Source organism: Leuresthes tenuis, unplaced genomic scaffold (assembly GCF_036924035.1).
Source record: "Leuresthes tenuis unplaced genomic scaffold, fLeuTen1.0.hap1 SCAF_20, whole genome shotgun sequence".
Classification (NCBI taxonomy): Eukaryota; Metazoa; Chordata; class Actinopteri; order Atheriniformes; family Atherinopsidae; genus Leuresthes; species Leuresthes tenuis.
The window spans coordinates 18,912,733-18,983,793 of record NW_027325374.1 but is presented as its reverse complement, the minus strand read 5'-3'; the positions used below and the strand labels follow the sequence as shown (position 1 = coordinate 18,983,793).

Below are 71,061 nucleotides of genomic sequence, written 5' to 3'. Positions count from 1 at the left end.
CACGTCCCCTTTTACCCGGACACGTCCCCTTTTACCCGGACACGTCCCCTTTTACCCGGACACGTCCCCTTTTACCCCGACACGTCCCCGTTTACCCCGACACGTCCCCTTTTACCCGGACACGTCCCCTTTTACCCGGACACGTCCCCTTTTACCCGGACACGTCCCCGTTTACCCGGAAACGTCCCCTTTTACCCGGACACGTCCCCTTTTACCCGGACACGTTCCCTTTTACCCGGACACGTCCCCTTTTACCCGGACACGTCCCCATTTTGGAGAGCTAAAAATTGCATCAGGTTGGAATTTCAAAATTGTCCCGTATTTTGCTCTGTTTCAGCCTTGAATATGTTAACATCAGATTTGTCTTGGATTTCACTCCCCCTACTCACTTATTGTTGTACACTCGCTCTCCTCATAGCCCTACAGCACAGATGAGTTGGACGTGACATGGGTAGGGGAGAAGTTTTGTCCCACTTTCTTGCGCATTCTCTGTCTACAGAAAATTACCAACATTGGTCGATACCCAGTACCCCAACCACCTCCCCCCGCGGACTATTGCTGGCAGATTTCATCAGTTTATCATCAAATTCTGTGCATGCAATTTCACTGTACAACCATTCACACGAGTAGGAAGGATTGGTTCCTCCAGTGTTCTCTGTGGAACATACTGACATGCCTTTCTGACACTCTAGGTGGTGCTATGCAGATTCAAATCAGAAATTCCCAGCATCTAAAGATACAAATCTAAGGCGTTGTATTAGTTGTTCATCTTTGTAGACCCACATCAACATGATTCACCTTTGCATAATTACCCAACCTATTCCAAGTGCAGTCAGATACACTCAGATACTCATCTTTTTTATAAGCTCCTGTTAATCCATCCTGACATCTAGCCTTTTTTTCCCATTGCAATCAAGGCAACATATTTAGGAAAGTCCAAAGGGGATACACTGCTTTTGAACTATAAGATGGCAAACTCAACCAGTAAAACTTGTGGGAAGACAGTGAGGGATCATTAACCTATAAAGTAGCAAGACCTACAGTTCATCTCTTTGAGATGGTTACCACATAATGGCCCATCTGAACCGATCCTGCAGTGTAACTGGAATAGTTTGTAAATGTGATCTAACTATCCATAATAATGATTACATTTAAAACAAAGAAAAACAACAGTTCTTGTTTCATCAAGAGCAATACCTGCCTAACAATTTCTTTCTTTCTATATTACCACATGTGCTTATCAGTCAAAGTGCACCTGCTCTTTTTACTATGCCAGCCCTACTTGTCCCAAAGCGGAACTAAATCAGTGTGTTGTAAGACTAAACTAACACCTTTTAATGACTCGCCACCACATCATTTCCATTAGCTTCTAACAGCTGCAGCAGCAGAGCCTCTGTGAAAATGGAAACCTGACATCTTTTGACTCACTTTTGTCATTTTTACGTCTCTTTTTGATTTCCTATCATCGATACCATTAAATTTTTAGAGGAAAGAAAGAGGAAATGAACACTGAAGGAAGTCTAAATAAAGTCACACAGCCCTGAAAAGATTAAACGACTTAAGCTTCTCTCTTCGAGACAGAAATAAATCTCAAGTGCCCATTTTTAACAATGTCACATGTTCGTACTGTTTAGAAATAATCATTTCTATGTACTTTCCCATGAGATGATGTTGTACAGGGCCAGAAAGACTGAACTGAAACACTGAAATCCTGTTTTGTGCTCAGTGAGCAGTAAAACACATGGCGTTGGAATTGCCCAACAGTTTCACACTGATGATGAGAAGTTGCCGTCGTCACATTTGTATCCCACAACTTCCAGTTATGCTTCAAAATTAATTAGTTACTGTTGACACTGAGTCAGTGGGATAGTTAAGTGTGTGAATACATCTGGCCTCCACCCACATAACTTTTAAAGAGTTTTAAGCAGCAGGACTGGAGACATTTTGTTTCTTCATTGCAAACTGCTGTTTTCAAAGGCAAGAACCAATCTTTCTGTCTTTGTACAGTCATGTGAAAAAGGGGGTATGCCCCCCTTTCAATTTTACGAATCAGAACAAAATAAAAGTAACTCATCTGATCCGTACCAGGGCTTAGAATAAGATGAATGCATTTTCTCCTGAACAACAACAGCCCGTGACATATTACACAGTGTCTGAGTAACAAAAATCTAAACAAAATGAAGAAGCAGTGTTGGAAAAACCATGTCCGTCCTTACTGCTTTCATGAGAATTTAGAGGTAAGTTGCATTCATGTGCTGTTAATTAAACTTGATAAACTTGAACAAATACAGATGAAAGACTGATAACCTCATACAGAAAATCATTACTTCAAGATTTTAGGGCTAAAGGCTGTTTTGCATGCTACTGAATCATGAAAAGCATTTTCACATACTGTATCTCTTTATTATGACCTGATATACGGCCTAAAACTGCTGAACTGAGAGTAGAAGCACAAGTAAAAATGTACAATCATCAAAAATCTCATTTCAAAATCAAATTTCATTCAAAACCTCCTGCTTAATTTACATCAGCTGTGTTCATTCTTATGAGAAACACACCGCAAAAGGGAGTCATAATGTTATATAGGCATTATAATGGTCTGACCTTAGTGTGTTAGGGTGGGGGATCCTTCTGACAAATAAGGGAAAGTCCCAGACCAAGAAAAACATTCATATCCAAATTAGCGTCCATGCAGAGATACAGGCCCATCTTGCTCTTCTTCAAATCAGGGATTCTCCTACCACTTCAGTTTCACTGGGTAAGTAATCTTTCTTAAAATAATTTTCAACTAAGGATAGGTACGGAAAGAAGAAAATAAAAACTAAGTTGACTGTTTTTTGTTGGCATTTCCCATGTAGGTGTGATTCAAAACTCACTTAGGCCAGTGTTGTTCAAGTTTTTAATGAGTATGACAGCAGTATTTACAACTTGAAGACCAACACTGTGTCTTCTGAGGAATCTGGTCTGTTATAATTGGCTCTCAATACAAACATTTTTCATTTAGAGACGAGCACATTGACACAAACCAGAGACAAGGCAGCTGAGTGATACCACCGTGAGGACCGAACAGTGAATTATACCAAACACTACAGCGTTAATTCTGGGTTATAATCTTAAGTTTCTATGTCATTAAACAGTTTTATTTTGAATACTGGTGATGGAATACACGGTATTTGTAACAATGCCAGGGTGAACTAACTGCACGTACAATCAGAAACAGACCCTAGCTGCTGGTTACTGGGGTGTGACAGAATAAGTTACAGTTCGGAGTGTGAAAGCAGTGAAGGGTGGACGAGAGTTAGATCTGTGAGTTTTTCACACTTGGCTGACTTGGTTCTTGCCAGACAAAAAAAAACTGCCTTTGAGAATAAAAGCCATGATGTCTATAAGGATGAATGCAAAAGAGTTACAGCCAGATTGCAATGTTGTTGCAGTACTAAAAATCCATGAAAACAGCAAATTGCACCGATTTTCACAGCAGAAAATCATCTCTGCAACATCCAGTATTAGGTTTTTTAACTTGTTTAAGCATAGACCCAGCAGTGTACAAATGTCTCAAGTCATCAGAACTTGCACGAGCATCTCACTGTTCAGACATTACTTCAGTGTGATAAACCACATGCTCTTTCATAGGTGATGGCCTCATAGTTTGAGCATAACTGTGCACCTTTAAAGAACTTCAGTTCAGTTGAAACTGCACTTAACTGTATATACATGAAGCTTTTGTTTAAAACGTTGTAAAAGTTCTGACTGTGTAAAAAATTAAGGGGAAAAGAAATTTGCAAATAATTTGAAAACTGAATTCAATAGAAAACCATACAAAGATTATAAAGTGCTTACTGAAACGTACATGGTGATTTAAGTGTGTGTTCTTCTTTTTCTTACCTCATTAGGACTTGCTGTGGTACCATCACTGACATTGTTAGGACCAGTAGTCTTTATGGGGACCAAAGCCCAATCATTATGAGGCCAAATGTCATTTCTGTGGCCCTGGCTAAGGTTTAAACTGAAGTTCAGTTCCTATTTGGAATGAACTGGTAATGGTTAAGGTTGAGTTAGTCTAAACATAACGATGGAAAGCCAAATAATTATCTTAATTAGGATAGCTGCATGAGTTGTGTGTGTGTTGCTGTCGTTTCATTTTTTAACATGTCGTTAATAATTAGGAACTGAAGGGACCAGCTGCTTTAGTTTTGGATGTAAAATGTCTTGTCTTAGTTGCTTGATATAGAATTTCAGCTGCTCCACTGTCATATTTTTCTTTTCTTTATCAATGCACCAAAGGTTGTCAAAGGGTGACGGGTTTGGACTGGAATTCATTGGATAGGAGAGTTTTGACTTGTATTTCTGGATTCATCAATGAATGGCAATCACTGGCAAAGGTTTTTTCTGACATTCCTGAGCCCATACAATGATTTTCGCTACAGACTAGTGTAATTTTATTTTGTCAAGGACTTGACACTGAATTTTTTTTGAAAAACTGAAACTTACCTAAACTGTAAAATGCCTCATGAGGTAGCATCAAATTTAAGATGAGCTCAACGTCAGGCAATAAACACAAGTCATTCAAAACATCCAGTTAATCAACTTCACAAATATCTCCCATTTTGTTCAATTTGAATGACATTTTATACAGCATCTCAGATTTTTAAGGGGAAAGGGTTCCAAGTATAATGTGACAGCAGGGCATTATGTAGTTAATTTTTCATACCTGCTTTATTCTGTTCAGGATCATAGGGAGGACTGGAGCATAATATAGTGTAGTATATCACAGTGAAATGTCTTGCAGAATGATGTAGTAAAGTGTACTTACCATAGAGTGTAGAGTTGTGTTGTATAGCAGTGTGACATAATACAGATTAAAGGGATATACTGTGTAGTGGTGTGGCTCAGTATAGCATAGCCCTCAGTAGTGTAGTAGTACAGCAGAACAATGCAATGATTTCCGTATCTCAAATCATTTTCAAAAGTAATGATAGGCAGCAATCTGCAAAACCCTGCATTTACAAATTGTGGAAAAATTTCAGAATAAACTGTGTTGATGTAAAATACTCCATCATCTATAGTACATACTGTCATCTGTACATAGATTTATGGACACAGCAAAAAAAAATCAATATTGGATGTCCGTGATTTTCTGGCACTCAGGCAGCACTGCATTTAAAGCAAGCATGTTTCTGTCATGAAAATCACAGCAAGGGCTCAGGAACACTTCCAGAAAAAACATTGTGCGGTGAACACAGCTCAACATGGCATCAACAAACACAGGTTAAAGCTCTATCGAGTGTAGAAAAGTCAGAGGTGCCCATGAACCAAAAATGTTGCCATCTTCTTTGGGCCAAATCTCATTTCAAATAGAAAACTGTGGTCAGATGAATCAAAATTTTTAATTATTTCTGGAAATTATACAGTACATATGCCCTCCAGGTAAAGTGAAGAGGAACCATCTGGCTTGTTATCAGCATTCAATTCCACATTCTGCATCTCTGATGGACTCAAAACTTGCACATCTGGAAAGGCAACATCAGTGCTGAAAGGCATATGGTGGTTTTAGAGCAACATACGCTCCCATCCAGACAATGAGTCTTTTAAGAAAGGCCTTGCATATTTCAGTAAGACAATGCTAAACCCCATACTGCATCTACTATAACTGCATAGCTTCGTAGTAGAAGAGTCTGAATGCCGGACTGACCGTCCAGCAGTTTAGACCTTTTATCGATAGAAAACATTTGGTGCATCACATCAAGAAATGCGAAATACCACAAAGAGGACCCAGGAATGTTAATCATTTAGAATCCTATATCAGACAAGAACGGGACACCATCCCTCTGCCAAAAGTCCAGCAACTGGTCTCCTCAGCTCCCAGATGTTTACAGACAGTTGTTTAAGAATGGCGAACATGGACCTGTCACAGCTTTTTCATGAAACAGCAAAATGTCTCACTTTCGGCATTTAAGTTTTCTACGTTTGTCGTGAACCAAATGGATACAAACACAAGAAACAGAAAATTCTAAAGATAAGACCCTTTTTTTTGCATACATGCATGCATGAATTATTTGGAAGTGTTGTTCAAGCTTGTCAAAACAAAACAAAAAAAAAAAAAAAAAACGGGCTGAGTCAATTCTGAGACAATCCTCATCCGATCACTAAAATCACAACTTCGATTTACATATTTGTAGTTACTCACACGCCAGCTGCTTCCTTTAAGAGTTTCCCTCTGTGTGTTCTTGTCAGAGTGAGGGGTTATCGGGGCCGATGGGTGGAAGATGCAATGAGGTTGAATTCTGGGATGCCTTGATAAGAAAATGCATGCACTGTCACGCGTTATGCCAGCAGCCAGATGTCATGCCCAGATGCATCATTTACTGCGGTAAGTGCACACATGCATGCACAGAACAGAGGTATAAGAATATGTAGCTGTTTTCCATAATCTGTGATAAACTATGGAAATGCATTTGTGACCATTTTAGTGTTTCCAATTCATTGGCACGGTCAAAGTCTGAATCCCCCTTAGAACTATGAACGGAATGCTAAACTTTAACAGATTCACGGAAGTAAATTCACAAAATTCGCACACCCCTCCTGATTGCTTTCACACAATGTGCTTTCTTTCATACAGACTCTGCAAGTTGCAAAGCCAAGCCTGGCCACTACTACGACAGGCTGCTGAAGAAATGCATTAGGTGTGCAGAGATCTGTGGCAAGCATCCAGCAGAATGCTCCCACCACTGTTCGAGTGAGTACCACTCTGCTCTGGATTAGAATTTTGAATTACTACCTAGCTTTCGGTCGAAACTCTCTGCACAAAGTTTGCAGGTCAGCAATTGGGAAAGTTGAATGGCTTAGAAAGTCAAAGAAGAGCATCTGAGAACCACTGAGATTGGTTTGAATGTCAAGTTTTTTACACTTGTGTGAAAAAGAAAGTACCTTTTTCAAGTCTAAGGTCTTATGTATAAAAAAAAAACCTCAGATGAACAACAACAAATAACAGTGTGAAAAACTAAGAACAACCTTCTAGCTTCGAAAGGGATTAAAATGGCAAGCAGCAGCCAGCTGCTGATCAAATGTGCTTGATTAACTGATCATCAGTAAGTGTGAGCACCTCTATCTGGTCTGAAAATCTGAAATTATGGGAGTTGGCTGGTCTGGAGGTGTGTGTTAGCACAATGCCAAGGAGGAAAGACATCAGCAATGATCTTAGAGAAGCAATCATACCAAGTACTCAAAGGACAAATGTGAGGCCATCTGTCTTACAGGTACATGAGATGTACGGAGCAGGAAAACGATCCCAAACACATTAGCAAATCTGCAATAGTTGTAGATTTACCTGTGCATAAAAAAATGTCTGTAAAGCTCAATGAACTGAAGCAATGTTGTGAAGAGGGGTGGGGAAAAATTCCTCCTCAGAGATGTGAGAGACTGGTAAAGTCATACAGAAAAGGATTACTTCAAGCTGCTATTTGTAAAGGTGGATCTACAAGATATTGAATGGTAAGGTGGACTTAGTTTTCCCATAAACTGCTTCTGCACTCTGGTTTAGTTTTTGTTAGTTTAATATTCTAATATATCCCTCCAGCTTCGCCACCTCCTGTGACCACAAAAATGCTCCTGACTGACGTTACCAAACAGACGCCGAACACAAGGATGCCCCAAAGATTGGATGACTTCTCGATCCTGCTATACTCCCTCCTGGCCGCTAGCATGGTGCTGCTGTTTTTCAGCCTTACTCTAGCCTTGATAGTCCTCCTAAGGGGACGCCAGGCCAAACCCAAAACCGTGGGACCCACCATAGGCACTGAACACAAGCAGAACTGTGTGGTCCAGCCAGAACCGGAGCCCAATTTTCCAGTCAGCCAAGCAGGGATGAGCTCGAAGGGTCAGTGGAGAATCAATTTAACCAAAGGCCTCAATCAGTGCAATCAGTTGGATTATGACTTCCTGGCATTTCTCTTATATAATCATTTTGCTTAATTGTGTGTCCACTACACATCTGTTTACAGGTTTTCAAACAAGTTCAAGTTGTCCCACCTATCGTGAGCAATCAGATGACTCCAGCCCAACAGAGACCTGTGTGTGTGTTCACTGTTTTCCTGATCTGAGAATTCTCTGTCAGGACAGCCACAGGCCACTGAGAACACCTAACTCCATCAACCAGCCAGCTGTGCTTCATAAAGGCCTCCTCCAAAATGGGGATCGTGTCTGTAACGAGGGGAGCCTCTACATTTCTGGGCTGAGGGTCCAAGAAGAAGCAGCAGTGGGATGAGGTCCATATGGGTTCTCTAAACATATCTATCCGGAAAGCGGGAAGAGAAAAATGTGTCTCTCAAACATCAGAGGTGCAGTTTAATCACATTTAACTTTCAAATTTTACATATTTTTTTTCACAAGTTGAGACACTTTTCGTTGCATGCTTTGGTCGAAATACCACAGAGATACGGTGCAACACTTATCCTTTAAACCATCAATTTACAGACCTTTTCATAGCAACTAGACTCCATTCCCGAACTGAGAGCTGTCCTATAGCTTTGCCCTACCATGTAAACGCGAATTTGGAGGCCAGATTACTCTTAGTAAACATCGAAGTGCATCATCACTGAATGAGAGCAGTGTAAATAGCCTGAGAACTCGCACTAGCACACACAGCAAAACCCCCTCAGGCTACCACAGTTTTCCTTTCAAATTCTCACATTCCCGTCTTCAGTTTGACGGCTGATTCCGATCTCTTTGGCAAAATCTTGTTTGCTGAAATGGCTCAAGATGTTACAACAGAACCACAGACAGGAAGGCTGCAGTCATGCGCCGGCCAGCAGGTTAATATACCAATAAAAAAATGAATAAGATCAAGTCATTCCTCTGTCACATATTGGCTCCAAAAACCTTTCATTGTCGCTCTGTTTCTCTGTATTTTAAGGATGAATTGAAGTTATTTTTGAGTTGAGTTGTGAAATACCTTTCCCCTGCAAATGAGGAAGTCCTACTGAATGGGATATTCTCTTACTTGGAGACCCATAGACAAATTTCCAGTGTTTTTTTTCCCTAGTTTTTCAGTTGGTAGAGACCTCATACACTTAAATATATGCTCTCAAGCACAGAAACAGTATTTTTAATGTCCTCTTAAAGGACAGTCAGCATCACTGAGAACATGTTGACTTTTACATGTTGCCTTAAAGGCAGGCAGCCTGCTGCAGACACTTCTTGAGGTTTTCTACTGAGCTTTTTTCTGTGAAAACATAGATCTGAAACATTTTTTCTGTGCCGTTTTGGATGATGTGCTGCTGGAAGGATTTTTGTCTGTAACTCTGGTCATTTTCTACAACTGTTATGATGCATAACCATGGCAACAGCAAAGTTGATAACCTGCTGAAGCTTTGCAAAACGTGATGCCTGAAAGACCTGAAATTAAGAAGAGACTAAGAGGTTAAAGAAGAGACTAAAAAGTCTAGGATGCAGAGCAGGAACAAAAGAGAGAAAAAAAAGGTAAAAGGAGTTTAAAACATTTCTTCCCTTGATCATCATGGGAAGTGTGAGATCACTGGCATATAAAATGGACAAGCTTGGATTCCAGATGAGGACACAGCAGGGATATAAGGACACCACCATTATTTGTTTTCATCGAGACGTGACTGCAGGAACACCTCTAACACCTCTCGAGTTGGTTTTCAAACTATACGGGCTGACAGAGACAGAAGACAAAGAGGTAACAGTGAAGGAGGAGGATTACAGAGCTTGCTCACAACAGATGGTGGAATCCTGGACATGTCACTGAGAAAGAGCGTCTCTGCACCCCAGATGCTGAGCTGTTGCCTGTGAGTTCCTGTCTATGTTGTCTACTGAGAGTTAAACTGTTTCACCTGCCAATGCTGCTACAAAAACAAGATCCCAACCCATTGATGGCGACCTCTGAAGATATCTACCACACCTTCCTCTCTGCCACACTTCAGCTTTCTACATGTTTGTCAAATGACTTGCATTGAAATTTGTGCTCCATCTGTAACAACAGCATATCTATATCTATATAGCATAACTAATACTGCAGAAATATAAGCTCTCTCCTGGGATTAATAACGTATTATTGAATTTAACTGAAATTTAGAGCTCCTAGTCTGAGTCAGTATCATACACATGTACACTTTCTTTTGATTTTCTCTTCTGTTTTCTCCAATTCATGACAGTACAAAAATGAGCTCAAATGTAAAAAGAACAATGACAACAGAGTACAGGTTCAATGGTGGACCAACAGCATTTGACTGCCTTGTCGAGGGTAAACTTGGCTCATCAGACCACACTTCAAAAGACTTGCATTTTTGTGCTTATGCTGTAAATTTATGACTTCAGCCCTGGAGACATTTGATCGTTGCATCTCCAGAATAACAAGTGAAACACACTGTGAATAAACACTTCAATCAAGTGTTAATATAGAAAGTCAGAAATGCTAACGTCCAAATCGAAGACGAAGCCTGTAAAGGTAAAAAACACATGCAGTGTATTATTTTTAAGAAACAATATGTTGTGGTGGAAGCATGTCCCTGAGGTGAACTTCCCAATCTGCCACCTGCAGTTAGAAACATCAGTTCTCTTAAAAATAATCAGTGAAGTGCCAGCATGCGTTCATTCTGAGTCAATAAGGTAACTGACCAGATTCGGAGTCTCTCCATACATTCACTTAACAGCCCCATGAGGCGAGGTGTGTATGTGATGTTGATTAAAACCCCCTCCTCCAGTGAAAATGTGCTTCGTCTGTAACTGCACTCGTTTGGTCTTCAGGTTTAAGCAAATTAAGCAGATGCAGAAACGTATTGTTAAGACTGTTTTATAAATCGGGCTTCAGCTGTGATTTCACAAACTCGTGATGACTTTCAATAAGCGTGGCTAATGCAGAAAGTGAGATTATTTATCTCATTTTACCCTGACGCGGGAATGCAAAGCTTAAACATGATGTAAGGGAGCCCCCTGCTGGTTGTATAGAGATACAGCAGTTTAAGACTCGCGTTCAAACCTGTGGTTAGGTTGATGGTGTGAGGAAATCATTTCCACACTGTGTATTGCTGCTGTAGAGCAGCACCAAATGCAGTTTTCTTCTTCTAGTTTCAACATTAGTTGTATTTTTTCACTTTTAAAAAAGCCCGTCCAGCTGATTCAGATATCCTTTTAGATAACTCTAATAAACACGTACAAAATCCTTTTTTTGGTCATTTTTAATTGAATAAAACATTCAACTGTGAAGGGAATTTAGTATAGCCTAAAATGCTTCAGAGCAGTGCTGCGTTTGTGCTTTTGGGAAATGTAAACACACAGATTGGACAGGTAACTGTGGTTTTATGCTCGACGGTCCACCCACCAGCTGGTGTAGTCACTTAAAAGGGTTGCGCTGCCCGAGTCGGACGCTCCCGTGTACATGCAGCCTCCAGCTGCATCCAGATGGGGGTTGAATGGTTAATTTGCTAGAATGTCTCCTAAAACTGCGAGTCTTCAGAAATGCTGGCGTGTTGACCGAAAATGAACGCAACAGAACATATGTACCAGGTAACAAAAAAAAAAAAAAAGAGGCAACGAGGTACCTTTAGGTTCTTTTTAATCCAAAGCATTCTGTTGGAAGTGCAAATGTAAAATCTAAGCACGCTTCCATAAATGAGGTCCCTAGCTTGGACACTAATCATGGACATAAATTAAGGTGAAATAAAAAGCTTTTATATTCATAGTTCATGAATTTTTCAACAACGGAGAGTGAGCAGATGCCATTTTTAAACCTGTTAAACATGAATCAGCATGTAAAGGTGAATAGTTTTGTGCTTTTGCCAACAATGTGGGCGGGGGGGGCGTTTGATTCCCGTTTCTGCAGGCCACATGTCAAAGTGGCCTGAGGTAGGACACAGAACTCCACGTTGCCTCTGATGCGTCCACCAGCATACGAGTGTGTGTGAAAAGAAGCCCTGCAGCAGGACTTTGTCTACACAGGCTAAGCAGGAGTGTATGTTAGAAGCAAAAAGACCAGAAAAGCTCCATTTACCATGTCTGTAGGGAGGAGAGGTTGTATTCAAGCCATCGTCCCCGCGTTTGTTCTCTGTTCTGTGCGTGGCAAGTTCGGTTTGACCCACACAGCACAAAGGACTGTTGCTATGGTTACCAGCAGGTTGATGTAATCTCACCCATCCTTCAGTCAGTAAAAAAACCTGAATTAAATACCATGAACTGTCGCATCTTCTGTAAGAGACCTCAGCAAAAAAATGAAGGTTATACGACGACATGAAATGAAAAAAAGAGCACTACGAGTGTTTAGAGATATAGATTTGTCTTTATTTGAGTGTATTTCCATCACTGTGTCCAGTTCTTGCAGCAGTAACAACAGTGTGCGAGGAATGACTGACCGGCTGACTGATTACGGCCCTGCGGCTGGATCCAGCAGTACAGGAGAACAAACCAACTCTTGAGGTTTCACCATTTGTCTCACACATACAAACTGTACATACACTTTTACATACGTCATCAACATGTGGAAAAAGGGAAAAAAAAAGGATCAAACTGTGATACCCAGCTCAGACGGCATGCTGAATGCAAGTACTGATTCAGTACACAAACATACAGTGCATACGCACGACACACGTGCATAAAAACAGGAACGCGCGCGCGCCATTTTCTTTTTCTTTTGTCTCTTTACACGCAGCAACACAACTTTACACAAAGTGAGGTGGGCTTTTTTTCCCTTCCTCTTTCTCTGGGCCATACACACACACACACACACACACACACGGATCAATTGGAGCGACATGCGGTCGACAGATAACACTGCGGGCCTGAACTTCTGACCCATTATGTACACTCTGTACTCTGAGTTATGTTTCAGTTTGTCTTTTTTTTTTTTTAAACCGTTTACCTGAAACAGCATCGCAGCGACGTGGAGAAAAAAAAAAAAAAAAGCCGTATCGTGTTAAAAAGAAAGAATCCATAGCAGCAGTTGCACAAAAATGATCAGCACTGTTTTGCCTTTTTTTTTGTGTACAAAAAAAAAAAAACTTGATTGACGGCACAACGTGACACAGACGAACAACATGAGAGTTTAAGGAGAATGCACAAAAAAAAAAAAACGTAAACAAACCTTTTAATTACAAGATGTATAAAAATATAATATTCACGGTGTATCTGTGACCCCTCTTTGACTTTTGGAAGCTGAGAGAGAGGCAGAAAACAACGGAGTTGTCACATCCTTCCCCAGAGAAAAGCTTTTCTGTAAGTACCTACGTGTGCGCGACTACGAACTGACGAATAATCAATGGAATAAACTTCAGAACACTATGTCAGGTGGGTTTTTCACCACAACAGACGAACGAAACAGAAAAGAAAAAATTTTAAATGCATAAGACAACTTCCATTCTGGGAATTTTTGGTCTTTTGGAGGAGTGCAGGTGTGTTGGAAACACGTGCTCGTGTCCAGAAAGAGTCTTTGCAGATACAGTGGGGGGGTGTGGGAGCTCTTCCTGGAGAGCTTTATACCCCCAGTGGGAGGCTGTGGCTTGCCTTCTTTGCACTCGTGGATGTAAATGTATGGAGCTGTGCAAGCATAGAGCAAGACGTGGGTGAAGAACAGCATTTGGGATCAAGTAAAACTTCTTTGCCAGTTAACAGAGAAATGCCGGCTTAGGAGACAGTTCCTCCTGTGTGAAGGTGAGTGTAGAATATCACAGCTTCTTCCTCCTTCATGCCCTGAATTCAAATGAGACTTCAGCAACAATACAAATCTCCCTTCTGTGTTTGGAGCGTTTTCTGTGGGTCCTTGTATTTTGCTTTATCCTGCACAGCAGACAGTGGATCTGGTGAAGCAGTGGAAGAGTAATCCATGTAAGAGTGAGAGCCGCAGCTCGGAGTGAGTCAGGAAGGCGTGTGTTTCTGTTTCCTCCCTCTTTACTTGTTCCGTGTAACTAATCCTTGCATCCTTCTTAAGCTCCACCCGTGGGCTCCGACTATTCGTACTCCAGGAACTGTTTGTGGTAAAACAGGAGGTACCTGTGGAGGTGAGAGCAGCGCAGAGTCAAACCGAAGCCTGGTTAGCAAGGGAGCAGCGGTGTGCTCAGTATACGACATGCTCACCCTTCGCTGTCAAGCACGTCCTTGATGCTAGCCTTGGTGATGATGGCGTCGTCACACTTGAACCACTGGTCCTTGTGCTGCCGGATGAAGGTGGTGTAATGGCCGCTCTCCAGCGTCCCCTGGTGGTTCACCACTGCAAACAAGCTGTACCTGAACAGAGAAGGCAGAAAGGAAAAAGCCTGCACTTCAGCTTCTACTGTACTGCGTTTAATGCAACTACAAATGGCTGAATTACACTGGAACTACAAGGATTGTGGCTTTGTAAGCAACGTTTTCCAAAGCAACTTGAACTTCGAGACTGCTACCATCAAGGAGACAAGCAGGACACTGCCAGGCCTCGTTCTGCATAGGCTCATCCATACAGAGAGCGTGTGTTTGAATGGCCTGTCCACATCTGTCTCCACATCTGTCTCCACAACAGACTGCCATGCAGCTGAAATCTTGGATTCAGCAGGAATGGACACAGACTCCAACAATTTCCAAAACCATTCAAAATGTCATTGTGACAACGATAAACAGACTCTGTCCCCACTTTTGAATGAGCTGAACACAACAAAGCTGGTAATAGACACTGAAAATAATTTCCTCGGAGTCACGTCTGACATAAAAGGTTAAAAAAATATATATATTTTTTTTTTCATGAGGTCACTGTTAGCAGCAGAGTGGGGATAAACTGGTTACTTCTGCTTCTGCTGGTTCAGAAAGTTTCCCCACGTTTGTCTTACTTGTTGTCGTTGTTGAACGGGTCCACGGTCTGCTGGTACTGCCCGTTCATCCGGCTCTCTTTACTGTAAAAAAACACAGCAGAATAAAATCGCTTTGTCTCAACAACTGCTCTTGGTGTTTGAAGTTAAGTCACTAAAACATATTCTTTTAATCTCTCTTCACCCACAAAGAAACAACACACTTCTACATCCAGCTATAAAAAGCTGAGACACTTCTGCTGAAGCACAGAACTTCCTTTACACTCTCCTTTCATCTCAACTTCTAGATTTTAGCCAGTAGCTACCTTATGCTGAGAATTCCTGTGTGTGCATTCAGTGAAAATATTGGCACGTCACCCAGGTTATCCGCAGGTGTTGTTGTACAGGGGATAGTACAAGACTAGTGTGAGATCTTATATGCAACCAAGACAGCTTAAAACAGCTAAAACTGCTTTGCCTGATTAGAATCTTTCCAATGGTTCCACAATTTGGTTTGACAATGTGCTCAAGCTCCTTAAACTATTCCCACAGCCGAGAGTTTAAAACAAGTGAAAACATGGAACAAAACACGTGTGGGCAAAAAGACTGGTGACTGTGGGATGTGCTTGTAAGATGTGTGCCTCCTCAGTAATAACAGGCTGCTGCTGCTGCTTTAATTAGTAGCACACATTAGTTGCTTTCTGTGACTGATTTATGTCCTTTGGTATTCTGGTCACCTCGAGGCCATGAAGGGGGTCATGTCCAGCTCTAGTGGAAAGGAGACATAAGTCGTGATCTTCCGCCGTAGTTTGGCCGAGTGCTCAAACCTCTGACAACAAACACAAACACACATACAAGACAGTGTAAGACCACTGCTCCGGTTATCAATATCCCCTCAATGAGGAGTGAAACTTGATTCTCTTACTTTGAGGTGAAAGCAGGCCACAATAGGCAGCTTCTTCATGGTCAGCTGCTTGGTGGACTCCTGGTAACTATGGCAACCGCTGCACTTGATCTTGGCACTGCTGCCGAGGTGCTCTGGTCTGGTGAACCTGGAGACAAAGAAGAGTATTTGCGTCTATGTGCACCTCTATCATCCGATTCCTGATAGCTCTGCTCCAACGGATTTAGGAGGGAGACCTGAGAGTCATCATTCTACTGGACAGATTGGATCTGACTTTGTTCCATATGGATGTTTATTTAGGGGAGAAAAAGATAAAGCAGCAATCACTTATCTTTTCATACAGATGCTGCCCGTATAAAACAGATTCCAGGCCGTGTTACCTGCGCAGACAGTCGGTGAGCGTCGTGGCTCCGGTGGTGTGGCTCTCTCCATTAAGTGCCGTTAGGTCTCCTCCGGGGCTGAGGGGCCAGAATGGTGTGGAGGAGCCTGGCAGGTCCAGACTGATGTCCCAGAATGGGTCTATGGTTGTTGAAACACCGCTAGGGAGAAGAGGAAATTAAATATTACAGATTCCAGGCGATGCTTTGTGTCAATTAGAGCATATTCAAGTCTGTTACCAGCTTCATGCGGTTTCCTTCATTTACACCTATGGATCTATGGTGTTATGTTTTTTTTTTTTTTTAAATAAATTAGCACAAAGTAACATTAAACTACAAATTATCCAAATGCCCGTTGTAGTAAGTCGGGTGCAAAAAAGACTTTCCTCTTCCTTACTGCTCTCTAGCAGCTTTATACAGAGCCGGCAGCAGATGCAGTCCTATAACATCAAAGAATTCCTCGACAGCACGCTTAAAAATTCTTTTGATGAATTCATTGATCATTCTCTACTCATTTAGGCATTTCACATAATCAGAACAGCTTTTATAGCTGGTGTTCATCAGCTGCTGGTGAGAGATCCTTGATCTTCTGTTGGCTTGAGGGCAGATCGTGTTCTCAACCGCCCGAGCAAACCCAGCACAACGGGAAGGTTGGAGATTTCATCAAGTATTTGCATGTGGAAAGAAATCTATCCGAGGATATGTATTTTTTAACATGCTCATTCAAAGGAAGTCTGCTGAACTGTTTGAGCTGAATCTGGAAAAGAAAGTAGGAGTCAGTAATGTTAGAATGTGTTACTGAATGTGAGTATCAGCGAGTGAGAACTCTTCGAGTCGGATTTTTTTTGTGCGTCTGGCATGCACGATTATTTGAAACACTGTTAGAAGGAGCTTCTCATTCCTCTTCGTATCAAATGCACAATTACACAACAGGCAGAGACCAATTTACAGTCGTATTTTTGTCTGAGTTTGGGCGGCTCGAAGGCCACGCGGAGTGAAGACTTACAGGAATTCAACCAGCGTGAAGGATATGGAGATGGATTTGTGTGCAGTCCTACAAAAAGCACCAATAGTCAATTGCCTCTAGGAGATGACGCTTTGGACAGGTGGAATACTGACTGACTGAGCTGGAGAGGGGAAGACCACAGAATATGTCACAGAGAGGAAAAAGTGGGAAAAATATAAAAAAATTGAAGAAAAGCACAGACAGTGAGTGGAAACCACTCCCTCTATAGTTGATTAAATAGTGAGGTCGCCATTTTGCAGCGCTGTCTGAACGTTTAGTGAGATTGTTTTATATAACCTCTATAGCGGACCAGACGTTTTGGAGCAAATATACCACAACATGCACTGAATGAAAAAAAAAAAAAAAAGGCAGACGATAAAACACACACATTTACGTCTTTAATTGTTTGTTTTTCCTTAAAACTGCAGGTGGAAGTATAAAAATACAAAAATAACCTTAATTTATCATGAATAATGTGAAAAGTGCAGAAAATCACAACACGAGGGTTCAAGGCATTTCGTATTAATTTATTTGTGTAAAAAAAAAAAAAAAAAAAAAGCCTGTAAAGCTGCAGCATGAGGGCTTTTATCAGGGCTGGTTCCGGAACTAATGGCATAACAAACTCCTTTCTTACTAATCGAGAGCCAAATACAATATATTAAGGCTAAAAAATTATCATTATTTTTTTAAAATCTCTGACAACCTCTAATCCTTTAAGTCTTGTTTGGAAAAAAAAAAAGTCCCGTAAAGCATCAGTAGTTTCAACAACCCAGCAGGTGGAGCCAGAGAACAACATTACAGCCTGCGTGGCCGGACGGGTTTGTTGCTGCAGTGTGGCACCTCGGGGTGTGCATGTGCGATATGTGCATGATAAAGAGTGATAAAGAGTGGAGGCTGCTCACCTCAAGGCAGGAAGTACAAAGGTTTAATGCGGACAAATGGAATGGACTCAAAGAGTTCAGAAGGCTGCAAAGCCACAGCTTTGTTCCATCAGACTTTACTCCCCAAACAGCCTCCAGTGAGGCACTGATGGTGTTTTGCTTTTACACATTCACACACAAATGCACACTTACTGGCAGACTTGGCAGGTGACGTCAGACTGCAGGCCCCCTGTGAAGATTTGGTCGATGATGCAGTTACAGTGGTTCGGGTTGTTGGCTTTCTTCCCATTGTCATCTGTGTGGATACACACACACAAATGTACACTGCCACTAAAAGCTATCCTGTGCAACTTCACAGCCACCCACTCTGCTTCTACACTGACAAGCGTGACAAAGAGATCCAGGAGCATCTGAGCGGTCTCAGTCAGCCTCGATCATCTCTTTTCATCCTCACAGCTCCACTCAGCCAGTCATTCCATGAAGCTCCTCTCCTGCTGTCCTGAAGCCTCTTCTTTCTGTCCTCCTGCCTGTCTCTTTCCACTTACACGCTCTACTTTTTACCTTTGCAGTGTCTGTGCAGGACGTCCAGTGCTGCAATGAGGAACTCGTGGGCGTCCTGCTGCTCGTAGCCGGCCAGGTGACGGGCGTGGGTCCACACCAGGTGGAGGAGGCGGAATGGGATGTGGGGCGAGCGGTGGCCTGAGTAGAACTGGAATAGGAGGTAGTGTGTGTGAGACTGATGGCGACAGAAATGTGTCCCTTTTGGACTTGCTATTGTGCCGTTTCGGACTAGATAGTCACCTCCTGGAACAGCTGCGACATCTCGCACACCAAGCAGGAGTTGCTCTGCATTTCACATTTGTGTCGGTCGGACAGGAAGAAGTCGCGTAACAGCGGAGTGTGCGTCAGCGCTTGGACGATGCAGTTCATAAAGCACGTGTTGCCCAGGTTTATCAGTCCACGCAGGCCTGAGAGGGGACAGCAGAGAGAGGGGAGAAGGACATTAAGAACTCAACAGTCAAAGAATAAACAAAAACACCAAACAGATCCAATCAAACCGTAGACTTGACTTCTGAGGCCCCTCATAGGATAATCAGGGTCCTGTTCTCTCAGCCAGTAAGATTTGACATGAGTTGACAGGTTCCCCTTTAAAAACTTTGACTTATTTCAGTTTATCTGAGGCAAGAACTAAACAATGTAGTGGCACACTTTACATTCATATTAGCAGTCAGAAACGTTGGTTTGACTTTTGGAAGCCAGGTGCTCTACTGCGTATCAAGCGATTGTAATGCTGCTCTTTTCAAAGCCACTGAACTAAATGGATTTTATGTCTAACAATTATATTATAACCATGCATATATCCAGTGACATTGAATGGGTGGGCTAATGTATTATAAAAGCCAAGTAGTTGTATTTCAACATAAAAGGTGTCCTGTTAGAATGTAAGTTTAAACTATCACAACAGCACAGGCCTTTTCAACAAACCACCCAAACACTATTTAGAAGAATGCACTGATGGAAAATATGCCATCTACCCATCTCTCTGTAAATACACATACTTTCACACCATAAAAGGTTTAAAAAAAAAAAAAAGTCAACCAAGACTTGTGCTAAAAAATAGGTTTCAACTATAGCCTATAGCTATTTGCTTTGGAACACAATAATCCAAACATCAGCACAAAACTAAAATATTAACTCCAGAAAAACAATGTGCCATCTGTGTGCCATCAATGGTGGTGGTCTACCTTATTTGAAGAGAAGCTTCAAGTTACACAAAAGCTACGATTTTGGTGCTTTTCTTTCTGTGTAATTTGCATATCCTCTGGATGATGTGCCCCTACTTTTTTCTCCGAAGGACATTGAAGAAAACGGATTCGAAAGTAAATAATCCACTTCGTTTTGCCCTACACAACCACACACAAGCGCGCAAGCGCACAACTCCCATCAAGTAGAGTTGTCTGTGATTGGCCCAAATCTTCTGGCTTTGGGCTGTACAGATTTAGCCCAAATAAGCCGCAAATGGAGGGGGCGATATATGCAACCTGTCACTCAAATGTTGAAGAAAAGTCAACCGAGTAACCAAGTTGCTTCGCTTGGGCTGTAAATAATTAGCCCGTTTTCAGCGATTTCATGGGTTTCAGTTAAGATTTTGCTCCGCCTCTGATCAAAAGTTAAAAAACTATTTGTTTAAAGTTTTTAGTGAATTATTTATATATTATATTCTCATTTTTACTGAATAATGTAGGGAGAGCTGAGCCCTGTTAGCCCAATTATACCAGCCGTTCCTGCATATATCTGATATATGTCACTAATGTAAAAACATAGATGTTTCTTTTTATATGACATGGGTCACCAAAACTCTTTCAAACCTAGTTTTAGAGGATAGAAATGGTGAAATAAATGAAAGTTTCAACTTATTCTGCAGAAGCTGTCCACGTGCTCGAATATGATGGGCTAAGAGCACAAAGACCCGACGCATCAAATTAGGTGCCAGGAAGTGATGTCGGCAGTCAGTTAAACCCAAATAAAGGGTGAAAAGAGATGGAGATTCTCAGAGAATTCTGATGCAAACAAATAGTAGAATATACCCGAGGCTATGCTGGACAGCGGACCCAACCACACAGACAGAATGAAAAGTAGGGAAGGTAGAAAGAGCGCTGAGCAGAAAGAGGTAGTGTTCTCACTGATGAGCTCGGCCTGTAATTGTCCTCATGGTAAAACGTGGCCAATGATGTTAATGGTGCTGGGCAGATCTCTGCAGGCTGCTACAAACTATTAAAAAGAATGCCTGCTCCCCTCAGTGCCACACGCTGCCCGATGCCCTCCTGCTTCATTCTCGACTGTGTGCGTCTGTGTGTGAAACAAACCAATTGTACAGTTGGATGTGATTCTCCTCCTCTTGGGATTGTGGCGAAGTAGCTCCAGCTCCCTCTTGGTTGGCTCCCATGTGGAGTACTTCTCCCCTATGCCTGAAACAGATACAGGGATGTACGTATGATCATCTGGTCCTTCTTACTTCCTTTCAGACAAGGTTATGTGAGTAGCACCCTGCTTTAGCGATGCATTCAAAGGTTTTCTCTGAGATGAAAAAATAAAAATAAAAAAAATTGAAGAGAACGAATGTGTGCACCTCATGTTTTCTTCAAAGCATGAATTTTAGAGCAATGTAAACCTGTCAGAAGGTGGAAATGGAAAAAAATGGTGGCATAAAACAACACAAAACACAGTTTCAAGGAGCTCGACTGCAACAGTGTTTCACGGTCGTGCTTAACGACTGAGAAAGACCTTGATACGAGACTTCCATAGAGCTCTTTATCTTTAGCAAGAGCGAGCCGATTGCTTCGGTTTATCGTTTCCATTCGGAAGCTTTTGTGGCGTTTGCGATTCCAGAAGGGAAGCCTCAAAACAAAACTAATTGAAATTCTCTCAACATTCAGTAAAGCTGCTCTCTTACTTCACTGTTACTCACGTTATCGTGTCTATCATCTGTGGTGGTGGTGGTGGGGGGGATTATACACATTTATTTTACATCCAAATGACAATTTGGGGTAGTTTCTGCATCCATTCATGGATTCTCGCACATATGCACATAGCTTCTACGATTGATCTTTACGAAAGAGCCACACAGAAGCACAAACTCATAAATCTAGCAAAAAGAATGTATGCAGACTTTTGTCCTTGTGCAAATAGGCAGCTTCAGTCATGAGATGACAAACAGTTTTATTCCTCATACTGTGACCAGGAAACATCTGCATTAGACCATGATCATTAAGTGACATGATTGTATGAAGACATGAAAAAATACAGGAAAATCCACATAAACCTGAGAGAACTGTGCCATTTGGGTTCAAACCAGTGGGAGACTTCTCTTGGCACTGTGTACGTGTGTCACACTGGAAGCAGGACTATGTGTTCAGCAGTTTTGTACCTTGCATCTTCCAGGCTTTCCTTTGCTCCTCTTTGGCAATCTGTTCCATCTCTTTGTCATAAATGTAGTCTTGGCACATGAAGCAGTAAATTCCCCCGTACAGCAGGTCGATAGCTGGACAAGCAGACAAAAGGGGGGGGGGGTTAGAAAAAATTAAGTCATTTCATTACAAAGTCGGAACAATCTGTTTATTTGACAGTCTGAGCATTATAAAAGGGTGTGTCGATGCGCTATGATCACCTGTCTTTGTACAGCATATAGAAACAGCCGAAAGAAATTAGGAGTCAAAGAGATGAGGAGAAAGAGGTAATGGAGGAGGAAGGAGGTAGGGAGGCCCATCTGTGCTAACTTTCACTATCCCACACTCACTCAAGTGTCCACACACGGGTTAAAAAAATAAAAATCCTTCCACTCCCTGTTCCTGCCCTCTTATCACCTGCTCTGTACCCTGCAGCTACCTGTTTGATGTTGCTATAACAACCTGACTGCAGGCCTCTCTTGGCTGTCATCCTCTGCAGGTATGAAGGAGATAAAACGAAAAAATAAAAAAGAAAGAGGAAGAAATGTTGGAGGAAGGTAAGGAAGGAAGACTTTCACTTAAACTGATAAGCAGTGAAGAAGAAAAAACAAGAGGAAAATGCAGCAAGAAAAGACAAGTCTCAATTAAAGGATACCCTTCCAATTCTGAATATCAGAAGGGTCATCATGTAACCATGGGAACAAGAGGAGTGGGAAAGAGGATAGAGAGGGAGATGAGCCCATATGAGGCGGCAAACAGAATGCGGCAAATGGCTGAGTAAAAAAATAAATATTAAAAAAAAATGCATAAAATGGATGGATGAAAGATATGAAGAGTAAAAAAAAAAAGAATACAGGAGGAGGAACAGGAAGAGAGGGATGATTATTTAATCAAGGCTGATTCCACTGGGTTTGTCAGAGAAGACTTAATTACCTCCTCACCAGTCTGCTGAGATCTGTCCCTTTTTTTTCCTCTCGGTGTTGCAGATTGTTTCGTGCTGTGTTTTCAATTCAGCAGCTAAGCTAATCAAACGCACAAATCTCCACTGACAGAATGCACCAGCTTACCCATTACAACCAGATACCTCATCCTAACCATTACCCTGAACCTAACCATTACCTATTTGCAACTTTCACCCTAAAACCAAGGTTTTGCGTCAGCATCTTGATAACATAAACACTAAAAACACACACACCACGTGGTTGAATGCAGAGTTAAGGAGGCGTCATACCATCAAATGGTAGATTGTCAACATCTGCCAGGCCCAGCTTTTGTGTCGACGCCCTGAGTGCCTTTGCTGCAGCTCTGCTCTCCTGAAACCACTGCAGTGCTTCACTCGCAGCTCCAAACCATCTAATTCTATTACGTGGAGAATAAAAAAGGAAGCCGAAGCTGCCGGCGCAGCTTTCAAACAAACAGGACAGAATAGAATAGAAAAATACTTTATTCATCCCCCAGTGGGGGAGATTCAAATGATGCTTTATGTAAAAGATACTTCTGAACGTTGCCTCCCAAGTCTGCCTTTTTTATTTTTGACTCTAAAACAGCTGAGCTCCAGTCACTGGCTAAAAACTGACAATCGCTTGGAGGACGTTCATTCAGCTTTTTTATTTCGTTAAAAAAAAAAAAAAGAAACACTTTCACTTAATAGCTGAACATTCTAGCTTTATAAGAAATATATATATTTTTTAAAAATGAATAAAATCGTTGGTATTTATTTATTTCATGATTTTTCATACAGATGAGGAAAATATTATGGAATCAAGAACAAAACAAATGGGTTAACGCTGTATTCTCTTGCAACTCCTTAAATTCTGCGAGACATGGACATCGCCAATGAGCCGAGCTCCAACTTTCATGTACCCCAGCATCACTAAACCTGCTTTCAATTGACGGAATGAGCAAAGTGGCCAAAATGTCACCCGAGTCCACCTGAGCAGCTCCTGTAGAGCTAACGACTGCATCTCTGTGTGTCCAACACTGGACATCGACCACATAAAACGATTGAGGTAATGTGCTTGTTTTCTTCAAGCAGTCATCTTTATATGCTTAATTGGACCAGCACCAAACAGAAGTCATCCAATCACCCACAGTCCATGACAGCTTCTCCTCAGCCCACTGTAACCTCGTCCTCTTCGGTTTAGGAGTCAGTGATGGTTACATTTGGCTTTTCTGGATGGAAAACAACTGTTCCTTCAGCTGTGTGTGTTCTAACAGTTCAGTCACAAACAAAGATTCCTGTTTCTGTCCATTTGTTTTTCCATCTCTTTTATTGCTTGGCTTCTTTTTTCAGACAAATTCCTTTAAGTCCTCTGTCTTGGAGCCTTGACATCTCCCTTGGTCGACCTGAATGTTTCCCTTTTCCAACATTTCCCATTTTGTATGTACGAGTTCCAAATTTTAGACGCAGCTGACTTAGAACAACCAACATCTTTTACTAGACTCCAGAGTTGAATTATCTTCTTCGTAAGCTTTATAATCCTTTCCATCTACTGACGGTTGCAGCGGTTCACGAAGCACTGCACTACACTAATATCTATAAAAGTGTTACAGTCTGCTCTATATCAGCACCTGAGAGCACCGCATATCCATTTTCTATAGCCACTTCTTCCTGTTCAGAGTCATGCTGGGCTGCCGGCCCTCCGTACTGACTGTTGGTGAGAGGTGGAGTCCCCTGTGGACGTGTCAACCGGCCATCACAGGGTCAGCCAAGCGAGACTATGTTCAGTTTAATCACCAATTAACCAGCTGAGAGGGGAGACCAGAGAACCCAGAGGAAACACAGGTAAAGCATCTAGAGAGTCGACACAGTGAGCTAAATGACATCTTTCCTATTTGTTCTGGAAACACGCCAACAAAAGACCAGACCTATGAGCTGAGGTGACAAACAGAGCGACTGGTTCGGTTCCTGAAAGAATAGCTGCGATTTTAAATGAAGATTGTCGACGAGTCACGTGATGCACAACAAAGAATATCGTCACGGTTGAAGTTTTTGAGGGATTTTGGAGGGAGAGGACTACAAACCATCGAGTGGTGCCAAATTAACGTGCTTAATCTTACTCACCAACCGAGGCTGACCCCAGTCCCCTGTTCACTAATGCATTTCTGCCTTCTAATGAGCACCGCAAGGCCAGATACACGTGACATTCAAATCTCTGCAGGCCTTTAGAACGTGTTGCGATTCTGTTGCTCTGGCATGTGTAACGACTCACAGCCGTTCACCTGCCGCAGATAGCTTCTTTTGTCCTCCACTTGCCCAATTTTGTCAAATTATTTACGCAGTTTACAATACACAGCGCACCATGTTGAGATTTGCCAAGTTTTTCAGCTACGAGCTCTTTGGGAAAGAAAGAAATGTAAGAGAATGATGCGTCTTTGCAACATGCGTGGGTAAACAAAGTGTTAAGTGGAAGGTATAAGGAGTGGGAAAAAAAGAAGAAAAACATGAGTGGTAGTTACAGGGTTTTATACTGCTGGATATGTCTGTGTCTGTTTAGAAGAAAGTTGTTACATCACGTAGACACGAGAGGCCTCAAAACAAGTCATTCAGCAGCAGCTGGACGCTGCAAACATCTTTGTGTATGAAATTAGCGAGTGTGTGCGTCATACCCAGGTTATGCCTCTTGCTCTTGGCATGTTCGTGGATATGTTTTTTGGCAAAGCAGGCGAAGAAGACGCAGTAGAGGCAGGAGTGGAGTCTGTTGAGGTGGGCGCCGCACATGTGACAGATACATGACTTGGCCTGAAAGAGAGGGGAGAAAAAAAATGACAGATAAAAAGGACTGAGGATAAGAATTCCTGAATGTAGGATTTAATGAAATTAAATGCTGCTCAAATGCAAAAGAACCAATACTTTTTTTCTTTGCCGTTCCAAACAAGCCGACGCAGAAATAACGGCAATAAACTTATCAAAAAAAAAAGCAACAATATCTCAAGAATATTCTGACGCATGTAAAACTTTGCTTTTTTCCAGTAGTCTGCTGATAACAGAGGTGAAGATACTCACAGTGGCAGGAAATCATCACCAGTTTGCAACCAACCAGCATACGATCATTAATTGGTTATTTTCTGGGCTCAAGTAGTTAGGTAACGTCGTTCCTCCGTGATGCTAAAGCTACTGTGATGAGCAACAACTGAGCAGGAACTGAAGGGAGGAAAAAACTTTGTGCTTTGCAAAACTGGTAAAGCAACAAAATGGTTGTGGAGGAACCAAATCAGCTGCATTTTTTTTTTTACCCTGACCTAGTTTTCTGCAACCTTAAGGAAAACAACCAGCCCGGGAAATCAGTCAAGAATCGACGTGTCCCTCACACTCTGAGAGGAAGAGGATCGCCACATCACTCAGCTGTGAACAGGAGCAACGGCCGAGTCTGAAAGGCAGCGCTGACAAACTGCAGGAAGTGAAAAGTAACACAGCAAGCCTTTAAGAATGAGCATCTCCAGAGCCAAATGTTCTGTATATTTAGAGATTTATTGGTAGACATGTAGCGTGGCGCTGCATGTTCATAAGAAAAAAAACAGAAATATGGTTGTTGCTTTTACTGACATGGTCACCAGTCATTTCAGTTTTTCTTTCCACCTTATTAATAGCTCAGCACAGGCGGTGACATGTTCAGTCTGAAAAGTTTGACATTTCGCACGTTTGCTTTCTGGCCGAGAGATTAATCAGAACTCCATCAGGTCCAACATCTGCAATAAGACTCCACCAATGCTAATCAGATGAAGGGGAAGAAGATCCTCATGCATGCAGATTCGTTTTGCTGAATTTGTAATAATCTAATGTTTGCTATATCCCAGTGAAATCACACGCAAATCGCTTTCAAAATTCTCGTGCAAAGAGAACATCAAATGTGAATAATAAATAAGTCCATTTTAAAGCAGCAGGAAGCTAAATTATTAATCAAGCTTCCTATACATTCTGTTTGATAGGCACGGTGGAGAGGAAAGGGTGGGCGGCGTGTTTGTGGATATACGATAGATAGCAACGGTTCAAAAGCATGCAGATGACAAGCTGGCATGAAAATGAGCCAGTATGAACATGAGGAGGTAAGGAGAGATGAGGGAGAGGGCGGCTGGAGGATGCGAGCGCCGTAGGACTGACAACGACAGGAGAGCAAATCATAAAGAAAATGATTGCTGTTCCTCTCCAGAAGGTTAAAACTACGCAAGGGTCTAATGTAAGCTTTCATTTGAACTTTCAAAATGAACTCAAACATCTGACGTCCAGGCCTCTGTAGAGCAGCTGGCAGCAGTAGAAGCTAATGTTGCATGAGAGAATGGAGCCGGGTTTGTGCATTTCTGTCACACACTGCTGCGTTAACTAGTAGCACATGCATTATCGGATGTTTACTGACAAACAACCGGCCTTTTCAGCACATTGTGGAAAAAACTAACCCCCCCCCGCATCAATCTGTCCGCACTCATTCTACAGGCCGTCAGTGCTTAAATATTGTTGCTGTCCCCGATGACACGGTGCTCACGAAGGAATCCGTGTCTGTGGAGCATCCCCAACTGTCAGATCAGGGACTGAGAGTCTGACTACACATACCTGTGGGTAGTAGTTCCTGTCATAAAGGCCACTTCTTAAGTGAGGCTCAATATTCTTGGCAATAATCAGCTTGGACGGGAAATGTGAATTCAGTAAAAATGAGTAATTTTAGGCAACGTCTGAGCCCAGTTAAACCACTCCTCATGTTATTGGTGAGAAAAATGGACAGAGAAACACACTTGCGGATCCATTGCTCCTTAACAAAACCTGACACTTGTCAACACAGCACACATACTTTCAGACATCCCCTCAGGGCATTAAAGAGGAAACACATTCATGATAACGCTGTGGTTCAAACATGTATGAACCACAGCAATCCAGAAGGAAAGCTGACTCCAGAGCAGCGACTGATATTAAAACCACCTCACTAATACAGTGCAGACCCCCCTTTGTGCTCCCAAAACATCTCTGAGGTCATGTGACACGAAAACGGGACATCTGGGTCCTGTGGTGGGTCAGGCTTGGCATGGAGAGTCCTGTGAAAGCTGGATCAAATTGGAATCTGGAGTGCCAGGCCCCAAAGTTTTCTGGTGAAACCCTGCCTTGTAATGAGGTGACCGATGCTGTTCACCGCTTTTGAGGCTCTGCTTAATCTCTGTATATTCACATTTAGAGCAACACTTGTCAGTTCTTTTACGGGAAGTAATTCACTTACTTCGTCTGTCATATTGATTCCTTTTAGCGATTCTACACCTAGTGAAGACAGTAAGACTCTTCCGGCGGACGGCTTTGACAGGAGTTGCAGACCTGCCGAATCTGTTACAATCTAAATGATTATTTGAAAATTAACCACGATTATGAGTGAGTATTCAACATTTCTGTATTATAACGAGAACACGATCCCGCAAGCAACACTCCACGCAGGAGCATCCTTGGCAAGAAACGAACGCAGCCAAAGAATAGAGCCTTCAAATGCACGAGGGAAACAAACGCTACAAATTCAATCTGTGTTCGAAGGTCACCATCTGCCTGATGCAGACTGAGTGTTGACTGTGACCAGCAGAAGGTGACATCAGCTGTAATGGCAGCAGAGTCGTCTGCATTTTTCCCACCAGAAACAGTTTCAAGTGTTGCTGCAGGGAGGCTACACAGTGGGAGTAGCCATGGAGTAACCCGCCGCATCAGAGAGCAACACTCCACGATACGCTCATTGTTATGATCGTATGACTGTCATTAAAAACGTGTAAATTGTGTCTTCCATGAAAATGAATGAAATAAAATAACCGATGTGCACGTTTCCTCCAATTTGAAGACATAGTCAACTGAGGCATAATTAGCTCAAATGTCCTGACAAAAAGGAGTTCACACTGAGCAGGGGTGCCCTGCTGGTTAGGGCGGTAGCAGAGGCAGATAACCCAGAAATCCCTGGAGGAGGAGACCCTAAACACACCATAGGTTTCAGTATACATGGCTGTTACTAACACTCCCAACTGATCCCCTGTACTTTACTGAGAACTCAGGGTTGTCCCAGAGCCCACACAAGTGTAGGATGGATGTAACCAGGCATTCAACCAAGCCCACACTGCAGATGCAAGCACAGCATGCTACCATTTCGCACATCTGTACAGTGCTCACATGTACGACAAGTGAAGGGCGGGCTGGCTTTATGACGCATCCTTATGGTTAACAGCAGCATACTGTAATAAAGGATAATAGGTATAGGCTCATTTGTGGGATTCCAATTTCGAGAATGCTCCATAAACAAGGAAATACCAGTGTCTACTGCTGGTGGAAGGAAGTGGGGCCATTGCAAACAGATGCACATCAGCTCTGATCTAGCATGCGGTCTCAGGCTTTGGTGGTAGATAACGTTCAGCAGTGATAGGTTAACAAGATTGCTTCAGCTTGGCTGCAGTGCAGCTGTGGAAAGCCTGTAGACTCGGCGTTTTACACTGGCTCAAGAAAATAAGAGCACGGGCTGGTAGTATTTAACGGAGGACAAACGGTTCTTTGGCATCAAGTGTCTAGGTATCGGACCTTCGTGTTGGAAGGGCGGGGAACTGTGCACGCATGCGATGGAATCTCAAACATACACATAAAAGAAGAAGAAGAGAAAACACGGTGTGTTGGGGTTCTTTCATCACACTCGTTTCTCAGTTACTTGTTACCTTGCGTTTTCTGGTCTCAGCGGAACCGCTCCACACGAAACACTGATAGATGAGCCTCAGGTTCTGCTTCCAGTTGTCCACTTTGAAGCCGTTGACATGGGGGCAGCCTGCAGGACTCATGGTAGTCACAGCATTCGGCTTTCCTCTTCTGTTTGCGACGAAACCTGTTCAAATCCCTAAACTGAGCCCCAGTCCAAGTGGGCTCTCTGGCTAGCTCGCCAGGTTCGTTATCCTCCGAATGCTGCGTTCTTGGCTAACTGGACATGTCCTAGTTGTAGTACCTGAGACACGCGCAGTAGTAAACATCAAACCAAACTTTACAGTTTGCTCCTTGTGAATATAAATATCATTCACCAATATACTTAAAAATAACGCAGCACATTTTGTTCTTAACATTCGTTAAATTCGTTAGCACGTAGGCTAAAGTTGATTAGCATTGGAATTTCAACAGTAGCTTACACGGTAAACGTCATCAAGGCCCACCTCATTCATGGCGGTGGACCAATGAAAGCCGAGTGGTCGGCGTGATTGACGTGCATCAAACGGTCCCTTTTCATTTATGTCCCGCCTCTACGGAATGGGTACTGCATCGCGATTGGTTGCATTTTCTTACAAACCACATCCGATTGTCGAAAGACGTTCATTGGCTAAAACATAAATCTGCTTCATTCCATCAATCAAGAATGTTATTTGACAATCAAGAAAGAATGGCAATCCAAAATACACCTTAGAGAGCAAGAACGGAGAGCTATATTCTTAAACAATTTATTATTAACAGATCCACAATCGCAAAGCTCAAGCTCCCAAATGACATGACAATTTGGCTTCATCCGTTGACTTCACTGCCTGTAATAACAAGCTGTCAAAACAGTTTATATACAGTGCTATAGCGACCTCTAGTGGATCTGAGCTAAAAAAAAACTAAAAAAAAGAAAAAAAAACAAAGACAAAAACAAAACAAAACAAGAAAAAAACAAATAAAAAAGAAAAACAGTGCACCAGATTGTGAATGACTTCTCCACAGTGCCGAGCTTGGTCAGGGGCATGTCCACGTGTACAGTTTTGCAATTGATGATATCTACATTCTAACCAAGGAGTGAGAAGGAAACGATCATCGCAGTCTTTACAAATGTAGAATATAATCAGATTTATTCCTCGTCAGTCATAGATGTTATACCTCATATGTAATGCCCTCCAGTTGTGGCCGTCATGCAGCAGAACCAAAACAAACTGTGAGATTATTCACACATGTTTGGAACAAATAAGTCCAGTTTTTATTGTTGTGGTTTCTGTCAATGTAGCAGTGGTGCTCCAACCTGAACATTGATAAATAAAACACTGACAAAACTGTAATTTTTTTCTTTTTTTTTCTCCTTTTCTGTAAGGATCTTTTTGTTATCCTTAAGACACGTGAAGTAAGAATAACCAAATTTATCATCATTCCACACAATTAGATTTTCCTTGACCAAAGTCCTTATGCAACAGAATGTTTGTTTTCCGCTTAAAAAAATCCAACTTATCCTCGGGAAGAACATGTTGGCTGGCTGGCTGCAGCGTTCTCTCCCCGTCCAAGGCCCCTCAGGAATAACTTGATGTTTTGCTACCAACATCATCCTCCTGCGATCCCATACTCTGGGAAAAGAAAAAAAAAAGAAAACAGATGAATAATAACCCAAGACAATAATCCAACATAACATCGTCCATGCAGAAATGAGTCAAACTAAGAGGAAAGGCCGACATGTTGATAAACACAGCCTCACCTTCTGCACAAATTGTGGGTTTACTGTGATTTCTTGATCCATAGACTTTAGTTTCTCATCCAGCTCTATACATTTCAACATCTGAAAACAAATAAGGACAACGTGGTGTATTAAGTCAAAACAAGAAGGCGCGGAGAAAGAAAGAGAGGATACTCCAGGCCGTTTTTCTGGGCGTCACCTCTTGGTCAATTTTGTGGAGCATTGCTGGGTTGTTGTATTTTTCAGGGTTGTCGTGGAAGCAGACCATACCATCCTTTTGGTTAATGCTAGCGTAGATCTCACCATCTTCAATCTGAAAGCAGAATAAGGAGGAGCATGTGTCAACAGTAAACTGCACGCTGGCTGACGACAGACAAAAATACATTTAGTTGTTTGAGATGAAGTTAAATACATTCATAGATTACTGTTCGCTCAGATAACATCCGTCCACGGACTCACCATGTGTAAGACGTATTTCTCTGCTTCCTGGGGACCTGAAAGCTGCACTCGACTCGCCATGTCTTGCAAAGACAACGTCAGGAAGGTCTGCGGGGGGCGTATGAAACAGAACGTGAGATCGTGAGAACGTGAGAATCAAATGCTCTCATCTGCATTATCACATGCAGCCCCTGCGGAATATATTTCACAAAATCATCAGGTCTGCAATGCATGTGTGAAAACACATCGAGCCACTTTAACTCTTTTAAATTTTTAATGTTTTTTTTACTCGCTCTGATGTATGACAACAAAAAGAAAAAGAAACAAAAAGGCCTCATTTCATCCATTCTTTTAGAAAAGAAGCCCATTTTTTACTACACTTTGAGTTGCTGGCGGCTGCTAAACACAACCAGACCACAGCCTGATACATTACAGAGTCTTTGTCAAAAACTTAAGCAATAAACATTTTATGGCTTCTTGCACATCTCCACTCGTCTTGAGGTGCAGATTTAAGCTCTGGTCTCGGCTGTGCCACATTCTAACATCAGAAACTTAAAAAAATAAATAAAATAAATACCCAGAGCACAGTTTACACTTCTTATACTTGTACATCTCAGAATTTCATGCGTCAGAGCCCAATAAGAGCATTTAGAGCAGGCTCAATGTAAATAGGATTGAAAAGAGTCACATACTCATTTTCAAAGTCTCTTGCTGGATTTTAGTGGCTACAAAATGTTGGTGCCAATCAAAAGCAACAGATAGAATTTGACCCGTCAGGCACAGCTGCTGGGCTCCTTTCAAATGATACAACACTAATCTGTGGGAGCAAATACTGAAGAAACAATCATTTTGGTCTCAAAGTTTTACCAAAGTAGATTTTCAAGTTTTTGCTGATTATCCATCAGCGGATTAGCAGATTACTGGATTTTCTACGTCAGCGTTGGAATTCGTGTCGTAGGCGCTGAGTGGACCTCATGAAATGAACTGAATCTCACAAATCTTAGCTTTCGAACCAAATTTGGCGCGTGCACCCACTTACGCACAGTGTTTGTGTACACAGCGGGTTGTGTGGAGAACAGCTGCCCGCCTGAGGGCTGGCCACCTTATCTCATGACAGTCTTCACACAGTCTCAACCCTTCAGTGCAGTCGTTCTCGCCGAATAAAGGAAGCTCGAGGCCCAGAATAAAGAACTGCTGGCTATGAGACATCTGCATCTGCCTTCTAACACTCACGTTTGGGGATGTGACCGTTGTGATGTCTGATGAATTGTACCACGTTCGACTTTGACACGTTTTCAGATTAGTTTTGCTTTCCTTTTCCATGGTTTTTCAATTAAAACTATCCCGTAGTCCCCGCTGTAAGGACCGCAGGATTTCATTTACTCTTCTCTTGTGAGGAAATCTGCTGCATGCTAACATAGAAATCAATGACACACACACACACACACACACATATATAAGGTGCTCCCCACCTTTGTTAGCCTCTGGATGTTCTTCTTGTAGAGGGAGGAGAGGCACTGTTTGACCAGGCCTGTGTTGTTGTCTCGTGTGAAGGTCTCGCTGTGTTTGTTGACCAGGTTGCGCAGCTCCGCTGGGTTGTTGGTGGTGTAAACCTGAGCTAACTCGTGATATGCGTTGCTCAGGGGCTGAGGGCAGAAGGAAAAAAAGAAAAAAAGATAAAGAAAACACATTAACAGCAAAATAGCACACTGCCTGCATGGATCGTCACTGGCTTCCACGAAAGGTTCACACAGCATGCAACATGATTTATAAACACCACTGGAGATGAGCTGATTGGAAAAACAGATGGAGAAACTGAGATTTACAGCCAATATGCTGCTCACAGTTAAACAATCGTCTTGAACTTGTGTGTGCATCCGTTGCTGTTCAATTTCACAGTAATAGCTCAGCATGACAGCGTAAACTTGTCAAGCAGGAAACAGACACTGGAAGCTGATTTCAGCTCGTCTCTGATAACATGATAAACAGACGTGTTTTAATTGTCACAACGTGTCACAATTTATTTGCTTTAATGCCAAACCTGTTAACGTTACAAATTACTCAGTGTTTGTCAGTGTTGTTATTTTTACCTTAGAACACAACCTCTGAGACACAATCAGAGATTTTTGTTTTTATTATTAAAGGTTTATTACGGTTAAGGGTTAACTATCAAAACGACATGTGCCCTCGTCTCGAAAAATGCGTTGGATCGGGATGTGAAATCGGCCCAGTCTTCAGATCATTTAATCGTGGCCGATAGGCGATCCAATCGCCTGAGAGGGCGGGCGCAGTTACGTCAGCTAAAAATCTTTAAAAAAGTGTTTGGCAAGCAAGCAAGAAGATGAAGAACAGAGGAGTCAAAGAGAGCCTGCGTCCGTGGCTCGCACCAGGGTGTAATTAAGAGTTTAAAATTAACTCCTCAGTTGCACAGATCAAAGGGCCCTGTATGCAGATCGAAAATCACTCCATTCAAATACAATCAGTAGAAATGGAGGCATGATGTCGCAGGTTGGCCCATCGAGGGTCCCTACATTCAGAAGAACGCAAGCGTGATCCTCACAGTATGGCATGTAACACAAAAACAATGACCTAAACATTTAAAGGTGCCGTATTAGACCGTCGGAATCTCTTAGAGCTCATAGAAATCAAAGTTACGCAAAACCATAAATAAAAATAAAAAAAAAACGCTGAAAAACGAATCACGTAACAGCAGGAGTCAATTCTGCAAACGTCAACCTAAACAACATTTTAGTGATAAAACGAAGATTTCTGACTGAAAAACTATGCTTTGTTTCCGCTCGCCATTCTCGCCCGAGCAAACATAGTCGTGTGCCAAAGCTGACGCCACAACCGCTGACGCTCTGGTCGCTTCTGTGGCGTTTCTGCCAGTCGCACACCTCTCAGACCCAGATGGGTACAACTATTGTAAATGTTACAAAAACATTAAAAAAATAATTAAAAACAGCTTAAAAGTGAAACAGAGAAGGTGAAACTTTTTCTGAAGATACTCTTGTGGCGTCACGGAGCCAGTCAGTAATGATACCGACTGTTTAGTCCAGCGCGCCTATTGTCCGTTACATGGTGATGTGGAGAAATCCCAATTTAATCGTGCAATGACCAATGTGGCGAGCATAATCACATGGTGACACATTTCCTGGGTACTACTAAAGTGCACAGAAGTACCAAAAGATCCAATATTTTCCATTTCAGCAGTGGCATGCCATGCTTCCGTACCTTGATGAACCTTCCTACTATTTGTGAGGTGTATTTGGGCAGCTGCTGCACTTTGCCGTGGAGAATGAGCGACACCAGGATGTATTTCTTATAGGCTTCCAACATGATGTGGCTCACTGCCATGGCTGGAGTGGTTATTGCCTGTCAAGGAAAAGTGGAAAAGTGAATACGCACTCAAAAAACAACAAGGCTGCAAGTGACAAACACAGAATCGCTGGTCAGATTTGAAATGAAAGAACTTCTTAATGATGCAATTAAAAAAGAAAAAGAAAAGAAAAGTACCTGTTCATAAAAATACAGTGCTCTTTCAAAGTTTTTGAGGCCCGTGTAGATCATGCCGCCATAGTAGTAGTAACATAAAAAGTGCTTTGCATCATAGGCTCCATTTTCCTTGCAGATGTCCATCATGTCCATCTCCAAGAAGGGCAGGGCGGGCTTGAAGCACTTTGCTAACAAGCACAGCTACAAGGGAACAAGAGAGGAGGGTGACTGAGTGGGTACGACTGGCCTGTCACGCAGCAAAGGACCTGTGCCCCGACTAAACCTGTGTCTGAATTATTTAGCTCAGCTATACTAATGACATACGACACAGCACAGGTATTCAGCCACCACTCATTTCTTTATTTACAGTAGTTCCCTCCTTAATGTTTGACACAAATCACATTTTTCTTCCCACAGTGTAAAATCTTAAATCAAACAATTCAGACGTGATCAAAGTGCACATTCCAGACTTTAATACATTTCAGTACAACATTGTTTTATACATAGTCCACCTCATGAAATGAGCGTGACTGTAAATAAAAAGTGTTGTAATTTCTACATAGGTCTGGAATGTGCACTTGAATCACATTTGAACTGTTTAGTTTTGAATTAAAGGGGGAATTCAAAGGAAAAAAAATTTGACTTTGTTCCAAACATTATGGAGGGAGCTTTATTTTAACAAGAAAACTGGGAATAAGTGCAAACATAAGTGGAAATGGAGGATAAAAGATAAAAACAGAAAGACAACTCTCACAAGCTTGAAAGTCAATAGTCCAACACAGCCTGAACCCTCTAAAACAAGCTTTCTGTCATTTCTTTAAGTATTCCTCAGGAATAGTTCTCCAGGCTTCTTGAAGGACATCCCAAAGCTCCTTCTCAGATGTTGACTATTTTACGTTTGTCAAACTATGTAAAATGTGTTTTTTTTTTTTTTTTTTTTTTTTTTTTTTTATAAATTCAACTAATGATATGGGAACAATTGATGTGTCTTTGTGACAGGCAACAAGTAACAAAGTGCCTAAAACTATGAGTTATGAGCACACACGACTCCGGTTAGTTAGGTGTCCGTTTAATGCTGGAATGAGTCATAGGTCCGCCTTCCTCTGAAGATGGTCAGGTACAAGGACCGGTCCGAAATAGCAGCTAATGTCCAAAGAAAAACTGAAAAATCTTCAGAAAGCCTGACAACTGTTGCTCAAGGCCACTTTAGAAGATTACAAGGACATATGGCTCATTGGAAGCAAAATATAAAGTAATGAGAGGTGGCTCAAGACTTTGGGACAGAACTGTATTCAACAAATATATTCAGCAGGAGACTGACGACCACAAATATAACAGGGCTGCTAACTATAACTCATGTACCTAATTACACCTTGTTGATTATCAAAATAAATGTGCATTATGAGCCTTTTTCTCATTCCGTTCGTGATGAGGAGGGATCAGAACCAGCGACTCACCTGACACAGGTCTGCATGAACTGAGGTAAGTTGGTTTGTGTTCATCTGCATTTTGTCTATTGCCTGTTTTAAGATGACAACACCCCGCAATGGCTGTAACGGGAGGAGAAAAAATAAAAGTTATTCTGCTGCAGATTCACTGAAACATCCAAACAAACTGAAATATTTAGCTCAAGAGTGGAAGGAAAAGACATGCTCCTCATGGGCGCTGTAACCCAGTACAGTGCACATGATGGCAAGACAAACAGGCCTTGATTTGGCAGCAAGGAGCAGACATAGTTAAAAACTAGATGCTGCACAGTGGACTTTAAAACAACACAAATGCATGAAAAAACCCACAACAGATCAACACCAAGTGGAAGGATGTGGTGGGTTCCCTTTTCCCTATTAGGCAGCAGAGGTTTGATAAATCATGGGTTTGTAAAGTAGTACTGAAGAGTGTTTCAGAGTTTTTACACTCCATACTGCACAGCTGTACTGATGACGGGCTAAAAAGGACCTGAAGGCACCATCGCTTTTAGAGCTGGTAGTCTAAATCATTTAAATAAGCAGTCCAACTACAAATCCCAAACCAAAATAGGACTGAACAAGAGGCTAAAAACAAAGCACAAACATCAACAAAACACCCTAAAGCAAATAAACCTCACTCTGCATTCTTGACAGACACTTAAAACCACAGCTCTGCAGACTGCTGCAAAGGCGGCTGTCAGAGTCGTGAATGAAAAAAAAAAAGGTTGCCCTTAAAGGATGTGAACTATTTTGTAAAGCGGAGCCTGAAGAGAGCTTCTGAAAAGCTATCCGACAGTCTTACCTGTTTCCGCTCCACAAGGGCATTTGTCAACTGGTGGCAGAGACCAGCAACTGTGAGGGGAGACAGAAGAATTAGAAAATGTTTAATCAAATGTATGATTAACTTTTTGGATTTGTGACCTTTTGCACATTAGCCTGCACTGCTCATTAAAGTACAGCGTTTCTGTTTCACAAACATATTCTCCGACAATGATGTCCACATGGCAGGCTCAGCCATCCCATGTGAAGACATTCTCTTTTAGTTAGTATATGATATATCAAAAGACCATCATATGCAACAGCCTTAACATGTTCAAGTCATTTCGGGTGTCATTGTGGCGTGTGTGAAGCTGCGGCGATGTGCAACTTAGCTGCATGTGTGTTATATTACACTGAAAAACATAGATCAATCTGTAGTCTAGATTTGTGGATAATAAACATCCTTAGAGTATGCAACCTGTACACACAAGTGAGATGAAATTATTACGATGTTATTTAGTTTCATGATATCAAGAACCAATGTTGTAAGTCGTGTGCCAGACTTTCACACCACTTCATAAAATAAGGAAGCGTGTTTAACGTCCTCTAGTGATGTTTCTCTGTGGCTAATCAGTAATCTGCAGTGTTTCCAGTTCGCTGCACAGTATGGGCTCAGCTCACTGAGGTAGTACCAAAAAGCACAACAGTATCAGTTAGGTGGTACCACCTTCAGCAGAAAACCAAAAAGCTGTTTTGTGCCAAACGGTGCCATGCAGGGCCTCCTGATGAGTCTTCTCACGTCATTGGCATTCGGGGAAAAAAAACAATTGCATTTGAACGCACCCCAAAGAGGACCTCCAACTGCCAGCAATGACGCACGGTCTACAGCGGCACAAGAGGACGTAACTTTGCAGTCCAGAATGTAGCAACAGTCTACAAATTATTCTAAAAGACTTAAAAAAAAACCAAAAAAAACTAAAACATACAAAACTGTATAAAGTCCGGTCAGTATTTGTTCAGTTTTGATTCAAAAACATGTTTTAGTTTCAACAAACATAACATGCACAGCTACCGTCGCTGTGCTAAACAGCCAATCAGAGCGACCGCTGTCCTGACCTACGCAATGACAATTTAACATGTTGAATCAGCGTAAAGATGTTGACCAGGAAGAATAAAGGTGTCAACAGAGCCAACGGTGTGTCACAGCCTCTTAGATTTCAAACGTTATCGACTAACGCATCTAAAGACTAATGTTATTAAGCACTATTACTATAATACATCATTTACACAGTCCACATTAGAGACATCAAACAATCTTATGCAACATAGGTAAATGAAGCAAGATACCAACAAGCATCCCCTGCTTCTAACAGTGAGCAGTTGATAGGTGAGGACTTACAAGTGTCTGTTGCATATCTAATGTGCTCCCCATTGCAGGTACTGATGAAGAGCTGGACTTGGGAGAAGAGTGTCTCGAAGTCTGGGATGTTTGGCATGGAGAACTTCACAAATCTGGAGCAAAAGGGCAGAAGAAGGACAGCAAAAGCTTTTCAGTGCAACAATGAGACTTTTATGTGGGCCTAAAAAAAGATGGGTTTCTGACATGAAAACGACTGAACGCTTCATTTCTTTTTAGGGTCATATCCATATGACGTGGAACACAGAAAAACTTATCAACCACTGTGAGGTTTATTCAGGAAGGAGAAGTTAACTTGTATCTCTTGTGATCATCGTTGATTTTAACCTTTAAAAAGATTCAATAAATATGAAGCTGCACATGAGCATCAGAGGATGGAAACCCCACTACACAATGACCATTTAAAGCCCTTTTCAGGCATGAGATATGCAACATTAATGGCTTCAGTCTAAAAAAAAAAAAAAAAGACAGCCAGTAAGTAGCCGGTCATAGTCACGTTAATAGTCTTCACACTTCATTCAGATGTACCTATGAAAGTGACAGAAACGAGCCACAGTGTATGGAATTGGTTAAGTAAGGTATAATACAGATAGGGTGACCAGATGTCACGCATTTTTATTACTTTTCACACGTTCCGCAAATCGAGACGTTGTCCCGCATTGTTATTGACAGACTCCAGTTTTGAAATGCGTGTTTTATAATCTGGCATTTATCAAATGTTGTGTGGAGAACCCAGTGAGGGCTGTCATCAGGGGGCGTGGCGGGGCGGGCTGTTTGATCATGTCAATCAAACGGGAACGCAGTCGCAGGTTAAGGGCGCGCCCACCAACAAAAAACTTTGCAAATCAGGTCAGAACGGCACCGGCATGCAGCACGTGATATGGTCAGAATGGGAGGAAAGCACAACTTGTACAACTAAGGAAAGAAAATGCAGCTGCAACAAAGACTGGGAAACTATCTACCCCATACCCTGCAGTGCAAGGTGAGTCTGGTCAAGTTAGAGAAAATATATTTTATAGGAAATAAATAATTGAAAGAACAATTGTAGTCCTGACTGTCTATTCTGTTTAACTGTACACAGTCAGGTGTGTTAACTTGAGAGGCACTGGTAAATAGTATGAAAGCTCCATGCTTACTAGGTTTTCCTACGTGAGAGTACTTTGGAAAGTGGATTTTGGATAGTCGGTTACGTGCTGCTGAATCAACCAGATGGCAAAGCATAGTAATGGTACAAGCTAAAGGGCAGAATAGAGATGGGTTTCTTTTTTTAAAGTTATTTTAGACTATCTCGGTGCATTATTGTCCCACATTGTCCCACACAAACATAGTCTTTGTCCCACATCTGGTGAATTGGACTCTGGTCACCCTAAATACAGAGGTGTCACATGTTCCTCACAACAGCATGTCATGTAGCTATAACCATTCATGCTAGCATGCCAAGTGTGCACAAGTTGTGTGAAGAACAGCAGCAGTGGACGGACGCATCTAAAAATATCACTTGTTTGCATGTTTCAGCTTACTGAAGTGTCAGTGGAACACTATTTAGGGTTTAATTGCACTGCAGCAATTGATCTCAGCTGGAATAAAATTGGATCTTTTACTTCAGTTTACTTTCTATTGTGGGACCCCATCTCTACATATATATACTCTATATATATACAATTGAAAACGGTAAATGGACTACATTTATACAGCGCTTTTATAGTCTAGTTGACCAATTAACACGCTTTTTACACTACAAGGCACATTCACACACACACACTCTCTCATGCAACGCTTCTTATCGTCTATACGACAGTTTTCTCATAATAACATATCGCTTTGCCATAATAGATAGCGAAATAAAGAACAACAATCGAGCCTAACAACTAAACAAAAAAGCAATGAATGGAAGTAGTTGGAAAATATTGCGACATAATCAGACTGCAAGCAGAAGCTGGAGCTAAAACGCTCTGAAATTTTCTCTTGTTCATTTGACTTAGACACTTTTGGAAATAACAGCAAAGGTCTGACAGCTAATCATCAAACCAGTGAGAGTTTCTCCGTCACCCAGCCACAAAATCATCACCAAAGGTACAACAGGACCTTCAACAGACAACAGTTGAAGAGCATCTTTGCCAATTTCAGAAAGAAAAGGTGATGTGAAAAGCCCAGTCATGGCAGTTGAGCACTTAGTTGGACCCAACTGACAAAACACAATGAGTAGAAAAAGATTGATGAGTGTTAACCTAGAAGAGGAGTGTTAAGGTAGAAGAGGAAACTTACAGCACAGCCAGTACACCTAGGGAGTGCTCCTGGATGTCCAAGGCCCCCAGCACCGTGTCCAGGTGGGACAGATTTTTGGCCAGCAGCTCCCCGCTCTTGTTGATCAACTCACACAGCTGAGTCATCTGGCCTGGAGGGGGGGACAAGGTGAGAAAAACAGTGAGCAAAACTGAGCCACTCTGGACTTTCTTATGTGTGCTTAAGATCGTTGACAGATCAAAACAGATAGCAAGTAACTGTTCAACTTTTTACTGCAGTGTACATGAGAACTGTAGATGCGGATTCAGCTTGTGGCCCGCCGACTGTATGATCAATAAATTTGATTGTTAGGCTGAAACCCCCCCCCCAAAGTTTTCAAACACAGAAATTCTGTGACACACAATAAGGGACACAAACACGAAAATGTAACCATAAGACTTACCAAAACCAGGAATGTTAGATAACAACCTGCCTTTCACGATTATTAGTAATGACAAAGTTCCCTAAACAACATAGAAAAGAGGAGAGCCATTCTTCTCATGCTGGTAATACCAAAGACATTTTCCTCACAGGTTGTATTACTGATAAATAAAAAAAAATTCTTACCTAAGAATACCTGCACGCTAATCTTTATACACATAGAAGTCAATGTGACTCACGCTATTGTTTATAACCATCGCACTGTTGAACATTTCAATCCAAATCGGTCGGTCAAGTGTCCTGTCAAGGCCTTGCAAAAGGGGTAAAGCGAGTGGGATTGACAGATGACTTTCAGCCAATAATATTCGAGAATTCAGTTCGCCAGCCAATCGTGTGTGTCATGGGCGGGACTACCGGTAGGCAGTCCCCAGAAATTATTTTCTAGATCAAAAACAAAAAGTATAATTTTAACATTTTGTTTTATGAGCTATCAAGTTCGCGGTTGTCCTTTGCATCCCTGTATAACAGCGCATCTTCGGATAATAGTTTACAGAACTCTCGTAGCCAGAGAAAGTCATTTTTGCGGTGTGTTTACATGATAAAGCAAAAAGAGGGCTATGACCAGTTTGGCTGCCTAGCTATCGGCAAGGCATTGGATAGCATAAGCTAGCTAAGCAGCTACTACTTCCCTCTCTGAAGAGTTTAGCAACCTTACCTTGAGCGGAGAGCTGCCGCACATTGTTCACAAACTGCTCCAAGGCTGAAGCCATTATTTCCTGGGTCCAAAGTGGAGGTAATTTGCACTGTTTTTCATTCAAACGTCAGAAACAACTCCGTCCGGACTGAGACAGGGGGCCACACAGCCGCCACTGATGTGAAGCTATCGCGAGATCATAAGAGCAGAACAGCCTACTTGGAGACCGACGAACCGTCATTTAGAGTCTTAAAGGGCCAGATACATGCTTTTTCCTACAATCAGAAATAAAGTTGACACCGTTTTCAAGTGAGCAGTTTTATTATAGTATTCATGTTTGTTTAAAACAATAATGCATTATTGGGCTACAAATAACCATTTCGGTCGGTAAAGTTGTGTTTTCATTCAAAGGATTAAAATGTACAGGAACTGACGTACTATTTACCGGATTATTAACAAAGATGTTTTCTAATGTAAGAGCTCCTGCCGAACAGTTTTTAAGGCATCAACTAAAATCAGACTTCTTGTACAGTATTAAAGGTATAATGAAACATAAATTATTTATTTTAAAACCTTGGACTTGCAACTCCATAGCATTATCTACGTGTTTAACCCTTATAAAAACTTGTATAGTAATAGGATGTATTCATATTTTGTTTATATTAAGTCAACAGCAAGTACGAGGGCAAGTTTCTTTTCATGTTGATCCTTGTAGAATGTTGTTTACTTTTGTACTGTTTTAGTGTAGTATTGTTACAGTATGTCTTGAGTGAAACTGTCACTTCGATAAAAATGATTATTCAATGCATCTATTCACATAGTTCTAAAACAGTTATCTTTGGTAATACATTTTTTATGGAAACCAAATGCCAGCAATGTCAACCAATCAAAAGGACTTTTGAACAGTTTGAATATAAATGTTAAATATAAATCTGCACTTTATGCATTTCATGCTTAACTGGTGGAATGCTAAAAACTTTTACCGCAAATACAGCAATAACTGGCTGTTACATAAAGTGAAAAAAAAGATGATCTATTTTAGGTGCACAGAAATGCAAGACAGGCAATGTACCTGCATCAAAAAAATCCTTCACATACCCCATCATACGCCTATATTTTTTTCTTTTTTACAGAAATGCAAAACATTTTAAACTTAAAATTGACACTGTACTTTAAAATATCAGAGGAGTGAAGCATCTGGTTTATTTAAAATATCTTTGTTCCAAGTAGGACTGTAGAACAGTTTGTCCCCAAAGCTAAGATTTCTTCCTCTGCAATAGCAGAAACAGACCAGTTTACTTCCCATTTTACTGTAGACAGCTTCAATAGCAATTATAACAGATGCTGTGGGTCGGCTAGTGGCAGCTCCAGGCCAGCCAATAAACTGACAGACGGTGCAAACAGCTGTTAGTACAGTGGCCAGTACAGTGTCACATTTGACCTGTGTGCTGCTGGTGATCCGCTAGCCTGTCACTTAGCCGACAACAGTTAGCTCAGCTGAACCAGAATAGCAGAGAAACGCCCAGAGTGATTCAATTAGGCTAACAGTGCAACAGAACTTTATCGGCAAACGAAAAAACTACTGGAACGCTAAATGATGACAAAAAAATCTAAACTGTCGCAGTATTTTCTAACTTTTTGACTTTCATGCGGACTCTTTCCACGCGACGTTTGGAGAAGGTAGTGAACGTTGGTGGCACTGCTACGCACCGCCGACCGAGGGTCCACGATGATACTGTTCGTGACATCACGCCTACTCGGAAGAGGAAAAAGTTTGCTCCATGATCCGTTTAAGAGGATTTGCATAAACATGTCGTCCTCCGCTGCTTCGGATAAGAGGCTGCGGGTTCTGGTTGACATGGACGGGGTCCTGGCGGACTTCGAGGGGGGGTTCCTGAAGAAATATCGGGCCAGGTACCCGCAGGAGCCATACATCACCCAGGATGACAGGAAAGGGTTTTGGGTGTCAGCGCAGTACGGCCAGCTGAGGAGCGACTTGTGTGTAAGTGACGTGTTTTGTTTTAAAAAAAACAAATGTCTGACAATCTCAATCTTGGAGCTAAATGTCCCTTTAGAGTGCCAGGAGACGAATAATTTAATTAAATAAATAATTAACTCGCGACGTGAGAAGGCTTTTAAAAGGTGGCTAATATCTGGAAGCAGATGAAGATCACAATGCTTAATCCAGATATAGAATGAGCAACTGCTCCAATTCTCCTTCAGAAAAGGATTTTCTTTTATTTGAATTGGAATTGAGTGAGTTAAAGGTAATTATTTTAATGATCCAAAGTGACAATATATGCTAACCCAAGACTTTTAAGAACAGTTTTTAAAAAAAAAATCTTTTTATACACACTCATGATCCAAAAGAAAAAAAAATAAAACATTGCTCATAATTTTTAACAAAAATGGGGTCATTTCAAACCCCAACCCTCATACAATCTCAATTATGTAAGAGCCTGTGATGAAACCTGCAAACCTTTGCACATTACAACTTCAGAGCACAGGTGCAGTCATGCGGACACACACACACATATGTTATCGCTGTATTTGTGTGTGTGTGTGTGTTGACTCCAGGATAAAGCCATCAGTATCTGGGAGTCAAAGGACTTCTTCATAGACCTGGAGCCTCTGCCCGGAGGAGTGGAGGCGGTCAAAGAGATGGCCAAGATGGATGAGTAAGTCCCGGAGATGCAGTGCACCCTTTTGCTGTATGATAACCGATTTTGGTGAGCTGTAGCGCACTGCAATGCAGATGGGTTTTTCTGAGGAATGTGATAGTGACATGTGTGCGCATGCCGTGACACGCCAGAGTGACACAAGAGGTAACCGTGCGCCATAAGCTGCATGAATCATCTCTGGAATGTGTGGGCATTGTGCGTAATTAGACATCTAAAGATTTGGTCACGTGGGAGGAAGAGGAAGGGTTTGCACAGGATTACACTGGTAAGATGGTGTTTTTAGGGTAAGACATCTCGCACTGCTTTTTCTCTTCTGTAAACGTTCGCCAGGATCAGTGTTCAGTGATCAGCCGACAGGAATGCGGCGTGGAGGGACGCGCTGGTCAAATCGATGCTAGATCCATTGTGTGAAAGCCTAAACAAAGCTGAGCGGTGAAGGAGAAGGAGAAGCCAAACAAGCTAAATGTTCATTTCTGGAATTCAAACTGAAACTGGTTGAGTTGCGGCAGCAAAAGCTCAGACCATGACCGTGCAAAGAAAGATGCAGCACAGAAGGAAACAAAGGAGGAATTACTGCTTCTTGGTTAGTAGCAAACCGGTGACCATTGTCCTGCACGGCACTAAATATGCCATGACCATCAGACATGGGGCCACTTCTAAAGTGTTAGTGCAGTGTTCCAGAACACTTGAAATGCATGTGTTTGCACTTATAATGATTATTAGAAAGAAACTGATAATTCCAGCTATAACTGAAAGCAGTCAGGTGTGTTGAGTTTGGAGAAATGACCCGCTAAGTTGGTTGTATTGACCTATTTATAGAATAGAATAGAAAAATACTTTATTCATCCCCCAAAGGGGGAAATTCAAATAACCTTATAATAACATAATCTAATAACCTTTGTGATCTGATGCTGATTGTCAGGACTCGCTGTAGAGTTTGGGGATCTCCACTGAGGCATGCTTTTGGCAGAGTTTAATCTCCAGATCTATGAGTGCATAGTCACTTTCAGAGCACACACGAGTCAGCGCGGCTGTCCCTCTGGACCCTTTTAAAAGTGTCTTTATGCAGTACGTTCGACTGTGTTGTCCTCCATCTTCCTCACCAAAACTGAATCGATTGTTTGTCAGGCTCTGAGTGCTACAGAAATACAGCAGTTTGAAAAAGTTGAACTCACTGCAGTTGGAGCTGTGGCATCCTGCCACGGACCTTTGATGCATTCTGTATGGCTCGTTGAAAGCATCACCATCTCCACCATCTGTTATCAGCTGTGTTGATGATGTTTCAGTCACACATGGCCATCATCTCTGTTTCCCAGAGCTTCGTCTGAAGCGTGGAGCACAGTGGGATAATGTCTGAAAGTAGCAGTCAGAGTTGGATCTTTTCTCTTCTGGTCGAAGTGAATGACTCTTAAGTCATCAGTGTCTCAGTTCGCTTCTTGTTTATCAGTGAATGTGTATTTTTAACAACTTTTTTTCAACTTCTTGGACTGGGAAACCCCAATTTTAACACATTTCCAGTAACTCCCAACCAAACCAGTCCAGCTCTCAGCACACTGAGATATAAATGTAATGAACTTTTTTATGTTTGTAACTTTCCTGCTCTGATCTTGTTGTCTCCTTTGTCTTCCTGCAGCACAGATGTCTTTATTTGCACCAGCCCAATTAAACATTACAAACACTGCCCGTACGAGAAGGTAAAGCCGTCTGTCGATCAATAACACGGATGAGTTTCCTCTGAATGGGTTGAGGTTTTCTGATAGATCTGCTCTGCTTTGCGTGTGTTTTTCCAGTATGCCTGGGTGGAGAAGCATCTGGGCTGTGACTTTCTGGAGCAGGTCATCCTGACCAGAGATAAGACGCTAATCTCTGGCGACATCCTCATAGACGACAAGCCTGACATTCAAGGTAAACTTTGTGTGGGTGAACTTTCCCTGTCCTTCCTTCCTTCCTTAGTCACCGTTTCCACTTCTGCTCTCGCAAAACGCATGTGCAACTCAAGATGTGTTTGTTTGTTTTTTTAAAACTTGGGTTCTTGGAAAGTAAAAGCAGCTGCAGCCTGGATTTTTACAGACTTTGATAACTAATAGCTGACAACATCGTTCATCAAGCAGAAGACATTGAATAATGACACTGAGATATTCAAAATCTTACATTTACTGTGACTGCGTACGGCACACAGTACGAACCCAAGAAATGTCCTGCTTTGTCTCTTTAACTTGATTCATTCATATATTTCTTTGCATTTCAGGCCTGGAACACATTCCAGAGATGAGATTTATTAAATATGTGCAATTGATTATATTCAATGCCGTTAATCTCAAGATCACAAAGGTTGATTTGTCTAATTTCCTTGAGAAATTGTATTGGCAAGGTCATGGCGTAGAGCGACTTGTCCTCGCCTGAAATCGAGCCTTGGTTTTTTTCGACATGGCGCGTTGATCACGATGAGCTCGAAAGTGAGTAGTTTCATCGGTCATCGTCGATGTCATGGCAGTTGGGGAGGATCTATAACATAGAGTCAAGGCGTGCACGTGTAAATCTGTGAGTTTAGGAAACATCCGTGGGCGTAGATAAGAGTTTAAACAGCTCCGCTACGCCTGTTAGCTGTAATGGGAAAACAAATTTTACAAGGCCAAACTCAAAAAGAAATAATCATCTGTTCTCTTCTTCTGATAATGCTAATGAAAATTCTTTTAAAAAGCACGGGGACACGGCCGAGGAAGAAGAGGGTACGAGTGCAGGCCTGACAGAGATCCAACGATGACAACTGCACACAGTCAGATATGTTAGCAGGAAGAATGGAACAAAATAACACCTGAAACTCTTCATCTCCTGATATCCTCAATATCTGAGTCTCTTTTAAATGTTGTGTTTAATAGAAGCCCCGCCCCAAAGATCCCTGATCATTTCCAAACTCCTATCTCTATACCAAAGCTCCTTTGGGGGTAAAATATCTTCTACAGAACTCTTTTGAGCCCCTGGACAATCACTCCAGCCTCCTAATCACTGATGGTGCCCCGCAAGTCAGTCAGTTACGTGCTCCGTGTGTAATTAGAAAATACAAATCACTGTCAATCAATTTCCTGTAGCTTCTGTTTTTAGCTTTGGAAGCACTAAAGGCAGGCACGACTTTCCTCTTTCCAGCTGCAGAGGTGTGTGAGGTGGAGGGCTTCATCAAACCGCAGTCAGTTAGTGTGAGGTCTCTGATCTGAGTGGGTGCATTTTCATGATTAAACACGGCAATATATAGCGCGCCGCAAATAGGACCGCTTCTAAAAATATCATTGAAACAAACAGAAAGCAGGTGCTAACATTTTAAAGGAAGAAACTGTCATGATACGCTTTTGTTTATCGTTATGTGGGGGTTATATGCTATATAACATGGTCAGGGTCTGAGACGGTGTTCTGCATGCTCCTCACGCTGAAGCCTGTGGGGTTTTTGGTAACTAAATGTTTGTGTCCTGATCAGGTGTGGAGCCCAAACCAACGTGGGAGCACATCCTGTTCACAGCCTGCCACAACAAACATCTGTCCGTGGGCCCCTCCCAGAGGCGACTCCTGTCTTGGTCGGACGACTGGCGGGCGATCCTGGACAGCAAAAGACAGTGAGGAAAAATAAAAGAGGGGGGTCACTCGGTGTGGAGACTCCAAGGGATCAGCACCTGCTGCTTTCATCTCTGAAGAAGGAAACAAGTCATTTGTTTTATATCGCACAGCTCACCTATCCACTTATTTCACCACAAGAGGGCACTGGGACTGTAGGTGTGAAGTTGTGTCGACAATCGCACCTCCACCGATTTCATGAACACAAGGACTGAACACAAGGAGTGAATAACGGCTATTTTAAAAGGGGCAGGCTGTGAGGGTGTGAACGAGGTGGTATCTGCTCTAATCCTGGGCATTTATGTAAAAAAAAAAAGTAATCAAGCCACTCGAGTGGTTCATCTTAGGCCCTCATTACAGAGGACGAACCAGCAGCTCGCGGTGCTGTGTTGCATAAATATGTCAGTGGACTGTAATTCCCACACAACATGGACCCAACACTGCACACAAAAATAGTCTCTGAGTCTGAGTCGTAGGTGCCGGGGAGTGTGTGACTTACACTTACAAGTACTGTCACCGTTTGCTCTGGTTACTGTTTTACATGTTCTTCATGGGAATACATTTCCAATGTAAACACACATAAATCTACTGCGAAGTCTGCACTGGTTTTTATAGAACTGCAAAAGCTGCTACGGTGCTCCTCCTTTTCTTTTTTTCCTCCTCTCTGAATGTGGTCTCTCTGCATTTCACAACGATCTATGCATCTTACATAACGCACTGATGAGAAAACCATACTTGCGCATGCACGTCGCCAAAATACCACCTCGTGCATAGATTAGTCACTGGAAAGCGTGTGCTGAATCTGATGCAGCTCCTGTTTTAAACAGGGAGAGGGTCACAAACCACACAACAGAACTGAGGACGGATTTAAGGCGTCCCCTTAGATCTGTTTCATGATTTATTAAAAAGTACCACAACAAGTACCACTTTTCCTCTTCGAATGGTTTGTTTACATACAGGATGCACACGGCATCTGATTTAAGCTGGAGGACTTGAGCTCTGAACTGAGACAGATCCTGCACACTCAAAAAAATCCATTTATCTTTGCATGTCATTTGTAAGTCAATGTGCGTCTTGATAGAAAGTATTACCTCACTTTTGCCACAAAAAGATCAGTGTTCAGTCAGTGTTCGTACTGTTCTGTCGGTGGATATTTAGTAAGTTTTCGAACAAGTTCTCAGTAAAGAATTCAATGAATCTGTTTCATGGTCAGTATGTAGAAGATGAGGCAGCGTTTTTGTTTCGTCTTGTATGATTTCTTTCGCTGCAAACAAATCACCAGATACTAAACTTGTGTAATGGAAACAGTACTCGGTCCTTAGAGGGTTTTTATCAGGCCTACTTTAATGTAAAAACTCACACATGCTGTTTTTCTGTCAATGGAGTGTTTTAATGCCATTTGCTCCACCGAGATTAAAACGGTCACAAATAAGCATTTTTTGTTGCTTTTGTTTTCATCCTTCATCTAAGGAAGTCGAAACTTCAAAGGGGAAAAAAAAAAAAACAGATACTTTTCACTAGCAATTGGGAACTTTCCCACCCTCGGGGTGGCATACTGACACCAAACACCATGAACACGCCTCTTTGTTGTCATTTCCTCCCCCCCGCTGATCATTATGAGTTATGAAAACATGAAACAACACTTTCATATAAGCAGTTGTCCAAGCTGCACTCTCCATTTTATACCTCCAGCGTAGATTTTGTCATGCATGAGAAACTTTCGTCTCTTGTGTCAACATCCGTCTATTTTGCAGGTGAAACCCCTTGGAAACCCTGAAGAACACAGATATACTGAAACATCCAGTGTGACAGCCTTAGCAGATGTTGCAAACAATCCACAGGAAAGACAATACTGCTTTAAAGGCCCATCTTTTAGGTTTTAACTCAGAGCAAGAGCTTTCCAAGCATGAGAGGATATGTGTAACACAGTTGAACGGTTAGTGGATGAACATACAAACACCACAGGAATCCACAAGAAATTCAAAAAAGAAACATAAATCCTGGGCAAGAACAGGTGCAGTGGTTTAAAACAGGATCAAACTCCATGAGGGGGAAGTTTTTTTTTTCATACAAAGTGTCACCCAGAAGAATTCCACTGAAGGTGTATATTGTTTGTGACCTGTTGCATTTCCTTAGCTGACTTTAAATAGGTCAGCTTCCCCCAAGGAGCTGGAAGCTTCTCAACTCAACCGAAGCGGTAAGTGTTCCATGCAATCGCCCCCCTGTTGGCTGCTTTGTTGCTAAAATGAGGCTGCATAACAGTTAAAAGCCAGTCACCCGTTAAATAAACACCACGTGTGAGTAAGTTGTATGTCAGCTTCCTCATGTACAGGAATGTTTCCTGTTTATGATGCTGATGATATTTTCGTACAGCAGCAGCTCCTTTACTGTTTGAAAATTCAAGCCATGACACAGAAATGATTCATTCAGAGAAGAATTACCTCTACCACAACATAATTATTTGATTCTTTGTGTCAGCTGGACAGGAGGTAGAGTGGAAAGAGGTCCTTTCTCGCCTCCTACATTTTCTTTAGAAAAACACTTGACGTCAGCATGTACAGTACCTGGAATAGTGTTGTTGAAATGAACAAAAACTTACCAGGATGTCGTTCACACTTTTCTTTCAATGAAGCTTTTACAGGCTTCAGAGCAGGTGGACAGGACAAAGATGTGCACACATCCTCAGCTCCAATGTGGAGCATTTCACATATGGAGAAATGCAGTCTTTCCTGTAATGACATGTTTTTAATGAGAGTCATTTATGAACATGTTGAACTTTCAAAAGTAGAACAAAATCATTGTGTGGTCAACATTTACCCAGAATGTGGGATATTCACCGTGTGTTTAATGAGGGATATATGTCTGAAGATTCTTTGCTGATAGTGAGGATGAAAGTCAAGTTATGTAAAGTAATGCCTGGAATAAATCCTCAAATTAAGACAAGTTGAAGAGGAGACATCAAAGATGAGGGGCAGGAGCAAAATGGAGAGCAAGGAGGAAGAAGTTTAAAATGTTTGTTGCCTCAGTCATGCATGGGAAATGTGAGGTCACTGGCAAATGAAATGGAAATTAGGCACTGACGAATACACGGCAGGAATATTGGAAATGTTCCACAAAGACATGGCTGCAGAAACATATTCCGGACTCCAATGCCTGTCCATCTGGCTCTCAGACTATAGAGGCATACGGGCTCTGTTGAAAAAGTAGTAAGAGTAAAGGAGGAGGCATTGCAGTGCTCGATGGTGTAAACCTGGACAGGTAATTATAGATTACAGATGCAGAGCTTCTGTCCATTTTATTTTCTGAGAGAAGGCTCGTCTCATCTGTGTGATCACAGCCTCCTCATCTCCTCACTTCTCTGTCTGCCTGCCTGTAGCCCGGAAATTGTTCACAGCCAAATATTTTGAAGCGGGTTACTCTTTGAAAAATACACCTGGAGGGAGAATAATGAGGAGAGAGAAGGCTTGTTGGCGGAGCAATAGGCAAGGATACAATTGTTAATCCTTTATGGAAGTTATTTTTCGCCATCCTCAGAAGGGGGCATGACACATGAGTCACTTCCTGTATCTTAAATCAGAAAAATATATACACTATCACAAACACTACCTTTAATCCAGCTTTAACAAAATACAGTTATATGCCTCAATAAAACAGCAGCTGTGTCACACGTCATGTTTAATTGACGTCAAATTTAATTTAGGTTCAGTTCGAAAGCAAGGGCATTTCCTCGTCTTCTCTCTCCTCGTGTTGGTCCTCGCCCCCTCTGCTCAGCGGTGGGAGGAACGAAGACAGGGAAGGTAGTTGAGCAGAAGAATAGAGAGTGTTAAATGGGAATTTTGGTCGTCATACGTGTGACGTGATCAGCTCAGTGGTTGCCAGACTACAAATACAACAGCCATTTCATTGATGTAGATATCTGGGATTCAACCACTCCTCTTTCTTTGATAGACTGTAACTTTGACAGTTTGCCAAATCTTTTCTGTTCCATCATTTTGTTATTTCTATCAGCTTACAGAAATAGATGAGAAATGTCTTTAATTTGTTTTTCTTTTTCCTCAATGGTTTATGCTGCTGCAAAGATTGCAGAGGAAAAATAAACAAGACCTCACAGCAACGATCAAGTGTTGTTCATTACTGCACACATCTATCTACACAAGAAACTCATTTCAGTTCTTTCATTACTTCTTTTTTTGGGGCTTCGACTGCAGTCTGACAGTGTATGCCTTTCTGATTTATTAAAATTAGTTCAGTTCAGTTGATGTCAGTTGATGTGTAGGCGAGTGTTAGTGGTATGCGGTGGGTGGGCAGGGACTGAGCTTCTGGGATAGAAAAGACTGGAAAATCTCCAAGCAAAGGGTTTACAGACATATCTTCCACCAGTTTAAACAAGGTGAGTGTTTCGGAGGAAATCATCTGTGAAATGCTCGTAGGCGACAAGTCTGTGTGAATTCTAAAGAAGAAGCGTCCGCTTTGATGTCATAAAACCAAAAATATATCATGCCTCATGTAGCTGTCCGGGTTAAAAAACACAAAAAAACCACGGCCAACAGTACGTCACTGAAACGGGGCGAAGCAAGGAGAAAAAAAGGAGAAGAGCTACTCAGCTCCTTTTTTTCTGGCTGTTGATAACCAGTTGTTGAGAGAATAAATGACTTTGATAAATTTAGAGAAAAAAGGTTTGTGTTTGCATGTGAATAAAAAGTTTGTGATCCTCACACAACACAAGCAGTATAAAAGAGTGACTTGTGTTTGCTTCCTCGCTTTCTGGCGCAGCAGCAATGTTTCTCCTGTGTGTGATTTTTTTTTTTAACCTGGAGGCAAAACAAACAAGAAGCTCTTTGATTTCTCGCAACTCGAAATATTTTCTCAGTATCTGCAGTATTTATGTTGGATCTTTTTGAGGCTGTGATCCAGGCCTAGATTGATGGCTCTGATGGGCTCTTAATAAAATGCAAACGCAGAGAGATGGCAGCTTAATTAGGCTCAGGTCAGCTGGGTATTAATCTAAACCTGCCTTTAGCTCAAGGGAAATTAACATCTGATTCAGAGAGGAAACCTGCTGGCTGCTGCTTTTGCAACCACATGCGAGATTACTGACTCTGGTGTAAATAATTTGAGACACACATACTTGGAAATGTGAGCAGTTGTTATCGTTACTAGAGCCATGCGGTCGTCTGTAAGATGACATTTTTTAAATAATAACACCAAGGAAATGTTCTCAATGTGTAACTGATATTGTTAGACAGACAACTTGAGAAGAAATCTAGAAACTCTGCAACTCTCTCGGGGGATGAACTTGTGTAAGATGGACAACTGTTTTCTGATTTATCAAAATTGGAAATCCTTTTTTAAAACCATCAAGTCTGCACGCGATGGAAGAGGCCCTGAAGCCCTGGCATCTGTAACGCCATACTGTTCCAGATCAGACAAGAGCTTAGCTCCTGATGCTACAGCAGTTGGTCTCCTCAGATCCTAAACTTTTACAAATGGTTGTTAATAGAAGAGAAGATACAACGTAGAGCTGAACATGCCCCATCCCAACTTTTTTTTGCAGCAAGCAGCAATCAACCGTGACAGACAGCTCCGTCATCTGTTCCACTCATTTAGGTGGAGGCCCCTTGTGTACACTACAAGTTGAGTGCTGAAGGTCAAAGACAGATTAAAAAATGCATCATGCAATAGATTCAAAACAGCTTTAAATTTTGATCGGACCTAACAAACACCTGCACCTCAGCAGAGAAATGTGATGGGGCTTCCAAGACATCCCTGTTACAATGAACAGTAACCACCGTGACATTCTAAACAAGTTATGCTTTATATCATTTTCCCCAGAATTATTCAAATCTAAAGTGTATGTATTTTCAAATCTGTAGAGTTATTTTTATTCTTTGTTTCTGGGAAAATTTGAACATGTGTTCTTGTTCTGAAAACGTCACATTTAATTTAGAGGACAGAAAAGCGTGGGGAAGAAAGAACACTGACTGCTTATCAGCAGTAGCAGTAAAAAACAAAAAAAAAACCTGTGAACAGCCTTTTAGGGGAAAGACACAGCAGCGCCTGGACTGGTCTGGTCTGGACTGGACGCTGCGCTGAGGTTTTGCGTCAGAGTTCTGAGGAAATCCCAGCAGAGCAATAAAACGGGGACTGGGCCAAGAATTTCTCCACAGCATTAACACAGAAGCCGTATGGGTGTGTACTAATGCGGAACATACAACAGTACAGTGTGTATTGTTTGTGCAGAGGCGATATAATGTACAAGATGTCCTCTCAGAGAGCCCTTATGGTCAGAGCAATGTTAAGTTTTGACTAAAGTTACTCTACGGATCAGCCACGTGCTGCTGATGGTGAAAGTTAATAATTACAGTGGGACATATTTCTTACACAGGTGTTTGAAGACACATATAGCTCAGGGTGTTTATGCTTGTGCCAGTGATTTATTTCTATAAAAAGTACACTCTGTGAGGTACAATATGACTGGAAAAACTGGAGGCACAGATAGCGTAATAAGCACATAAAACAGAACGGGTCAGGTGAAGCTTTTCCTGTTTGCTTTCTTGTTTTTGTTCCCTTCATAACAGGGAACAACCCCCCCGCCACCCCTCTGTTATCCTGTGGGCCTGTTTGTATTGCTCTCCTTCCGTTTGTCTAATTGCTTTATGGCAGAACGAGTGTGTTGTAAGACATGTTCCAGACAGGATCATGTGTAATCTCAGAACATGGAACCTGTGGGTTTTTTTTTTTTTAGAAGCAGAGTCAGGGAGGATTTCCACTTTTGTATGATAGAATGACTCCTATATTTAGCAGCGATAGGGCTTAGTTTAGCATCAGTGTTTGGATGAGTAATATTAATTTTACGCTTTCAACCAAATAACAAATTGTGGATAAATAGTCATCACAAGCCTCAATATATTCAGAATATTTTTAGAATTGATCATATGAATACCAATCTGAAAGAAGTGTAATTTGGAAGGTGGAGCTTCTGCTGATTATTTAGTTCATCATCCAGCAGCTTTTTTGTTTTGGTTCACTGTTGGCGTCAGCAAGCAGCTCTTTTCACCAATAAAGCTCAGGAAAATTCCACCTCCTCACTGGCAAACTGTAGATAAATACTGCTCGTAAATGGATGTCCATTTCGGACCAAGTTCTTTTTAGATTTGAACTAGAACTTGTCAAGCAATGACATATTTTAATCAAGACCTATCAGACGATTCTCTGTGTTTAAGTGCAATTGATTTACTGCAGTCTAATCACAAATTCATACATTTTGTAATCTCTTTGAAATCTTTCCATCAGAAAAAAAAGCTACGTAAGCATTGTTAACCTTGTTTAGTGTCTCAGAGGAGGAAATAAAGACCTGGTTGATGTAAAGTTACAACATCTCACTGTGATTTTCCATCACTGCAGGGCTGATGCACGTTATCAGCTATGAGCCATAGAGCCATAGACACACTGTGTTCATGAAGCCTGATTTCTGAAAACATTACAATGCTTATGCTGGAAACTGGGACAATTCCGCATATTTGCAGGAGTTTGAAACATTCGATTGTCATGTGTATAAAGTCGACTGATAGCAGCTGGCTCAAGTAGCAACGATGCCTTTCCTGGAAAGCTGCTGCTGTTTGTAGCTGCAGACACACACAGTTTAGTGTTTCAGGGCTCCTTGTAATATAGTCGACTGTATTTAATTTGGTGACAACTAAACTCACGTGGTCAAAGAGATTTTAGAGACATGTCTTCTTCCTGCATCATACTGCTGCCAACAAAAGAAGATAAATAAATAATAAAGACTCAGTAATACCTTTCAAACATCAAAAGACATGAACTGTTGACCAGGAATCAAATTATACATTCAACTGCATTATCAGCAGTAATTTGTTTTCTTTGTTTTAATGTGTCTTAGGCCAGGAAAATACTCGCTTTTTTGATTTTGCGCTCACTCATGTTGTTGATGGAATTGTTCACACATATGGTGGTCATCAACTTACTCAGACTCAACAGAACTTCTAGATTTGGAGGTTAGTATTTGGTTTATGTTTAGATGTTTTTGGTTATTTGTGGCCCCCAAATCAAAGGCCTTGGATAGCCGGTCACATTTGCTCCTACGCTGCCTCTACTGGTCACCTCCATACTGCATCTTGGGTACGCTAGATGCCACATATGAGATAGCCATAAAATCCATGGTAAACAGAATTAAAACCAAGTATATTCTTGGCTTGAAAAGAAAGATAGTCTTAATGTGTTAACTTTAACAGCACAACTTTAAACACATCATTTTAGACCATTTTGAACATTAAGACCAAAGAATGTTTTCTTTTAAATAATTTTTTGGGCATTTTTTGCCTTTAATGGACAGGTCAGTGGAGAGAGACAGGAAAGCACTACCAAGGTTGAAATACTGATTGATTTTTAGGAGCAAATGGTGACTAAATTAGTGGGAATGCCATATTCTACAAGTTGGGATAACACTTTGGCAAAGAAGGGTGTAAATTGATCAAATGGAACTCCCAAATTTGTTCAAGAGTTGGTGAAGACCTGGACAGAGGGTCTTTATGTCTGACATTCATAATGTACCTAAAAAGGACTTGAGTTCAAAGCTAATGTTGGTCCATAACTGCTTTGTGATTAAGAAATAGTTAGAATATACAATATAATATATTTAGTGATATATAGTAGTTAATTTATCCATTAAAATATTAATTGGTCTATCTTTTAAAAGATGACACGTATGCTTAGATGTTGCTAGAAAACTGAATATCCACAGATACCAACAACACCATTAAAAATGCAGCCTCAGGAATGTCATGAGCTCATCACAATCCCCTCCAATGACAGAAGATTTGCCAGTTAGTTGTATTTCTATGTGAAAATGGCTGCAGAGGGCTGTTCGGGACAGTTATATGTGCTGGCTTCCTCATGTACTATATGTATACATGACTTAGCTTTCAGGTGCGTGTGATTCCCATGCATGTGAAAAATCGCAGATGCTGCAACGTAATATCTGAGTCACTGGTAAGCATGTTTTAGCCAGTGCCAAAGAGAGTTAGTCACCAAGAGGCAGCATTCTGTCCACTGCGTTGGTCTGGTTTATTGTCATCCGTTGGTTTGTCTGTCATCAGTCATCTTTCCATCCATCTGTGTGCAGCGACAGGACACCGTGTTTTGCTGAGCTGGTGTTATGGGCGGAAGTCAAACACTGCAAGTAATTACTGTTAAAACAAACGCTGTCGCTGCCCTCACTGGCACTACAAAAGCACAGGTGGGATAGTGCTCTGAATATTTTTCTGTTTCTCCCATAGTGAGCAATCACGAGTCTCTGAAAACATAGCGTTTTGGTTCACATTTTCAATGAATGCACATTAAAGCAGAAACCGGCTAAAAGCTGTTTAGTCAGGTGTCTAATATAGGGCTCCCTGAGGGTGAGCTCGACCTGCAGGATGCTAACTGCAGAAGGAGAGGGGAAGATCAGAGGGAAAAATGTTTTTACTGTCATCAGGAAGGCAGGTCTGGTCCAGATACCAACTCCGTAACCCTAATGTGGGTTACTAGCGTGCAGCTCTCAAGTATACCAGCCTGTTCAGGCTTAGTATGTGTTTGGGATTCCAGGTCCAAAATTGTATTCCCAGGCACCAACGTTTTTTTATGTACTTCTGTTCCATGTTGAGTTACTGTCACAAGCATGATGACTCTGCTCCACATTAATGCATTTTTTGGCCACTTTGGCTACTGAGTAAAAAAAAAAAGGGCAATGTGGTTGTACTTCCTTGCTCTGTGGACAGCAATTTGAAGCCTCAAATTAAATTTTGATTGAAGAGATCTGAGCAAGAAACCGAGGACACTATGCACATCCATTACATAACTCACCTCTTACTCAAAGCAGTGTTGCGCAAATGAAAGCATTACTTTAGTGATGAATACAATCTAAATCGATGATAGGAAAAGAAAAAAACAAAAGAATATTCATTTTTAACACAGAGAGTCTGTGGAGATTTACAGACTGTTTTTGACACCTCAACACATCATTATTCAGCCCTGGAAGTTGAGTTAAGCTGAACAGGTTAATTCATGGCAAACATGTCCCTTACAGCTTCTTTGTAGATTTTTCCCATTAATATTCACCCAGCAGTCTCTCTGTCTGAGAGTATACTGACATTTATTAAATTATGACAGGACTCCATGGCTAGTCGCTGGCCTGTGGAAAAACATAACCAGTTTTTTGATGATTTACAAGTTGATAGGACTCCAAACTGGCACTGGCTGAGAACTTACCAGTCCAGTCACAGCACAAAACATATGATAGGTAAGTTTGTCCAAGTCTCCAAAGCGTAGAGTAGTAATGTCACAATCAGTGATTATTTACTGTGAAACTGCAATATTTCACCAGCTTGTTGGTTTGTGTAGGGCTGCACAAACACAAATTGATATGACAGCAGCCCCAGACCATGGACAGTAAAGTGTGTAAACATCTTTCATTTTTCAGCCTTACCCATGTGTTTTTAACACAGCAGCTCCATTATAAAATCTCCAAAATGGTTCCATTACCACTCTTTCCTTAACCTGTTCCCTGCACAGATTGTCAGCATGTCGATGTCCTGTGTTTCCACGCACGTTCCTATGTGATGATGTTCACTATCGATGAGTTAGCTGTCGTGTTGAAGTGTTTAGCTGGCCAGGGTGGTTGGCGGTCATGACAAAAGGCACTTATCCACGCAACCTTATCTAACTACAGTTCCTTAGTGGAAAAGATTGTTAGTTCAAGACCCGTCCTGTTCAATGTTTAGCATATTCATTGCACTGGTAAATGCATTTCCATTTATAATTCTTTCATGTTTTACTGTGTTTTTATCTGCAAATAGGTACGGTCAGGTGCTAAAAGTACATGGTTATGGTTAGGATTGATGTACATGGTTAGGTCTATAGAAAACAACAACACAGGGATATTTTACCATCACACAATTTACAACCATGGATGTTGACACTTTTACATTTTACACAAGGAGACAAATGCAGATATTACGGAATTTCTGACGAAACAGGCCTGAAATATCTGTAGCAGCTTTAATGTTTTTGGATGGCAAATGGCATAATATTCAAATAACTTCCTTTTCTAAGTTGCTTTTATGTGTATATCAGTTTAATGGGATTGGTAAAAGGAAAGCTCTGTTCCCTGGTTGCAGTCGATTCAGACTGATCTGAATCAGTGAAAATATTTTTTAGTGAAAAGCTGTTATTAAAAGATCATTACCTACATTTCAGCTTTTCAGAAGAAGGGACTTGATTTTCTTTGCAGAGAAAGACAATGAAATTAGCATTAACCTGGAAGTAGAGCAAGTAGTTTAATAAGTACTGCCTTGCATTCTAAGCACTGTGTTTAGTTTTCTCTGACGGAATTCTTCTACGCACATCACTAACTGTGAGTTAAACTTCCAAGTAAAGCTTGACAAGTTCTTCAGAAAAAAGAAAAAACGATGAGTACATGGGGAATAGATTGGTACTTGACGAGGAAATTGTGTGGAAATTTAAAGCCCTGTATGTTTCGGCTGTAATTTTGCTTGTATGCAGACTGAAAAAACACAGAACAAAAACACACTGTTAGCATGTTGGCTGAAGTGGATAAGGTGTGTGTAGTGACAAGTTAATAACATAGGTGTTCAGTGAGAAAAGGAAGCACACAGTGGGTGTGTTTATTCACACTGTCTTCACTGGGAAAAGAGATGTGTTTGTGTTGACGGCTGCAAACCAATGCCTTTGAGCAGAGATTAGAAAGACCACAGTCTTATTTTTGCACTGCTTTTATTTCCAGCAAAATGGCTTCTTCTTTTTCTTCTTCTAGCAGCTGGATTCATGAACATTCACGTGATAATTCATTCTGCAAGGCTTCAAGCTACCCTTTTCAAGCAGAAATGCAAACGTTAGGACCAATCAGCATCATGTACAGGCAGGTATGGAGATATCAGGTGAGACAACAATATGCAAGACCACTTTTAATTCACGGCTTTCATGCTGGGACTGATGCAGATTCATTGCACATCAGTGTTGTGCGGGCAAGGGGGACTTGGGCAAAGAGGTGATAAAAATTGCTATACCACAGATATGCCTCTGAATCAGGCATGTGTAAGGGCAAGCCTGTATGGCAGAACGCACTACTGTATCCAGCAAGGCTGTCATTACACAGCCAATCGCCCTCATGCTGGTTTGATGTGTGTAAGCACACACCGATGCGAGGCTGAGACTCCTCAGTCTGACAGATGTGGATTATCAAAGAGGAGCAGTGGTGGGTCAACAGTGGCATCTTTTTGCTCCGACAAAGTTAAAAGGGCTAATGGCAACGAGCAATGAATATATTGCTGGAGTCAGTGTGTCACACAGGAAATTATCTTAGGATGATCTGGGATCAGAATAGGCTGGTCACTCTTCGACTCCAAACAAAGTCTCTTAGTTATATCTCTACAGTATATCGCTCTGTAAAGCCGAAGATGATTTACAGATAGGCTGAGTCGGTAATTAATTTCTTTTCCACTTACTTGCCCTCCCTGGAAAGGTGATTACTGTTTAACTTATTAAACTTGATTATATGTTTTTTGCCTTTATGTTGTATTGCCTTTTTTGTCTGGATCTGTGCAGCACTTTCAAATTTAGCTTTTAAAACTGCTACAATTATACAATTTTCTTAGTTTACTTGCATGTAACCAGAAACCAGTACAAGGTCCAAAAAAACTAAATTGCACTCATCCCTGTGTATTTTGGCCCAGAGGAAGGGCAAAGATTCCCAGGAAACCCTAACCCTATCACAAATCACCATCTTCAACACCACAGTGCTTGTTCATGCATATTTCTCAGAGAGCCTCAAGGATACACACGATCTTTTAAAAATAGTGCACAAGTCGCTAACTTGGAGTTATTTTTGGCAAGCCTCCTAAAAAAGGAATGACCTGGGAATTTGTCCTTGGACACTTTTTTGCAAGTTCAGTGCATCAAGAAACGAGCCTCTAACAGACATTTTGAAAAGCCGAAACACCTGTTTGCCTCTTCGACTGAAACCTTAAGCAGAAGAAATACCGTGCAGAGCAAACATAAGCCCAATCACAGCGTCTGTAAGGACCACGCATCTGTGATTTAAATGTTAACAGAGCCTTGATTTATGCAGCCAGTTAGTGAACTAGAGCTGACATTTTTGACAGTCGTCACACCTAAGAAACACCTCTAAATGCCTGTATAGGACTGTCTCTATTGGTCTGCCTTGAGCCTGGTATGGATTCTCACAAGAACCTAGCTGCTTAACATGGTAAGTATTCTCCTCTGCCACTGTAAATCTGTCACTTGAGAAGGGTCCACATGTCCATAATAACGTTGAAGTTGCCGAGGGAATAAGTTATCTTTCAGGATTTTTCTTGCTAGCTTGGCAGCGGGGTATTTGAATTAATGTGACAAAGCATTGTCCTGCTTAAAGATGGTGGATTTACTGAGAGCTGCACACTTTCCTATACCACTGTTTGAAGAAAGTATCTTATGGAATGAAACCTTTCAACATAAAAAGGTCCAATTAGCTTAAAACCAGCCAACCACCAACTCCTAGATTGACCACTACTATCTACCTGACAGACAAATGATATGAAACAGTGCCCTGTGTCCATTTGAGGTCCAATTAGCTGCACCATCGTGTCAACCTCATTTCACCTCATTTCATAAAAATCTTTGGAAAATCTGTATTCAAGTATTTCTTGGACCAAGTTGCTTCAACTCGTTAAGATTTGTAGGCATTTGTGAATTAAGGGGTGTAGCTCAGGAGGAAGAGCAGTCGCCCACCAATCGGAAGGTCGGTGGTTCGACTCTGGCTTCCCCGGGCTACATGTCGAAGAGTCCTTGGGCAAGACACTGAACCCCAGTGAATGATTAGAAAAAGCACATAGTTAAGTAGTTAAGATGTCCTGTATGAATGTGTGTGAGTGGGGTGAATGCGGCATGTAGTGAAGCGCTTTTAGACTAGAACAAGTCCATTTACCATTTAAGGTCCTTCCACGACATTTCAGTCAGGTTGAGGTCTGGACTTTGACTGCAACACTTTGACTCTTTTTAGCTGTTGTGTTTGGGATCACTGTCCTGTTGCAGGAGCCAGTTTCAGCCAAGCTTTAGCTGTCAGACAGATGACCTCGCATCTGACTCCAGAATACTTTGGTATACAGAGGAGTTCATGGTGGACTCAATGACTGCAAGGTCCAGGTCTGTGGCTGCAAAACAAGCTCAAATCATCAGCCCTCCACCACCGTGCTTGATAGCTGGTATGAGGTTTTTGTGTTGATATGCTGTGTTTGGCTTCCTCCAAATTTAGGGCTGTGCATTATGATCTAACATATAAACTTTACTTTCATCTGTCCAAAGGACATAATTCCAGAAGTTTTGTGGTTTATGTGATGTCTCGCCTTCTTTGCATTGTGTTAACACACATCTGAATGCTCCAGACCAGCAAACTGACAAATGCTGATGATCATTTAGTCAATTAACATGCTAGTTAACATCTTAATTCCTATGGAAGCAGTAAGGGTGGACTTCTACATTTTATCTTAGTTATTGTCCAATAAAAACTGACACTGTGCAATTTGTTGCTCATTTGAGCTTGTGGTGACAGTGAATTTCAAGACCTGGTAAGGACCAGAGTACTTTGCATGATGTCATGACACAGGAAACATGTACTTTCTTTTTTCACACCATTGTATATGATTTGAGGACTGAATATGAGCATGGAAAATTTTGTGAATTACTCACTTGCTTCACAATTGTGCAGGCAGTGTGCAACAACGTGTCCGTCACTGATCTTGTGTATTGGTCACATTACAATATCAGTAAGGAAATGAAAAAAATAAAAAAGTGTTAGAATTGTCTGGAAATCTTTTATAATATGACATTTTTGAGAGCCAATCATGGTGCTGCAAATGTTTTCTGAAATTTTCTTAACCACTTTAACAACCTCATATCAGGGTTGAGATTACATTTCCAGAGTGAATCAGCATGCTGGTGAAAGATTTACTATTTTTGGATGCACGATTTGGTGAATGAGCTGCTAAGTGCTGGTATTCATCTCATATACCACATGCACTGTAACCCAAAAGGCTGTTCGACATTTCAGATATGAGTATGTTTCCATCATCTGGTCCTTTTGCAAGGCCTGCTCTTCAAGACAGTGAATTTTTCCATTGAAAACAGGAGCATAAATAATGCAGTAATAAAGACTCAGACTGCATCGGTGGGAAATAGGAGATGACGCAAACCACGCGGTGCGCCCTATATTTTACTGCTCAGTTCGTATGTGCGTGCGGCCTGAGAGGATAAAGAGAGAACTCTGTCAGCGCTCTGCACAGATTGACTAACAAAGTCTCTCTGCAGTGTGTGATGTGTTTTGTGTGTGGTTGAAAGCAAGCGAGGGAGGACGAGCTGCCAACATTAATTTTGAATCAGCTTTGCAGTGAGAAAACATGCTAAAATTAGAGAGAGAAAAAAGTGATGAGACAAAAAACAATGGCGGAATTACAAAAATACCTAATTTTCCCCGCAACAGGAAGACGAATCGTGTGTGGTTAGAAAATATCAAAGCGTGTCTTTCAAGCTGGTGCAAAAGGGGAGGATTTTCACAGGGATGTCCTGTAGATTTTAGATCTCAGGAGGGGTGGTGTGAGACTGAAATAAGCAGCTTGTTCTAATTGTTGCCTCAGACAGCTTGTGCTGCCTAATACTGATAGTTGTGTCCTACTTTTCCATTCTGTTTTTATTTGATTTTGTAATCCTTTTTGTAATTTAAATAAATAAAGTCATAAATAAGGATGACGTCTGTCACACCCCAACATTTATTACATAGATTTACAAAATTATGTTCTGGAGCTCCACATTTAATGTCAATATTGAGCCTCCTTATGGGGGTCAAAACACTCTTTTTTTAAACCGCTGACACCCACAGTGCAGAACGTCACCATATCATGAAATGAAATGCTCTTGAAAAAAACCTTATCCTGAATGCCTGCGAGTCAGACAAGAGATCTAAAATAGATCATTTCATGCAAGAGACAGTCAGACACAAGTGGAGGAGATTGTCCAGGGATGGCCATCCCAGCAATCTCGGTCCAAGTATGTGATGTAAAAAGAAGTCTCCATGAGCCTTAACGTTTCTGCACAGCACTTGCTGCTGAATCTACAATCAAAGAGAAACTGCACATCTCACACTGACATATAGAAACTGCCCTGCTTCACAAGGTCTTTTGCATATTCTCTGTTTACTTTCCAAGTTCTGTGCCCACTCCCTGTTGCTTTGTCTTTTTGCCTTGTGTTTCTTTAGACTTGTAGAATAATACTGAGGTTTACAATATCTACCTCAACCACAGAAGTTTTGTTGCCGGTTTTGTCTGTGCTTTTGATTAATCCTCAACTAAGTAAAGCTTTTTACTTCTTGACCAACCTCCAGTACGTCCGTATGCACTTGAGTCTTATCCTGAACTTATCTTGAACTCATATTTGAAAGACAACCAGCACACTAGCAACTACCAAATGCCTTTCATCTGAAGAAATTAAGGCTGTAAAAGTCAAAAGTTATTGAGCTTAAATGTAGAATTACCTCAAACTCAGTTGACTATGTTCATAGAGGTGATGGCATAGGTGGAAATCATGTGGCAGGGTGCGGGGAGCACGTGCCCCTCTCATTCTGGTAAAACAGCGACTTATTCCCCCTACTAATATATAATTGTAAACATAACCGTTTCTTTACATACGTGCCCATTGTAAACACAGACGTTTAAAAGACTGGGCCACTCCCTTCTGATTCCCTGCTTCACCTACACCAGCCAGCGGGGGGCAGCAGCTCTTGTGATTTCCAGCTGTAAGTAAACACTTTGTGAAGGCTAAATTGAAGTAAATGATGTGTTTGATGATTTTCTCTTCTGAATCAGAGTAAAACATGTTGACAACTGAAATCCGACTGCATTTCTGTCCTTCCAATAAATTGCAGTTGAATCATGTGCGTCTCTGTGAAGGCGTGTAGGTACAGAGTTATCCCAACTCGGTCAATTTCTTGTCTATTTTCAAGCAGTTTGATATATGTCGAAAGGCCAGACTTTTATCGACAATACTGGGAGATTGCATTAATTGACATTGACTGAAAATTAATAGAAGTCTGCTGCAGCAGAAAGACTAATTTACTCTTTTAAGAATCAGAGCTTCTCCTGCCATTGGATATAACCTTTGTGCCTCTTTGAGAGGGAGTCAGATCAACAGAAATGACAGAAAATGTCAATGTTTTTAAAATGTCCCTGGGGACATCAAAGATAGTTTGAAGTCATCGTAAAGAGTGAAGCGTTGATGAAAGTGTTTCATAATCACGCCATAAATTCAAAGCAACAGTAGAGAACAAAGCTGGTGGGAAAAGACAGGCAGGGAGTCTCAACTAAGTTTGCTGAGGTTTTATGGGCCTTATGAAAAAAGGAGCCCTTTCACATTTGGATATGTTCAGATCCTAAGACACTGCTGTCTTAGTGTTGTGCTAAATTGTGTGCTTGGTAGATCTGAGCATGGAACACGTATGCCTTATGTCTACTCTAAGAGACACACTCCAGATTTGCCAAGAGAGGTGAAAGGATTCAGATGACATCACAAGAGATAGGAGCACATTAATTGATGATAAAACTGTTGAAGTAACAATGTCTCCCACATCATTTTCTCATGCCTTCCCCCCAACACTGAAATGGATTAGCCTCCCATAGGTGATGAGAGTGGTGGATGAGGCCACACAGTGAATGGGTATTTTTGTGTCCTATTTACACAGTGTAGCGTGTATTTTTTGAGTTTGTGAGAGCGACTGATGAGCACCCTCAAAACCGTCTGTCTTTTCTGTGCCAGGAAACTTCACACGTTGACGTCTTTGCTCAACAGATTGAGGCTGCTACGCTGAGGAAGACTCACAGTATGATGCTGCTGAATGGTGCCAAGCTGTCACTCTCACATGCATGTGTGTGTGTATGCGTGTGTATGTGTGTGTATGAGTCTCAGTCAGTATGTTAAACCCTTACATGGCAGCTTAAGCAATTCCGCTCGTGCTTTGTTGTTTTTAGACACAGATTGACGCTGTGTGCCGTCATCGGACTGTGGGAAACCTGGTGCATCCTAAAACCACAACACAAGCTGTGTGTGGATTACACGCTGAATTAAAGTGAGCCCATGGGTAAATGCAGACTGACTGAATATTCTGTTTGGTGACAGTTTTATTCACCTATTTTAAGTTTAATTTAAGCTTAATTAACTGATTTAAAAAGTAACGTTTGCTTGAGGACCTTTAGTGTTGGATTGAGCATTATTCCATTTTGCATCTCTTCAAATTGACCCACACTCATGTGCTGAGATTGGGTTCCTGAGTCCACCCTGATGGCTGCATGTGCACACTTGATCAATTCCTCTAATGTTGATGCCACTATGTCACTAATCACAGTTCAAGGTCTCTGTTGTTTTTGAATATCAAGCAAATGCAAATCAAAATATATACTTACTTGACCTCAAAGATTAGCATCAGTGTTTGCCTGCAGTAAACTGGAACCAGCAACTTATGTGAGATCATCAAACCATTAGAATTTGATCCAATGTCATGTTTGATTAAGTCGAAAGTGCAAAAAGGAAAAAAAACAACAACAACATGAGATTTCCCATTTCATCGGCAAAGAGCTTATCAAACATTTAGCCGTCATTCATGATCAACTGAACAGCCTTGTGAACAGGGCTTTCATTGTTCAAAGTTTAACTAATGCATGCACTGTAAAACCAATGTTATGAAAATAAAAGGTGCTGCATTTTTGTTACTTAAGAATGTGTAATTTATATCCAAACATACTGTGTATTTCCATCCTTCCTATTTTCAGAGTTGTTCTCAATCAGTGGCAATTTGTGCTGATAGATGCCAAAACAAAGTTGCTGGAGGGAAATGTCAGCCCTAAAAAGTAGGAGTCTGCTTAGAAGATAGTACTTTTGATATTACCTAGAACGTTTGGGTTGGGGCTTGCAGCACTGAATCTTTCGGATTGGTCGAATATTTCCAGCGTTTATATCCCTCTTTCTGTCTCAGTCACCTTAGGTTTAATATCAACAACAGCTCTTAAAATCTGTTAACTCTACGTTCTACCACAGGAAAAGTTCTTAACAGCTTGTAAACAGTCAAACTCAGACATTTTTCTGGGGCGCTCCCGAATGAATTAGGGAGACAGAGCTCAGATTGTGGCAAGAAAGCAACGAAATCATAGCAGTAAAATGTTGATCTCTGATCTTTTCACAGTGGGCGTGCTCTAAGACTCGAAAAACACCCAAAACCTCATAGAAATGTCTACCATGGACACATTTTGAGTTTATACAGACTTCATGAGGGCATGGCCATCTTTACCATGGACAACAGATCACTGCAGTTCTTACTACAACCGATGAGGAACAATAAACTGTCAATTCTAGATTTGTTTATTACAACTCCTATGCTCTAAGACACAAATGAAAACATCCAAATACCCATAGAAAGGTATAACATGGACAGAATTGTGTTAATAAAGCTGAAGCAAACCTCTTGGTTTTAATGTAGTCTCAGTGTGGCGGTGTGATAGTCTTCAGCTAACGTAATTAGCCTGTTCTACCCTGGACTCTAGACCTCAGTGGGAATGCAGTAGATCCTGAGCTGAAATAATCTATTTGCCCCAGGAAATAAAACCCCCATGCTGTTAAGTTCTGGGTGCTATTGTTTGGAAGGCAGTGAGTGGGGACTGAAGCTCACAAGCCTCACATGGTAGGAGATTCCTCTCCAACGTCTCCAAAGCAGCAAGTTCTTCTTCCACTGAAAATTAGAAAATATAATTCCCTTCAAATCTTACTGTTCTACATGCCGGTTTTTGAACATAAAAAACTAGTAAGAATGTACAATGATCCCACCAAGAAAAAAAAGAGGAAAAAAAAATCATCAATCATCAAGTCTTGTCAGAGTAATTTTTCTAAATTCCTAGTACAACACACGCATTACAGTTCATGAAACTATCATGAAACACATTCTGTTTGGTCCTTGGGAAAAACCGTCTTTTTCATGCATCCAGACACAAAAATTATTTATTTTATTGCATTATAGACTCACAAAAGTTTTTTTGTTAACTTTAAAAAGCTAAGATCCTTTATTTTGCCTTAAATTCTATTGCTTCACTCTTTATATACTTTGGATTTCACATGCTCTTTGGTTAGGTTTTGTCACTTCAACCACCTGTTTAGATTTAAACATTAGATTACAAATTGATTAGGAATAAAAATAATTCTACACTCTAACCACTTATTGCTGTGAATGGCTGCCCAGTGCTCCAGTATGGCATCTGTCTGTATGAGTGTGAGATCCTGTGCATGTGTGTGTTAACAGGTGCCAACCTGGATGGGTTAAAAGCGGAGGACAAATTTCATGTGCATGTATGCATGACAATAAATCTGATTTAGATCAATTTGATCTTAATCTTGAAAGCTCATTTCTTTAGCCCTTCGGGTGCTTTCTGACCCCATCTGGCAAAGACACAAATATTCTACAGGCACCATCTGCAGAAAAAAAGCCTTTTGTTTTCTGCCTGTGGCCCATTTTACCATGAGGCTGTACTGGCTGACAGCTCTGTGCAGTCAAAGGACATAGCTGAGAATGTAACACAAAGTGAGAAACGTGGTTTAGCCTCTCCACATATCAAATGCTAAAGTTTGGATTGTGGGAAAAGACATTCAAGACAACTGAATTCACTGCATACTGCAACACGGATGACAGGAGATCTGAGGAAACTACCTAAATGTTTAAATCCTGAGCTGACAGAAATCCCTGTGTGAATGTTTGTATAGTGTAAAGTAGCTGTCTGGTGCTGTTACATCTTACATTACATCTGGAGCTTACATCATAGTAATCTTTTCTGTACTGGTTTGGACTTACTTAGCTGGACTTAGAGCCTCATCTATGAGGCACAATTCCAAAAATGTTGGAACACTGGGCACTGAAAAAACAGAATTAAATTTTTAACAGAACAAAGAAAACATAATGTATCAAATGTAAAAAGTGACACATTTTAAAAGTTGGAACGGGGCAACAAAAGGCAGGAAAAGTGGTAATAAAAGCAAACATAATGCACATAATTAGGTTGAATGGTAACAGGTCAGTAACATAAGTGGGTAAATAAAATAGCACCTTAGAGAGGCAGAGTCTCTTGCCTTTTGAGTATTTTCATAATGTTCCTCAACATAAAATTGTGAAAACTTTGAAGACTTCACTATCCACTGTGGAATATCATCAAAAGGTTCCAAGAAGCTGTAGACGTATCTGTCTGTTTTGAAAGGGCCATGAATCAGAATTGGATGCTCATGAACTTCAGGCCTTCAGGGGGCACTGCATTAAAAACAGGCAGAAAAAAGAGGTTTTTCTGTAAATCCATTGAGATAAGCCATGACATTTAGACATGACGTTTTCATTTACTTTATACTGAACTATAAGCTTGCTCAACACTGCCCCATCCTTCTTTTATTCCCTACAGACAGCAACAGCTTCAGCTTGTGAGGCAACAATAACTTAGACAGCAAAAAGATCCAACTCGATGGAGCCTTCATATATTCTGTCATAAGCATGGCTGCGAATATGCAGTTAGGCTGAAAGAGAGGGAGACAAATTGATGTTGCACACTTTGCAGTGATATCACACACCAATAACACACTGCCTTGTGATAATTATGCGCAGAGCTGAATTCTTCTGCTAGTTTTTACATCTATTATTCTCAGAATTTGAGAAAGAAATTTAAATTCTGATGAACTTCAGTGAATAAAATATATGAAAAACTGTAGTTTTTGTAAGGTGCTGGACCTTGGTGAACCCACCAACAAAAGGCCTCAACCATCAGGAGCTATGCATCAGGCAGAAAAAAGCATTTTGTTTTCTGTCAGTGATCCATTTTATCATGGGACTGTACTGGGAACTACTGCTGATACAGAAGGAAAGCATGCAGGGGTTCTTGTTAATCATGATTAATCTACAATATCAAAGAAGTCTGCCTGAGAAATCCTATTTTTTCAGACTCAAAGGTTCTTGGATACAACTAATAATTTTCTTTTTTATTCGCGGTGTAAGTGTAGAGTTTTTTGGGGGGTTTTCGGAGCTGGTAAGAGATATGCAGGCTGTCAGTATGCATTGCATGTACTGCATGTATACAGCGACGTATCCGAGGAAACGGGAATAAAACAAAGAGGACCCATTTGCAGAGAGAAAAAAAGTGGAGAGTAGGTGTGTCAGTTTCTCCACCCATCACAAGGGTCATTACCAGGGAGGATAATGAGCCCATTGCCTCTCATCTGGGTTCGTGAGTTTACATAGTGGTTGTGAAGGCAAATACTGTGTGTTTATATGATGTGAGTAGTAATATAATTGATTTTTGCCATATGGCATGCAGCACAAAAACTTCTCATACTGTCTCAGGTAAGACTTGGGTTAAGGATTGTTGAGGCGAGGCATTTAGTTTTGATGATTAATGTAAGAGGATATGGATTTGATAAGTGTGTGGGTTAGGTCAC

The 71,061-nt window shown here is 41.3% G+C and overlaps 4 protein-coding genes across 4 annotated transcripts; 2 read left to right on the top strand and 2 right to left on the bottom strand.

Annotated features, from left to right (window-relative positions):
• Positions 1 to 2,612: 2,612 nt before the first annotated feature.
• LOC140278434 (uncharacterized) lies at positions 2,613 to 8,660 on the top strand. The gene is made up of 5 exons (XM_072373438.1): positions 2,613 to 2,758; positions 6,235 to 6,370; positions 6,620 to 6,736; positions 7,577 to 7,868; positions 7,999 to 8,660. Exons 1-5 carry the CDS (start codon positions 2,690 to 2,692, stop codon positions 8,261 to 8,263), a joined length of 879 nt encoding a protein of 292 aa, XP_072229539.1. The 5' UTR covers positions 2,613 to 2,689; the 3' UTR covers positions 8,264 to 8,660.
• A 3,612-nt stretch (positions 8,661 to 12,272) lies between these two features.
• usp22 (ubiquitin specific peptidase 22) lies at positions 12,273 to 30,012 on the bottom strand. Its single transcript, XM_072372790.1, has 13 exons — positions 29,537 to 30,012; positions 25,490 to 25,622; positions 21,862 to 21,975; positions 20,801 to 20,902; positions 18,735 to 18,901; positions 18,495 to 18,642; positions 18,126 to 18,228; positions 16,050 to 16,208; positions 15,691 to 15,817; positions 15,503 to 15,594; positions 14,808 to 14,870; positions 14,083 to 14,232; positions 12,273 to 13,998 (listed from the first exon to the last, which is right to left on the bottom strand). Exons 1-13 carry the CDS (start codon positions 29,654 to 29,656, stop codon positions 13,956 to 13,958), a joined length of 1,521 nt encoding a protein of 506 aa, XP_072228891.1. The 5' UTR covers positions 29,657 to 30,012; the 3' UTR covers positions 12,273 to 13,955.
• Positions 30,013 to 30,287: 275 nt separating this feature from the next.
• Positions 30,288 to 42,413, bottom strand: cops3 (COP9 signalosome subunit 3). Its single transcript, XM_072372791.1, has 12 exons — positions 42,230 to 42,413; positions 41,116 to 41,245; positions 38,833 to 38,945; positions 37,477 to 37,526; positions 36,666 to 36,758; positions 35,230 to 35,409; positions 34,948 to 35,088; positions 33,186 to 33,359; positions 31,735 to 31,821; positions 31,475 to 31,588; positions 31,297 to 31,377; positions 30,288 to 31,168 (listed from the first exon to the last, which is right to left on the bottom strand). Exons 1-12 carry the CDS (start codon positions 42,282 to 42,284, stop codon positions 31,115 to 31,117), a joined length of 1,272 nt encoding a protein of 423 aa, XP_072228892.1. The 5' UTR covers positions 42,285 to 42,413; the 3' UTR covers positions 30,288 to 31,114.
• A 1,050-nt stretch (positions 42,414 to 43,463) lies between these two features.
• Positions 43,464 to 49,924, top strand: LOC140278614 (5'(3')-deoxyribonucleotidase, mitochondrial-like). The gene is made up of 5 exons (XM_072373661.1): positions 43,464 to 44,210; positions 44,786 to 44,886; positions 46,523 to 46,583; positions 46,680 to 46,794; positions 48,359 to 49,924. The coding sequence occupies exons 1-5, from the start codon at positions 43,938 to 43,940 to the stop codon at positions 48,496 to 48,498; spliced, it is 690 nt and encodes a 229-aa protein (XP_072229762.1). The 5' UTR covers positions 43,464 to 43,937; the 3' UTR covers positions 48,499 to 49,924.
• The last annotated feature ends 21,137 nt before the right edge of the window (positions 49,925 to 71,061 follow it).

What these genes read in the sequence shown, in the direction of transcription:
- cops3 (XM_072372791.1), bottom strand. Translation starts at nt 42,284, where the DNA reads ATGGCTTCAGCCTTGGAGCAGTTTGTGAACAATGTGCGGCAGCTCTCC. An exon ending in GCGGCAGCTCTCCGCTCAAG is followed by an intron (nt 41,246 to 42,229) that starts GTAAGGTTGCTA and finishes CCCCCCCTCCAG; the next exon opens with GCCAGATGACTCAGCTGTGT. An exon ending in CTAGGTGTACTGGCTGTGCT is followed by an intron (nt 38,946 to 41,115) that starts GTAAGTTTCCTC and finishes CTTTTGCTCCAG; the next exon opens with ATTTGTGAAGTTCTCCATGC.
- usp22 (XM_072372790.1), bottom strand. Translation starts at nt 29,656, where the DNA reads ATGAGTCCTGCAGGCTGCCCCCATGTCAACGGCTTCAAAGTGGACAAC. An exon ending in GAGCAAGAGGCATAACCTGG is followed by an intron (nt 21,976 to 25,489) that starts GTATGACGCACA and finishes CTGCTTGTCCAG; the next exon opens with CTATCGACCTGCTGTACGGG. An exon ending in GTCACCTGCCAAGTCTGCCA is followed by an intron (nt 16,209 to 18,125) that starts GTAAGTGTGCAT and finishes TCTTCTCCCTAG; the next exon opens with CGGTGTTTCAACAACCATAG.
- LOC140278434 (XM_072373438.1), top strand. Translation starts at nt 2,690, where the DNA reads ATGCAGAGATACAGGCCCATCTTGCTCTTCTTCAAATCAGGGATTCTC. An exon ending in TACCACTTCAGTTTCACTGG is followed by an intron (nt 2,759 to 6,234) that starts GTAAGTAATCTT and finishes TGTTCTTGTCAG; the next exon opens with AGTGAGGGGTTATCGGGGCC. An exon ending in GTCAGCCAAGCAGGGATGAG is followed by an intron (nt 7,869 to 7,998) that starts CTCGAAGGGTCA and finishes ACATCTGTTTAC; the next exon opens with AGGTTTTCAAACAAGTTCAA.
- LOC140278614 (XM_072373661.1), top strand. Translation starts at nt 43,938, where the DNA reads ATGATACTGTTCGTGACATCACGCCTACTCGGAAGAGGAAAAAGTTTG. An exon ending in GAGATGGCCAAGATGGATGA is followed by an intron (nt 44,887 to 46,522) that starts GTAAGTCCCGGA and finishes GTCTTCCTGCAG; the next exon opens with CACAGATGTCTTTATTTGCA. An exon ending in CGACAAGCCTGACATTCAAG is followed by an intron (nt 46,795 to 48,358) that starts GTAAACTTTGTG and finishes TGTCCTGATCAG; the next exon opens with GTGTGGAGCCCAAACCAACG.